Below are 52,102 nucleotides of genomic sequence, written 5' to 3' on the forward strand. Positions count from 1 at the left end.
AATTTGGAGTCTATTGTGGAAGAATGGGGTTTAGTCTTCGGTTGACTCTACCCTCCTTGTCAGAATTTGTTTGAACTTTTCTACCTATAATTCAGAAATGAAAATTGTTTCTTGAAAAGGAGTTGGAGAAAGCATTTTGGAAATCCAAGAGTCCATGACGAGTTATTATCATGGATTGGTTAATGAGTCATAGAATCTATAATTGTTCAGCATTGGCTTTAGCGCATCAAAAGCTTCCTTCTCCATGAATGGCTCCCTCAACTTGTCCCCTTTCGCCTTTCGTGATCATTTTTGTAGGTTTTGGTTGATCCTTTACTGAAATCTGGCCCTAAAATATTGTATCAAAGTCAAAGTTTTATTAGCTGATCCTTGGTTTAGAAAAAATTCAAAGATCAACTCCTGGCTGGACCGGTTTGTGATAGCAAGTCTTAAAGCTTCATCTTAGGGCACCTTGTCCAAGATCTTTGCAGACTTCTCGGTTCAAGACATAAGTTTAAACTGGAGGGCATTTATATTACCAGTTTACTAGTCCTAATTCTTCTAGTGATCCTTCTTGCTTTAGTTTGTTTTGTTTTGTTTTTGCTTAGTTCCCCTGTAGCTTCGATGAATGGTGCTTTTGGCTTTTTTGTATTGGTCTTCGAGTGTTTGTTGCAATTTCTTGTCCACTTGGATAGATATTGGATATGATGAGGGTGCTATGGGGATGTCAACCTAGTTGAGATGCCTGGGTGCATATGTTGATCATTTGTTCTAATTCTTGTTGCTCTTAGTTTCTAGATATCGTACTTTGAGCATTAGTCTCATCTCATTTTTTCAATGAAGAGACTTGTTTCCATTTAAAAAAAATGGCAATTTTTTATTGATTGCCGATGGACAACATCTGAAAAAATTGCAGCTTCATGTGGTATGATTTTCTTTATGTAACCAAGATTTTTATTTTCTATTAATTATTCTTTTTTTGGATGAATTCAAACATGTTACAATTTGGATTTGTTTTGTACTGCTTGGTTCGGCTCTTTTCCTTTTCCTTTTCCTCCAAGAACTTTTTGTTTTTTTTTTTTGTTGGAATTTCTACTTTTATGAATGGTTATGTGTTACTATTGTTTGTGGAATATAGTCTTTTTTGGCTTTTTCCCCCATATTTGTAATATGTCTTTTTCCTATCTAAGAACTAATTTGCACATATTAAATAATTAAGATATTGATATTGTCTCAAAATTAAGATGGTATCAGAGCTCATAAAAACGAGTATTTAGTTATTAAAAAAAAAAGATTCGATCGAAGAATGGTGGGTCCAAATAGGCACCATTTTTGAGGAGGATCCTATATTAGAACTATGAAACGACCTCACAATGTTATTAAGATACATGAGTTACTCATCTTATTGATAGTTGATTGAGATAGAACTCATGTTTATCTAATATTTCCCTTTTCCTTTTTCATTTTTCAAAATTTACCTCAGGATTATGGTTTATTCAGCATAGGAAACAGTAGTTCGAGACATGAATTATTCTCACTCTTACAGAGGCTAACTATGCTGAATTGAGAATTATCATCAACAAGAAATTGGATGTTGATTATCGTGGAGACCAGTAGTTTCTACTATCTACGTGAATTGTTCAATACCTTTAGAGAGGCAAACCATGATAATCTATAAAGTAGATCTGTAAGAAGTTGTGGTTAATCTGTTGACATTTTATCAGGATGTAAAGGGTCCTCAGACTGTTGCTTTCAATTTGCCAAATGACGAGCGAATTGTAAAAGACCGAGGAACATCAATGGTTATGCTTAAGAATGTTTCAGAGGCCAAGTACTGTATCTTTCCTTGTCATGGACTAATTTCTATCTTAACTTTGAGTTATCTGATGGGAAATTATTGAACATTAAAAATATGCTTGTTTTCACATTTTTCTAGGTTCAAGCATATTCTTCAGCCTATTGCTGATGTTTGTATTACAAATGAGCAACGTGAATTTGTGGATTTCGATTCATTCTTTACTCATACAATTTTCCATGAGTGTTGCCACGGTATTGGGCCTCATACCATTACTCTTCCGAATGGTAAAAAATCTACCGTGAGATTGGTGAGTACCATAGAGTTTTTGTTTTGACATATTTGATTATTATTTCTCTATTTTTGGATACGGATATTACTCTTATACCATGACAAAAATCATGGTTAGATTGGTAAGTTGAGTTCTAAAAATTTTCTGTTTAATATATTTTATTTTATACTCTGGATGTGAATGTTGCTCTTATATTGAGGATAAAATCACTGTTTCACATGTTGCCCTCATTTTTTTGAAGTATAAAATACTAATAATGAATGGAGCCACCCTTATTCTGAAAGCTATACTAATTGCCTAAATTACATCTAGTGACGTTTGTTTATAAGAATATGTTACAGGATGAGTTTTTCTGTTTCAATATATACATGTGTTAAAGGTTGAGTTACAAAAAAAATATGTTAAGGTTATAAATTTTAGACTTGGTTAATAGAGGAATTAGGTTGTAAATTTCATCAGTTATGTAACGGAAAAGGGTTGGACACTTTGAAAGATGACGATAGAATGTAATATCTCTCATCTATGTATATGCTAGGTATTCTTTTCATATAGTGTTCATTCCGAAAACAAGATGTTTGTTTCCGAACTTTCTTGGCCTATCTCGTAATTCTTAAGACGGGAAATTTGGTTTATTCTTCTGGAAGTCTGTATTGTGAATGGAGAATTTATTGGCTCAGATAGAAAGAGAACGTTGGGCTGTTGGTTGTTGAATTTGGGTGAGATGGAGCCTACATGTTTACTTTTGTTGGTGTGCCTTGTGATTCCCAAGACTATACGTTTGGCTTGTCTTTATAAATGGAGCTGTGCAATTCTTTAGTTATTTTCTAATTTGAGTAATCTTGTGGTCCTGATCCTGTTGAACATAAAACTGTCTTAAATGTCAATGGGGGAAAGAAGGGACAAATTTCGCTTCAGACTCTGACTTCTATTTTCTATTTCAGGTTTTATTGGAGATCTTTCTAGTGGTAATAGTATCTTCTATTTATCTTTTGTTACAGGAACTGCAAGAACTCCACTCAGCTTTGGAGGAGGCAAAAGCAGACATTGTAGGCCTTTGGGCACTGAGGTTCCTTACCCTCCAGGTTAGTTGATATTTGAGTCAATCGACCTTAAATACAATATTTTACAAAAGAAATTCTTGTATTCTCTGATCATTTATTTACTTATCTTATATGTTGGAATCTCGACCAGGGCCTGCTACCAGGAGCTTCATTGAAGTCCGTGTATGCTACTTTCCTTGCAGGATGCTTCCGGTCCGTACGATTCGGCTTATCAGAGGCTCATGGGTAAGCTATCAATACGACATTGTTTCTTCCACTTTTGTTTCCTTGCCTAGCACCTTAGACTTTCGGTTGGCAGAAAAGGACAGGCATTGCAGTTCAATTGGCTATACGAGAAAGAAGCCTTCGTTTTAAATCCAGATGAAACTTTTTCTGTTAATTTTGACAAGGTACAGCCCTAGACATTGACAAAATTTCATCTTCAAATGAGTTGGTTTTCGTGAGTTAAATTCTACGAATCTTTTGTTTTTGTTTTTAAGGTGGAAGATGCAGTTGAAAGCCTGAGTAGGGAGATACTAACCATTCAGGCAAGAGGTGATAAGGAATCAGCAAAACTGCTTCTTCAGAAATACGGTGTCATGTCAGAACCATTGAATTTAGCATTGCATAATTTAGAACGAATCCAGGTAAATGTTGACAAACACCATGAATTTAGACAGAAAAAATGTTTTTTAAAAGAATCATTTTTATTTATTTTTATTTAAAAAAAATATTTAAAGTGCGTTTTAAAAGTGTTTCAAAAGCTATATTTGAGTGATTGCCAAATACTTCACTTTTTTTTTCAAATAACTTAATTTCAAAATTAAACATATGAAAAGTTAAACTAAACACACCCTTACTATTTAAACACCTTAATTGGTTGCTATGTAATAGTATTATTGGATTCTATTTCTTATTAAATATAGGTTATTGAGTAGAATCAAATAGTTAATCTAACAAGCGATTTTGCCATTTTTTATAAACTATGAGTTATGCCCTTTTGAAATTGATCTCTTATTTATTGTCCATTTGACTTTTTAAGTGTTTAAAAATGTATTGTGCAAGTTACAAAAACATTCCTGAAGTATATGGTAGTTGCAAGATCATCATTAAACTTTCAATTGTAAAAATTGAGTCCTCAAACTTATATAAGTGTTAAGATTGAACTCTCAAACTTATAATAGTGGTAGAATCAAAGTTTAACCTTCAAACTTATACAATTATAAGTTCTACAATTATGTAAGTTTGAGATTCCAATTTTAGCACTGTATAAAGTTCAAAAGTTTGAGGGTATAATTGCAATAACCAACATATTTTAGGGGTGGATTTTATCTTTATATTTTTATTTTAAAGTACAAAAAATGTTTTTAAGTATTTAAAAAGTTAACCCAAATGAGCTCTTAATTTACTATGTTAAACTTTAATGTAATCCTTCACGCTTATATTCCATTAGGAAAATTTTGAAATTTTCAAAGAAGTTGATTTTAGGGCAAGCACAATTGAAGATAGAACACATTCGAATATGATGTTATATCACTATTGAGATCAAAAATTCACGATCGTAAATTTAATATTATATCAATATTATACTAAGTAATTTTCTTCAACCAATTTAGGTACCTGTGGATATAGCTCCTGAATTTCCAATTGCCAAAGAAATATTGGGGAAGAAGCAATTTGGAATATGATGATTGTTGTGGTTTGTAATAATAAATTGCATGTATCTGCCATCTTTGTGGACTAACTAGGGATGTCCAAATAATCCGACAACCCGAGCAATCTGGACTACCCAAACAAAAATGTAAAGGTTAAGTTGGGTCGTGTGTTGGCTAAAAAAAATTGGTTTGATTTAACCCAATTTGAATTTTATCTATTTAATAAAAAAAATATATTTATTTCTTTTATTTGAAATTTGATTACTTTGTATTGATTAATTTATGAATTTTTAATATTTTTCTTTTTAAATTGTTATGATATTTGTCTTTGTTTAAAGTTTACAATAAATATCATAGATGTTTGGTATTTAGCATTTGAATTTTATGAGATTTTAATTATTAGTCCTGTTGTATATAAATTTACATATTTTAATTAAAAAAACGTTATAATGCAACAACCCATCTAACTGAATTGGTTCAAGAAATATCTTGAACCATGTACACTCCTAGGATTAACTATTTATATAAATGAAATGCATTAATATTTCCATTGCTCAGCATAGGGCAATTGGAATGTTATTGTTTGGTAATGCTTGGCTGTAGCTCCCATCTTTAAGGAGTAACCATTTCTTTTAATAAAATACATTAATAATATTTCCACTGTCCATCACGGGGCCTTATTGAGCCCAGTTTCTGAGGCAAAAACAAATTATTGAGGATATTTCTAGTACATTGGTTAATATTTAACACTGTCATTAAAAGATATATTATTTTATTTCTCCATTTATACTCATTGAAGATTTTTTTACGACAAACAATGAAGTTAGAATGAAAATTTTTCCCAATTGATCAGCCTGTTTTTTCATTTTTTATTTTTTTGGTTTCCCATTTTTTACTTCTAATTTTTGTTACCCAATTTCTCAAAATTTCATATCATTTTCAAAACAGATGCTGACAAAGTAAACTCTATTTGATGAATATTAATTGGTTAAATTACAAATTTGATCTTTATGGTTTGAAGAATGTTAGAATGTAGCGATAAGGATGATACATCAGCTCCTTTGACAAAAGAAGAAGGCCAGCTTGGAGCTACCTCAGCAACCACTATGGCGTCTCTCTCTCCCCAAATCGTTTCTGGTATAACCAACTACTGCCCGATCACCTGCACACCAAAAAAGGATAGAAGCTGTTAAATTTGATTCCTTCCCATTTTGTCGTTTCTCATATTCAATTGATGTATATATTTCTCCTATTCATTCTGTAAATGATACAAGAAAAGAGAAGGAAATAACACATATTCATATACAAAGAACAAGGAAGAGAAATTACCTTCCTCAGCAAAACTCCTCTGTCTCACCTCTTTCCCTGTCCTTCATCAACCATTTTTTGTTTTCAGCTATTCTAACTTGGTATCAGAGCTACTAGTTACTCTTTGCTCTCTTGATAAGTAAACCGATCCTAAAATAGCAAACCCAATAATTACCTCTCAGCCTACTTTTCCTGGAATCATTAACAGTGGAAACATCACAAATCCACCCCTCAATCAGCTACTAAACCAGGTGACATCCATTAAGATGGATAGGTCCAACTTTCTCCTCTGACAAAACCTAGCATGGCCAATACTAAGAAGCTACCGTCTGGAAGGCTTCCTAACTGGAGAAAACCCCTGCTCAAGTCGTTTCATTGTCAAACAAGCAAATGAACATTCAGTTAAAAATTCAAGTGTTGATCCGAGCCCTAGAACTTCAGCAGGAGCTGAGCTACAACCCAATCTAGCTTATGAAGCATGGTTAGCAGTCGACCAACTACTCTTAGGTTGGCTTTACAACTCTATGAACCAAGACATTGCTACACAAGTAATGGGATACCAAACAGCAAGGGAGTTATGGGAAGATGTCAAATAGCTTGTTGGAGTTCAATCGAGGGTAGAAACTAACTACCTGAAGAGAATGTTCCAACAAACTCGCAAAGCTGCCATGAAGATGAGTGAGTACTTAACCCTGATGAAAAAATATGTTGACAGTCTTGCTCTTGCAGGTTCACCAGTGTCTCCTTCTGACCTTATATCCCAAATGTTAGCTGGCCTGGATAAAGAGTACAATCCGGTTGTTGTAGTAGTTCAAAGAAAAGGCACAACCAGGTGGTCCGATCTTCAATCTGACCTATTATCTTATGAGAAGAGACTTGAGTATCAGCTGGCCATCAAGACTGGTGTTACTAGTATGACAAATATGTCTATCTCCTCAAACTCTCCATTAGTAAATGTAGTACAAAATAGTCCTAATTCTCCATCAAACTCCCATCAAAACACCTATGAGAAGAGACTTGAGTATCAGCTGGCCATCAAGACTGGTGTTACTAGTATGACAAATATGTCTATCTCCTCAAACTCTCCATCAGTAAATGTAGTACAGAATAGTCCCAACACTCCATCAAACTCCCATCGAAATTCCTATGGATACAATCAATCCTCAAACTACAGAGGTAGAGGAGGAAGAAATAGAGGGCACGGTCGATGGAACAATGCCTCTACAACCAGGCCTACCTGCCAAACTTGTGGAAAAATAGGCCACACTGTTGATATTTGTTATTTCAGGTACAATAAAGAGTTCAATAATCCTAGACGGACACACACTCGAGCTGAATCCACTCAGCTCCCATCAAATAGACACCAAGAACAGCCTACCTCAGCCTTAATTGCTCACTCAACAGCTGCCTCCCCTGAAATAGTAGCTGACCTCAACTGGTATGTTGATAATGGAGCCTCAACACATGTAACCAGTGGCCCAACCTTCCTTCAATCTTCCTCCAGCTACATAGGTAATGACAGAGTTGTTGTTGGTAATGGTACTCCTCTTAATATATCTCAGTCTGGACACTCCAATCTACATACTAAGAATGACATTTTGTCCCTACTAAACATACTATATGTACCTGCAATTACCAAAAATCTAGTCAGTGTATCCAAATTAGCCAATGATAATAATGTTGTGGTTGAATTTCATGCTGATCTCTGTGTGGTAAAGGACAAGGACTCGGGGGTGGCACTTCTGACCAGACGACTTAAAGATGGACTCTACCTTTTGGACAATGTCAACCAGCTGATAAATAAAGCACCCTCCACATCAGGACTCTCATGTGCTCACTTGACAACTTGGTCAAACCAATTTTCCTCACATTCTGCTCTTGCAACCAGTACTACTGTCTCCAAACTACTCCTCCATAGGCGATTAGGCCATCCATCCCTTAAAATTTTGTCTAAACTAATTAGTGGATGTAATCTGGAAAATGTTGTTAATGAAAAGTTCTTTTGTGAAGCGTGCCAATTCGAAAAGTCGCATAATCTACCATTCTCTGATTCTCTTTCTCGTGCTAAACAACCTTTTGAGTTAGTTCATACTGATATCTGGGGACCAGCCTCAATACTGTCAGCAGATGGCTATAGATACTAGTAATATTTGTGGATGACTTTAGCAGGTTCACTTGGCTTTACCCCCTAAAACAAAAGAGTGATACAATAGTTGCCTTCCAAAACTTTTAAGCTCTTGCTCGCACACTGTTTAATAGAATTATTGGAACCTTGCAAATGGATGGAGGAGGAGAATACCAACCTGTTGCTCAAATGTGCACACAGCTGGGAATTCATATCAGACTGTCTTGTCCTCACACATCAGCTCAAAATGGTCGTGCTGAGCGCAAACATCGGCATATTGTTGAGACCGGTTTAACTCTCTTTGCTCAAGCTCGGATGCCCCTGCATCTATGGTGGTATGCTTTTCAAAATGCTTTGCTCCTTATTAATGGCTTTCCTTCTTTTGTTCTTCAGAACATCAGCCCAATGGAAGCACTACTTAAGGCGAAACTGGACCTGACATCCTTCAGAGTGTTTGGATGTGCCTACTACCCACATCTTCGACCCTATCAGTCTCACAAATTTGACTTCCACAGCAAAAAGTGTGTGTATCTTGGTCCCTCACCTATGCACAAAGGGTACCGTTGCCTCACTGATGATGGAAAGATAATTATCTCACGCCATGTGGTATTTAATGAAGAGGACTTCCCATTTTAAACTGGCTTTGCCAATAACCAGCCCTCCAGCCCTCTCACCTCAGCTCCTCCAATCACTACTTGGTTCCCTCAACCATCAATAAACTTGCCTCCACCCTGTCAATCACCAGTTGCCCACCCTCCTCATCCATCTCAGGTCCAACATCACTGTCCTGATCCTTTGTTGACTCCAATCACCCCACACTCATATTCTGGTTTACCATCTCCAAGCTCTCCACTCATGTCTCCACCTCAGGCCTTACACAACTCACTAAATTCTCCTACAGACTCACCTCCACCAAGTTCTCCTCCACAGTCCTCTCTACAATATCAACCAATCTCTACTCAGCCTTTACTAGGCACTCATCCTATGATCACTAAGGGAAAGGCTGGTGTTTTCAAGCCCAAAGTCTGGTTTGCCGAGCTTGTCACGGATCTCACTCAAGCTGAACCACACACTATTTCTCAAGCCCTGTCAGTTCCACAATGAAAACTAGCAATGGTTGAAGAACTTACAGCCCTGCAGCGTACAAACACTTGGACACTAGTCCCTCCTACCTCTGCCACCACTATAGTTGGCTGCAAATGGGTTTACAGGTTAAAACATGATGCACAAGGATCAGTTCAACGGTATAAAGCATGTCTTGTTGCCAAAGGCTTCCATCAGCATCCTGATTTTGATTACTTCGATACCTTCAGCCCTGTTGTCAAGCCCTCTACCATCAGAATTATCCTCACACTTGCAGTCTCACATCACTGGCCACTTCGTCAAATAGACTTCAACAATGCCTTCCTCAATGGCACACTCAAAAAGACTGTCTACATGTCTCAACCTCCTGGTTTTGAAAATGCAACTCACCCTCACTATGTCTGTAAGCTCAATCGAGCTATTTACGGCCTTAAACAAGCCCCTCGAGCTTGGAATGATGAGCTAAAAGGTTTCCTCTGTCGCACTGCTTTAAAGTAAGTTCCCTTGACACCTCCCTATACTATATGCGAACCTCATCATCCATTATCATGCTTTTGTCTATGTGGATGACCTAATCCTTACAGACAGTGATCCAGCTCATATTGACCATCTTGTATCCATCTTCCATAAACAATTCTCCCTTAAAGATCTTGGCACACTTAGCAAATTCCTTGGCATTCAAATATGCTATACAACAACTGGTCTTCACCTTCATCAAGCTTAATACATCATTGACCTATTAGCCAAGCTAAATCTTCAGCATGTTAAGCCTTGTCCAACATCTGCTGCCCCTGGCACCTTGTTATCAATCAATATAGGCAAACCTCTCCCTGATCCTTTTCTCTATCGAAGCACAGTTGGTGTTCTTCAATATCTAACTAATCCCCGCCCAGACATAGCCTTCATTGTCAACAAGTTAAGCCAATTTCTCAAAGCTCCTACTAATGTACATTGGTCAGCTGTCAAAAGAGTACTTCACTACCTAGCTGGAACAACACAGCTTGGATTAACCATCCACTCTGATCCACACCTTACCATTTCAGCCTATTCTGATGTTGATTGGGCCTCAAGCCTTGATAATAGAAAGTCCACTGCTGCCTATTGTCTTTATCTTGGTTCCACTCTGATATCTTGGTCCTCTAAGAAACAAGAAACTATGGCACACTTTAGCACAGAATCCGAATACAGAGCTCTTGCTCATGCTGCCACTAAAGTCATTTGGGTGTGCAACTTACTCACTGAAATAGGCTTTTCTCCAACCGGCATTCCCGTTCTCTGGTGTGATAATATGGGAGCAGGTGCATTGGCCGCTAACCCTGTTTTCCATGCTCGAACTAAACACATCGAAATTGATGTGCATTTCATTCGAGATCTCGTCCTCAGTGACCAACACCTGTCTCTTATACACATCTAGATGTGTATAAGAGACAGGGCTTCCATCAGCATCCTGACTTNCGCTAACCCTGTTTTCCATGCTCGAACTAAATACATTAAAATTGATGTGCATTTCATTCGAGATCTCGTTCTCAGTGATCAACTCCATGTATGGTATGTTCCTACAACAGAGCAACTTGCGGATTGCCTCACCAAAGCACTTCCAATTCAAACCTTCTCTTATTTGCAAAGCAAGCTCGACCTAACTCAGTTAAGCTCTCGCTTGAGGGGGATGACAAGGATGACACATCAGCTCCTTTGACAAAAGAAGAAGGCCAGCTTGGAGCTACCTCAGCAACCACAGTGGCGTCTTTCTCTCCCCAAACCGTTTCTGGTATAACCAATTGTTGCCCGATCACCTGCACACCAAAAAAAGGACAGAAGCTGTTAAATTTGATTCCTTCCCATTTTTTCGTTTCTCATATTCAATTGATATATATATATTTCTCCTATTCATTCTGTAAATGATACAAGAAAAGAGAAGGAAATAACACATATTCATATATAAAGAACAAGGAAGAGAAATTACCTTCCTCGGCAAAGCTCCTCTATCTCACCTCTTTCCCTGTCCTTCATCAACCATTTTTTGTTTTCAGCTACTTTGACTTGTAGTCCCTATGATTTATGATTAGAATTTCATCTTCATAGTTTGATAAAGTTCTATAACTATTTATAAATTATTAACGTTTTAAGACTATTTATAAGGATTTTATCAAATCATATGGACTATTTGTGAGATTTTATCAAAACATAAGAACTAAACTGTAACTTTTAAGAATATAGGGATTAAATTTTAATTTTCTCCCAATTATAGGGACCAAATTTGTAATTTAACCATATTCTTTTTAATGGTAGTGGACTCCACCACAAATCAATTAATGAAAAAATATTACGTGCACGTTCGGGAGTGATTTTGAAATTGTTAAAATCACTTTTGGCATATTGAAAATCACTTTAAAACATATATTTAATCACTCAAAGTTAATTTAATATTTAATTATACACTTTTCATAGCACCAAAATTGGTTTTAAAGTTAATTTAATATTTAATTATACAGTTTTCATATCACTAAAATTGATTTTGGATTATTAAAAACCCGAATACTAATTGAAATTTCCCTTATATGATGTATTCTTGAAAAAACGGTCGTCACTTGTTGCTTTTTTTTTTTTTTTTTGAGACAAGTGAACAATACAAAGAAACATTTTACTATTCCCCAACTTTATCAATATGAATGAGGAGGAGGGTACTATTTAAAAAAATATCTTTCTAGATCAAAGAACAACCTTGAGAAGAGGTTAAAGTTGTTAATGCATGGGCAACTTAGTTTTTCTTTTTAAGAATGTGACAAAAATTGACAATATTAACAAAGTTCCCAACAAAATGAATATCCTCAACAAGAATCCCGATTTTTGTGAGCCAGAACCTTGTTCTTGTCTTAAAATATTAAAAAGATGTCCCCGAGCAATAGATATTTTTTTCACGTGGCTTTTATTGCTTAAAAACTTTTGCTTCAATTCCTAGTTTCTAAGGCTCGTTTTGGTAATCATTTTTTTTTTTAAAATTAAGTTTATAGACACTACTTCCACACTCAAATTTCTTCATTTGTTATTTACTTTTTATCAATGGTTTAAAAAACTAAGCAAAAATTTGAAAACTTAAAAAAGTAACTTTTAAAAACTTGTTTTTGTTTTTGGAATTTGGCTAAGAATTCAATCACTGTATTTAAAAAAGATGCAAATCATTGTAAGAAATAAGAAAGAAATAGGTTTAATTTTAAAAAATCAAAAACTAAAAACGAAATGGTTATCAACCGAAAAAAAATGAAAAAAAAAAAAAAAAAGATTTGCTGGCTTCTCCAATTAAACTCAAAATAGATTTTGTGATATGGAAAATAAAAATATAGCTTATACGTGTAGATTTGAGAGGAAAACTAAAGAGTGTTTGTGGTGATAAGTTATTTATTCTCTCTCTAAAGAGTCCATTTTGAAGAATATTGAAGAATAACAACACAATAGCCCACTTTATACATTGTCAAGAAGACAATAAGCATGTTATGATTGGGGTTTGATAATTTTTCATTGACCAAATTGGTTTTAAATTGAGACAGCTTGTTCGTCGAAATTAGCTTTTGTAATTCAAAGGCATTTTGCATAACTACTTTTACATGATAAGTCTTAGATTTGATAATTGATTTGTATTTAATTATTCTTCTTTATTCTTTATGAAAGAATTTCTTTATTGCACATTCCGCGAATAATTAAGGGCTGAATTATTGACAGTATGTGCGTCGCTATAAGGTCTTTATTTTCCATCTTTATTACAACCAATAGACGTAACAGAATTTCTCTTTTGGACCCTTTTTAAATATAGAAAATTAAATTAAAATATTTATAAAATATAACAAAATTTTAGAATTATCAATGATAAACGTTAATAGACACGGATAGACTTCTATAAGTGATATTGATAGATACTAATAAAAGTCTATCAATATCTATCTTATAAATATTGTCAATAGTGTTACCATTTAAAATAATTTTCCATTAATTAAAATCAAAATTATTAGCATTTTGAAAGAATATTGAAAAATAGCAAGAACTCGCAAATTGGTATGAGACATTATTATTATTATCGTTATGTTTGATAACTATTTGATTTCTAGTTTTTTAAAATTAATCCTATAAATATTGATTTCACCTCTAAATTTCTTGTTTATCTATTTTTATTTTTATTTGTTGAAAATAAAAATATAATATTTTTACAACTTGTTTTTTGTTTTTGAAAATTAAGAATTCAATTATTTTACTTAGAAAAAGTGTATGCAATTCAATTTCTTCTAAAAATTGAGAAAAAATAAATTTAATTTTCAAAAAATAAAAATTATAAACTAAAAACTTAGACCTACATGATTAGCGTTTGATAATTTCATGGACAAATTTGGTGTTTTTAGACAACTTTGTCAAAGCTAAACTCTGAGTTCAAGATATTTTACAAAATTTGATCATTCTACATAACTACTTATTGAGTGGTAAGTCTTGATTTGATTATTGTTTTGTATTTGATTTATTCCCCTTTATTAGAGAGTATATACGACTAAGTTCTTTAATCAATATATCTACCATGATCGTGAAACAACCCTCGATGAATAAGTAAATATTTCCGAGTGATTTTAGAAAAATTAAAATCATTTTTGTTATATTTAAGATCACTCTCAAACATGTTTTTAATTACTCAAAATTAATTTGATATTTAATTTTACATTTTTAAATACAATTCACATGATTTTGAATTATTAAAAACAACTTTGAAAGATAATTTTGTTGAAGGATTTTTTTAAATGTGAATTGATACAAACATGCTAAACCCGTGTTTGTTATACATTTTTCAACACTCCTAGGGATAAATTATTTCCGAACATCTTTTTTTCTAACAAGAGATTTTTTTATCCTTCCAAAATTATGGATTTTCTCTTTTCTTCTTTAATTTTATTTTTCATTTTATATATAATTTTATTTTGGATATAATTAGTTAATTAATTAACTAATTGATGTTAATTGGACAAAATTAGTAGAATTATTTGTTTTGTTAAATTGATAATAATTTATTAAAATATTTACTTAATTTATTTTTATAAAGGATTGCAATTACTTATTTACATAAATTATTAATTAATTAACTAAAAGATCTCAAATATATTTAATTAGTAAACTATAATTAGTTAGATTAAGTTATTATAGAAGTTTGTTTCCAATAATTATTATTTTTTATTACTTTATTGGGAGAAATATACTTTTATCCGTGTGGTTTCAATAGTGACACATCAAGACCTCATTTGGTAACTATTTTACTTTTTTTTTTAGAAATTAAGTTTATATCATCCACATTTCTTATCATGATTTATTGAATTCTTAACCAAATTCAAAAAACAAAAACAACTTTTTGAAAGTTGCTTTTTTTAGTTCTCAAAATTTGGCTTGGTTTTTTAAACCATAGATGAAAAATATATAACTAAGAAAGAAATTTATAAGTAGAAATAGTGTCCCTAGGTTTAATTTTAAAAAACAAAAACAAAAAACAAAATAGTTACTAAACAGGGCCTAAGTTTCTGAGGTTTGGAAAAATGTTTTAAATGGGTTTTGAGACTGTTTGAAAATTTTCCAAACACATATAGAAAAATGTCAAACTATTTACAAAAATAGAAAAAATACGAATTGATAGGCTTTTATCGGCATCAATTAGTGATAGAAGTCTAAAATGATTAAATTTTACAATTATGTGTAAATTGCTTTCCTTATTTTCTATTTGTGAAAGTTTCCCATTTTTTCTATTTTTGTTTTTGTTTTCGCTTTCTATTTTAAACAAAAACATTTAATATTTTTTTTATTAAAAAAAAATTGTTTTTACAACTGTTTTCTATTTTCAGTTTTTTAAAAGTTAAAGAGATGGAGAAATGCTTTAGAGAGAGAAATATGTAGAGACATAAAAGTAAAATATAAATTTTTAAGTGAGAAAAGTTATACATAATAAATTTAGAAACATGAAAGAAAAATATTTAGAAAGAGACCGTTAAAAAGAGAATATTAGTTAGACAGAAATTAAAGAAATACAAGTCATAAAAAAAATAATAAAAAAAAAGGATAGATTTTAGAGAGAAAAAAGGTAAATAAAATAGAAATTTTTACCGAGGGTAAAGTTAAGCGTAATTTTCTTCTCTCTCTAGCATTTCGACCTTTATAACTTCTATGTTATAATAAGATAATTACTGTCTAAAATTTTTGTTTCTACAAATTTTACTTTTTAGGGATATGTATATAAAAAACAAAAGTTACAAAAGTGAATTTTAGAGAAGAAACTCAATTTAGAATTGTTTGGCCAGATTGGAATATTTTGATTTCTATTCAACTACTAAATAATTCTCTTTATTATATTATAGTATATCTATTTTAAAATCTACTTAAACTTATTCTTCGATAAATTTAAAATAATGTAATACAAATATGTAAACAAATTGATTTTTTTTAAAATAATTTTTTTTAATAAATAATGACCCAAAGACGACGAAGCACCCAGTGTACGGTGTGGACAAGTGCGTCTGTTATGTCCTTCTCTTTTATAAATTGTACATCGCACTTTTTGGTTCGCTTCTCTCCAATCCATTTCATTATAAACTCGCATACTTTTTGGCCGACCTTGTTCTCTAAGTAAGTTCGCATTTGGATGAACTTTTGTAAATGATAATTCCGGCCAATAATCTGGGTGTTGAATTGGATGGAAGCGGCCTTCGTAACAATGCTTGAAATTGGACAATTTGTAGCATTCATCAATAAGTGGTAGGTATGTTATACGCATGTAATTACAAACTGAAATTACATGAGAGCATGGAATCTTGAATGATTGCCACTTATTGCAAGAACATGTCCCTTCTTTCAAGCTTAAAACTTGGGTATGTTGTCCTTTGTAAGCATACTTATGTCAGTTTGACTTTCCCTGTCAATGGATGTCACCGTATGTGCCGATGCTCCTTTTTTCCACCTCTTCAGTTTCTTTAGGGCATATTCTGTATATATATCCCCACGATTAAGTGCTTCACTGATTTCTTGTCTCTGGCGTTCAAAATACAATATTGTGCGATAGAATGTTAGCCTAGCCAAAGAAGTAATGGGTAACATTCTAGCACATTTAAAAATGTCGTTCATGCATTCAGCTGCATTGCTAGTCATCCACCCATAGCAGTACCCACCGTCATGTGATTGTGTCCATTTTTCTAAGTCAATGTCTGAAAAAAATTCAAGATATTCAGGGTGCATTTGTTTCAATTCTTTCATGCACCGAATGAACTTACGCCTTTGGTGTTGATTTTCGGCCTTAAACACCAAATTTTTTAGTTGCTTCGATTTTTATTTTGTTTTGAAATTACTAGCAACATGGTGAAGACAATATCAGTGTTACGCTCTGGGTTCACTCCAACCAATTTCTTCATTATTAATTGCAGCAAGAATGCCCTTATTTCTGTCAGAAATCAAGCAAATACCCTCTCTTTGGTAACAAATGCCCACAAAAACCATGACCAACTGGACAAACTCTCACCTCCTACGATAGCAAAAGCAAGTGGAAATATATGTCCGTTTGCATCAATAGATAAAGCTGTTAATAATTTCCCCTTATACTTTACGTATAGATGAGTTCCATCAATCTGGATTAATGGCCTACAATGGTTGAACCTTCTCTTGCAGGACCAAAAGACCAAAAAACTCATCCAAAAATAGTCGTATCTGGCACATCAGAGGGAAGGAAAAACCAGTTTGTTCGTGTTCCTGGGTTGTAATGAACAACAACACTTAGCCAATACGGAAGCTCCGAATATGATTTCTTCCAGTCACCAAACACAGCAATTAACACTTTTCTCTTGGCTTGCCACACCCATCTATAATTGACATTATAGCCATATTGTCTTTTAATGGCTTCTTGAAGTAGGGCCACAGGTACTCCAAGATCAGCTCTAACCAAATTCTGAATTTCAATACTCATGAAATTTGAATCCAGCTGTGAATAATCCTGTGTCAACTCCGAAAACAAACATGAGTGTTCTCCTTGAAGTTTTGTGATTTCGAACATCCCATGACTTTTGCGCCGACATGCCCGTAGCCTCCAAGCACACATGTCACTCTAGGATTTACATTTAACATACCAAAGGTCCTGATTTGATTCCACTACGACAATTTCATAGTGTTCCGTCACACAATATTTTTTTACAGCAAGCTGTAAATCTTCTTTGGTATTAAATAACATTCCCTTCGTATTAAACTATAGTTATCTACTACTACATTCATTTCTTCCAAAGTAGACCCTAATTCAAACGTTGAATTTGTCATTTTCCAATCTATTTGGTTGAACATTTCCAACGGTACCAACTCAAGATCTTGTTCACCACTACAGTCGTTTCCAAATAATTCATCCACTTCAACGTCGATGTCACTATCTCCATCATTTCTAGGTTCAAGAATTACGAAATCTTCAGGACGCATCAACATATTTATTAAGTTTTTTTCAACTGTTATAGTTGACAAAAAAAATATGTTAATATGTGAACCCATCAAACTCTAATTTCTAAGTTTTCTAAATTTAAATCAATCATATATAAACTATATAATACACTATACATAAACTATACATAAATTATACATACATAAACTATACATAAATTATACATACATAAAATATACATAAATTGTACATACATAAATAAACATAAACTATACATAAACTATAGTTTATACATACATAAATAAATTATACATACATACATAAATAAATTTATACATACATACATACATACATAAACTATACATACATACATAAACTATAACTATATATACATAAACTATACATACATAAACTATACATACATAACTATACATAAACTATAAATACATAAATACATACATACATAAATAAATTATACATACATAAACTATACATACATAAACTATAACTATTTATACATACTTAAACTATAACTATTTATACATACATAAACTACTATTTATATATACATAAACTATAACTATACATAAACTATACAAAAATGTAGGAATATACCAAGCAAAATTCAGCCCAAAAAGATGCAAAAACATACATATAAATACAGATCAGCCCAACTAGAGAAAGAAATATACCAAGCAAAATTCGACAGCAAAAAATGTAGGAAAATCGAGAACCACGATCGCTAGATTCGGTGAAGATCAAATGGAGGACTGAAAGTCGAGCAAAATCAAAGTTTTGAAAGATTTCGGTGAAATAGAGGCTTCGGTGAGGAAAATCAACGATGGTTTCGGTGAGGGATCGATGATTTGGTGAGGGATCGACGGTTTGAGTGAGGGAAATCGGCGGTAAAGAATATGAATAGGCGTTTCGATGAGGAAGAAGAAGGGTTGGGGCGGAGCTTTTAGGTCGTGTAAGTTTTGCTGTACCCGGTACACGACTTAGGGTAATCGTGTATCCGATACACGATTTTCTTAGTCAAACCTGCATGACTGCCACGCCAGAGTGGGCGTGCCAGGTGGCCAGGAAATCGTGTACCCGGTACAAGATTTAAACACCTATTTTTTGGAACACTTTCTCCCCAACTCTATTTTTGTTTTATTAAAAAAACATTATTTTAAAAAAAAATTCAAACAAATTACAAAAGAAAAAAAAATCACAGAATAACGAAGGAAAAAGTAAGACGCACCTACGCCCACTACCACCACGCATCCATGAAATTAAAAACCAAAAACCGTTTCTAAAAACCAAAAGTTCCGTTTCTAACTTCTCTCAAACCTTTTAAAATTCTAAAAACAGAAAAATGAACCGGTTATCAAACAAAATTATTTTTAAAAAAATTAAAAATATAAATAGAAAATAGAAAACTAATTAATTATCAAATGGCCTTTAAACAGGTAAGTCCCATTTGATAATTATTTGGATTTTTTTTTTAAATTAGGCCTATAGATATTATTTTCAACTCTAAATTTTTTATTTTGTTGTCTACTTTTTACCAATGGTCTTAAAAACCAAGCTAAAATTTGAAAACTAAAAAAAAATAGCTTTAAAAAAAAAATTTAGAATTTGGCAAAGAACTCAACTATTGTAATTAAGAAAGATACGAATCATTGTAAGAAATTGAGAGAAAATATGCTTAATTTTCATAAACTAAAAAAAAAAACAAAATGATTATCAAACGTGGTCTAAAAAATTTGCATTTGATAGTTTCATTGACAAATTTGATTTTTGTAGACAACTTTATGCATGTAGAAATGATTTTAAAATGATTAAAATCATTTTTGTCATGTTCAAAATCACTCCACAATGTGTCTTTAATCACTCGAAATTAATTTAATATTCAATTTTATATTTTTAAATACAATTTTTATATCATCAAAATTGATTTATAATAATTAAAAACATTTTTCATAGTCATTTTACAAAATTGAGCACTTTACTTGACTACGTTTTCCATGGTCAAGATTGATCTGATTATTGGTCTGCATTTGATTTATTCTTCTCTCTTTTTTTTAGGACAAAATTATTCTTATTGAGTATTTTTCTATATTATGTTATTCTCATTACAAGTGATTTTAAGTATAAAAAAATAATTAAATAATTAAAAAAAACCCAAAATTAAGTTAAATTTGAACTACTACAATTTAATTAAAAAGAATGAGAAAACCAAAAATAAATTGATTATGAAATGGGTCATTCTTTTTAAGTTTCATCATTTTATCCAACTTTGGGTTACTTTCATGGAAAATTATTGCATATGAAAACAAACTTATTACACATTTTTGTAGGTTCAAGCATATTCTTCAGCCTATTGCTGATGCTTGTATTACGAATGAGCAACGTAAGTTTCTGGATTTCGATTCTTACTTTACTCATACAATTTGCCATGAGTGTTGCCATGGCATTGGACCTCATATCATAACATGTCCGGATGGTAAAAAATAGTTACGAAAATAAAAACGGATGGGATTGGTATCGTTTACCTCTTCGTTGTGCACGATAGAGTCAGGAAGCTAAACGATGGAAAGTATATCTTATCGTTTACCTCGTCGTTCTATACGATGGAGTCTCAGAACTAAACGATAGTGAAACGGTTGATCGTTTACCTCTTCGTTGTACACAACAGAATTCGAGAGCTACGCAATAGAGGCTATCGTTTACCTCTTCGTTGTACACGATGGATGCTCAACACTAAACGATGAATGGAATATTGAATCGTTTAGCTATTCGTTATACACGATAGGACTGAAATACTAAACGATAGAGAGAGAACTTTTTCACTTGCCTCTTCGTATTCTTTCCTTACATGGAAAGGGGCAACCTACCCAATTTATACACTACTCCCTATTTTAGGGATATAAAGAATTAAAAAATTATATAACGAATAACTAATGAAATGAGGACACATGATCCAATACATGGAGAAAGAATATTTGTTTGTTATCACCCAGTCCAAACAGAAATCTGGAGCACTAAGGGAATAATCCTTCATGACTTACGACATGACATTCTTTGTGTGTTTTCTTGACTCTTCCTTAATAGCTGATGTGGCAGATTCTCTAACAAGTATGGAACCTGTTTGCTTCAAGCTCATCAACATGTCGGACCACAACCGGGCAGGAACCCTCCATTCTGCCTGAAACTCGTCCTCAAAATGGATCTAATTGCACTTCACGCTCCGCGTTCTTTACGTCTTTTGGTCCGCCTAACCAGCCCATCTTTCTCTGGAGAAGCAACCCGCTCGCTCGAAAGGCTCCATCGTCTCCACCCCGTAGGAAATCTACCGTGAGATTGGTTAGTACCATAAATCTTCTATTTTGATATATTTGATTATTATCTCATTTCTTTTTCTGGATATATAATTAGGGTTCTAAGTTTGATTGGTTATGTAAAGGAAAAGGGTTGGACCCATTAGAGAAAAGACAGTGAGACTGCTTAAGAACAAATTCAGTATAAACAAAGATGAGAGGCATTATAACATTCAAAGCTTGAAAATTCCAATAATTACATAAGACCATATACCTTAATCTTTTGCAAATTAATACACCCTCTATAATTATCGACTTCTCTTGATAAATTATTGAATAATATTAAATGGTTTTGAATTTATTCGATAAACTATGATATTTAGTATACCGAGTTGACTAAATAGTTGTCAAGTTGATGTCAAGATGGTGGTTGGTGATTACTCATAATATATTATAATATTTATTGAATATTGAATGTAGATTATTGAGTAGAATTATATGAACCATGTCATTTTGAAGTTTACCCTTCTATTCACCATTGAACTTTTTATATATATATAATAATTAACAACCTTCATTGAGAAAAAAATGAAAATATACACGGAACAGTGAGACAAAAATCAAGCCCACAAAAAAGAGAGATTCTCTCTATGGGAAGGGACCCCAACTATGTAAAATCATGTCTATAGAATAGTTACAAAATATCTTCGAAATTGAAGTCCAATGGAAAATATGAAAACGAACAAGAGACCAAATTCTCTAGCTTCTATCTCAACTCTCATAAATCGTCATTGAACTTTAAAACTTAAACGAATACGTCATTGTAAATTTAATATTGTATCAATGTTATACTATCTAACTCTAGTGCTCATCAACCTTGCAATTTCAGGTACATGTGGAGATAGCTCCTGAATTTCCGATTGCCAAAGAAATATTGGGAAAAAGAATTGGCCTTTATGCTGAAGGATTGCTTACTACTCGAAGCAATTTGGAATATCATTATTGTTGTGGTGTGTAATAATTATAAATAATTTGTATGTACTTCCCATCTTTGAGTAACTATTTCTCTAAATAAAATGCAGTAATATTTCCATTGCCCATCATGGAGCAAATGGAATTTGTCAGATACAAATTTAAGATAATTGTTATGAATAACATATTTAAAGTTAATCATCAAACGTATAGCAACATTTTTAGAATTACAAATATAGTAAAATCTATTAATAGACTCATATCAACGATATAACCTATCATTAATAAATTCAAAGAGCTAAACTAAATTTTGTTATATTTACAAATTCTTTTAAATTGTATATTTATTAATATTTTGGATATAATTGCTAAATTTACAACTCCTAGTTTATAAGGATATATTTATATTAATTTTTTAAGTGTTTAATTTTGAAAATAAATCATCTTAGAAAAATTATAGTGTTCGTTTCAAATCCTTTTTATCAAAAGAATTTAAATAAAAGAAAACTAAAAAAACACTTTTTTCAATAATCAATCCAAAAAGACATTTAAATTTCTATTTTCAAATTTCCTACCCAATCTCCATATTTCTTCACCACAGTGTTACAATTTCCCTCCACATGCTCTAATACTGGTGTTAGTTAAATTTCATTTCTTTTTTAAAAGAAAAATAATAGATGTGAGGTGATCTCTTAGCATTATCGATGCATTTTATTTATTGTCAACAAATTCAGGATGGTACAGATGATCGAGGGTAGGGCTCAGTTAACGTTATCCCCTCCTAAAACAAGTGACTGGAGGTGATTTCTAGATGATGAACAACACATACACAAAATCTACTTTTTAGAACAAAAAGAAGGTTTTACACTTTGGATTGGAGAACGGTTGTGCAATAGGAAATCCATGTAACGGCAATACTGGATCATTCCTCGACAACTTTCAGCTCCTTAAGCCAAGCACTATGCAGAGGGCAAGGGTCAGGTTTTCCTGCAGCAATGGCTTTCTCAGACAGAGAATAGAACCACCCGTTTCGCCATTTGAACTGTGGAAATAAAAGAATTTTTAGCCTCAAAAACAGAATGGATTCAGGAGCTCCAATAGTTCCCTTTTGATTCTAATCTACCTCTTTTACTGCCGTTGGAAAGTGTGCGACAGCACGAGAATACGCACATAATCTTTCCTCTATACCTTCTTCGAACACCAACTGCCTTTCAGCTGCAGCTGCAGATGCAAGTTCTGCAATGAGGCTAGAAACCTGCAATTATAAATTTGGATTAGATTGTTCATTCCACCCCAGTTTAACGGTCATCATCATTTGAGTAATCATTTGTTGCAAAAGAATTAAAGAGATTTCCAAGGAAATAAGCACTACATCTGATGGAAAGTTCATCATTCAGTATAATTGTATTAGTTGGGAATTTGAACATAGACCAAGAAAGACCTCTTTGGTATAATATCTAACAGATATATTGAACTAAATAGACAGTTTTGTTTTTGATTTTGATTCTTTGTTATCCATGCCATTAGTCTCTTTTCATTCTCTAAATGAAAAAAATCAGTTTTTATTTCAGAAGGGGGAAAAACATAGTTGAAGAATTTTGCAGTCAATTTATTGTGTGAAGAAGGCATCTTACTTCAGAGCGATAATCCTTCTCCACGGCACCCACTGTCGCACCTGGATGACGTGCTCCAACAAGCATAAATGCACAAATCCAAATCAGCTTCTCCAACATTTGTTTCTCAAAGGCTTCCTTGCCAAGAACCTAGAAAATAACCTTCAAAGTTATTGTCTACATTGGATAAAAAAAATATTAAAAATGACCCATGTTTCTAGTAAGAAATCAACAATCAAAGAAACATTGGAAACTTGAACAATAGAGAAATCAACACAAAGATTTATATGATTCACTAACAATGTGTAAGTTAGGTTCATAGATAGAGGGAGAGACCAGTTTTATTATTAGAGAGAAAATCAGATTACAGATTTAGAGACACCAATAGAGTTAGAGAATATATAGCACATTCCACTAAACCTTAGAGTCAAAACCCTAAATAACATAAATAAGTTTCTCTAAAGAATATTCATGAAACAACTCAGTGTTTATGTTTCTTCCAAAAATTTGAGAAGGAAGCATAATTTTCCACATGAATCAAGATTGACAAGATTCAAACAGCCAAGGTTAACTTCAATCTTACACCACTCGCACAAATGCACGTACAGCAGAGAAAGAAGCTTTCACAACAATTTGCAGTTTATACATAAGAAGCACATTTCTTTTATGGATTTACCTTGCAGGAGAGGCCAGCAGCATTGAGCCTTCCTGCTACGGCAGACGCCCATTTTCCGTACGCTGCTGTCAGTCCTTCAGGATTGGTATCCGTTATTCCATCCACAGGAGCCTCTCCGAGCTTTGAGATAGCAAAATATGCTAAGACTTGATTAGCATCATCCAGACCTTTGCTTTCATACCAAGGGTCCAACATTCCATTCTGGAAAAAAACCAAATCTGCTAGATTGTCGATATCCATTGCCAAGAACAAACAGAGCACAAGCCATTATATAATGACATTTTCCAAATGAGAACACCCTTATTTCATTCTAAATCCAAATGTTGTATTAGAAATGTTGAAGTACCACCATCCCAAAGTTGATAGTATAGGTTATGCAAGGTTCTTTCATGTACAGTTGGATATTAAATTGATTCACGAAGTCAATATGTGAACTATCAATAACCATAACCACTGAACCAAAAACTTGAGCTGAATTCGAGTTTATAGCCTAGGAAATGAAAAACTTCTAAACAAGAAAGTCCAAGTTGCTTAAACTTCGAACAAAAACAAAATTAAAGCCTTTAATAACCATTTCGTTTTTTGGGTTTTTAAAAATGAAGCCTATTTCGTATTTAAGTACAAAAGTTGAATTCTTAACCAAATTTCAAAAACAATAACAAATTTTTAAAAACTAAGTTGAAGTGTTTAGGAGCTTTATTCAAAAACTAAAAATCAAAAACTAAATGGTTGGCCTAAAATACTCACAAAACGAAATGGAAGGGAAGTGAAGCATATTCTTGCCATCTCAATTATAAAGACTAGATTCAAATTAAAATAGAAAAAACAAAAGAACAGACTCCATTAAGTGATCATACCGTTCCATCTCGATCGAGGAGTGGCTTCAAGAACAGCCTCAAGATCATCATTCCTGGTACATACAAGAATCGGACCCGAAAAATCAAGGGGGACGGACTCGCCTCTCTTCACCAAAAAATCTTCACCGTTTCCCATGTCCAGCAGCGCCCTCCCAACGCGGCCACTTCCAACAATCACCGCGGGCACCACCTTAGTTCCGGTAGCCGCAGCCATGATTCTCAGACGGCGAGCCCCAAATCTAGAAACGGGTTTAGAGAGTTGAGAACAGAGAGAAGGTTTAGAGATTGTGAAGGAAATTGCGGCGGCCATGGCTGAGAAGGAAATTAACCAGGTGAGGTAAAGAAGACATTGTTGTGGGGATTGTATAAGCAGAATGATGCAGTGAGTGGCGGAGAAGAAGATAAGCCACTCGATCTGTGGCTGTGGCTACGCCGATCGACCAATCTGGAAGTTGTTTGTGGGCCTGATGGGCTTGTTCCTTAAGGAATGTATGAGCCCAAAACAGCCCAACGCTTAACAATATTTTGGGGCCTTCGGCTGGGTTAAAACTTGTTGGTCTAAATCATGGTTTGGCCCACTTACTGGAGTTTATAAATGGGTTCTTTGGACATATGGCAAAAAAAGTAATGGGAAATTATCAAAAATGGAAAAAAAAAAAAAAAAAAAAAACACAAACTATTTACATACTATAGCAAAATTTAATATCAACAAAAAAAAATTTAAAAAAAATTCCAAACTACCCTCACGATTTTCTATGCCGATTTTGCGCTCTTCTTCTTATTATGCTTCATTTTCGTTCAATTCCAATTCATCTTCTTCATCATTGATCGATTTCATTGTTCTTCACCACACAACTCAGAGGTTTTCATTCTTCTTCGTCGATTCCATCGATCACACAGGTACAGTTCTTCTTCTTCTTTTGTTACTTTATAATGTCTCACACTGCATTGCTGAGTGAAGAACAGTTCTTCTTCTTCGAATTTGATAGTATTCTATTCACTCTAATGCTTTATTCTGCCAAAAAAAAAAAACATTTAAAAAAATAGGAATAAAAACTCAGAGGACAATAACTGTTTTGTATGCCCCAATTCATCAACCAAGTTATTGATTTTTTGCTCCATAATTCCAACAAATTGTTACATACAACATTGTGAAGTTATTTTGGAAGCCAGTTCGTCAAAAATTCGAAATTAGTACGTGTTGTTCATCTTATGGAGGATTGGATCGAAAAGAGTCGATATAGATAGAGATAGTGCTCTATCTCTATCTACCTCAGATAGACAAATATAGAACTTTATCTTTGTCTATCACAAACAGACAAAGATAGTCTTTGTCTATCACAAATAAACAAAGATAGTCTTTGTCTATCACAAATAGACAAAGATAGACGCCTATCTTTGTCTATCACGAATAGACAAAGATAGATCTTTGATTGATCTTCACTCGATTTATAATAGCTTATATGATTGGAACATCGAATTCTTAAAATTTTGAACATGATCACCATCTTATTACCGAAAGTGCATAAATGATTGATGATCAATTGTATTATTATTTGTCCATCTCAGATAGATAGATATAGATGCCTATCTCTATCTATCAGGGATAGACAAAGATAGAACTCTATCTTTTGATTGATCTTCACTCGATTTATAATAGCATATGTGATTGGAGCATCGGATTTTTACAAATTTAGATACAGTCAACATCTTATTCAACTGAAAGAAGATGTGCATATCTATAACGTGGTTTACATGAACTCCCCGTTCTAATCAACACCAAAATCCTACGAGTAAATCAAATTTTAATTAAAAGGCACATGATATATTTATAAAAACTTGTAAAAAATACAAACAAATAGACAATAATTTGCAATTTGTTTTGGCTTGATTCAACCTAAAATTAACTCTAAATCTTCATTAAATATTTAGTTGACGAATTCAAAGATTTACCAAAGAGACATGGTGATAGATAGAGATAGAACTCTATCTTTGTCTATCACTGATAGACAGAGATAGACACCCATCTTTGTCTATCAGGGATAGACAAAGATAGAACTCTATCATTGATTGATCTTCACTCGATTTATAATAGCTTATATGATTGGAACATCAGATTCTTAAAATTTTGAACATGATCAACATCTTAATCAACTGAAAGAAAATATGCATATCTATAATGCAGCTTACATGAACTCCTCGTTCCAATTAGCATTAGAATCCTATGAGTAAATCAAATTTTAATTAATAGGCACATGATATGTTTATAAAAACTTGTAAAAAAATACAAACTAACAAACACAAATTTGCAATTTGTTTTGGCTTGGTTCAACCCAAAATTAACTTTAAATCTTCATTATATATTTAGTTGATGAATTCAAAGGTTTATTGAAGAGACATAGGGATAGACAGAGATAGAAGTCTATCTTTGTCTATCACTAATAGATAGATATAGAATTTTATCTTTGTCTATTATTGATAGACAGAGATAGAACTCTATCTCTAACTATCACATATAGACAGAGATAGATGTCTATTTTTGTCTATCACAGATAGATAGAGATAGATGTTTATCTTTATCTATCCTTAATAAATAGAGAAAGACACCTATCTTTGTCTATCTCTTTCTTTTTTCCCTGTTTTGTTTTGAAATTTAACTCATTACTTTGTATCTTTGTCTATCACTTATAGATAGAGATATAACTCTATTTTTATCTATCACTATTGGATATTTTAATTATGAGTTTCTTACAAAATCTTGATGATAGAATTTCATTATGAGTTTCCAATATAATCTTTATTTCATTTTGCAAAATACCATGGCTATTCCTATAGTTGTTTTTTATGGAGGATAGTGGAATGATTATCATTACTATGAGAATTATGAGGTTGGTGGGATTTTGGTAGATGACTGTATAGACTTTAGTTTAGTTGGTTTAATATATGAAGAGATTCAATTGAATGGGTTGGTACATTTATCAATTTTATTGGATTTTGATAAAAATAGTATTCAAACTATGGTTCCAATAAAAAAGGACAAATATGTTTTTTGGTATCTGACTTTGGCTAAAGATGCAATCAGTAGACATCCATTAGTTGCTCATGTAAGTGTTTGTTCTTTGGAAGAGTTTTCTACTGCTATCAGTAGTGTAGGTAACAATAGTGATAGAATTTTACATTTATGTTCTTCTTCTTATTCATTTTATGGTGATTTTAAGGTAAAAAGTGTATTTGAAAGTAAAGAAACACTTTCAAAGTGATTTACATAAATGCAGTGAAAAATCATTTTTAATTTAGGACTACAAGATCAAATTCAAAGTCTATTGAGTTCAAATGTTTGTAAGAAGGCTGCAAATGGTATGTTAGGATATCTTGATATAAGAACAGTGAGTTGTGGATGCTTAAGAAGTACATCTCTGAGCATGACTGTCCATTAAACACAACTCAGAGTTATTATAGGCAAGCTCATCTGTAGATGACGAACTTGATGAGTTGCTTCCTCTTCTTAACTTAGATTTAGGGCCCCAACCTAGGCCTTTTGAATATCCGGGTCGTCTACTCAAAATCGTCTCACAGATTTCATCTTCTGTTAGTAGTTGAGAACCTTCTAGAGTGGGGTTAGATTGTAATTCTAACATTTGATTTTAGACATATTAATTAAATGTGTAAGTATGAGCGACTAAAGTTAGAAATGAAAAACAACACAAAAATAAAACAGAAAATGTTACATGTACATTTTCAGCTACCTTGTTCACAAACTTGCCACCTTTAGAGTGTGTTTCCTTAAATAGGTCAACACGTCCTATTTCTCGACCTTCCTTTGCCTGCAACTCTGCATGAATTTGTAGGAATGACTTCGATCCGCCTACGTGGTCGAACGGTAATTTCTCTATATTCTTCCTGTTTGTCTCCTACATTTCCTACATTTCAACAAAAAAATAAATAACAAATATTCTATAATAGTAAATGCACTAAATGATACACACCCTAAATTATTTTAACTTGAAACGCTTCACTCTTGAAGCGGTCACACAAAAAGTACCAATCTTCTGGCCTATTTTTAAGCCAACTAGGCAAGTTGGCACGTGCTTGTTGAGGATCTCCACATTTCCTGTAATGTTTGTGCAAATCTGCTCTAAATTCTTTGCAGGAGTTTTGCATTTGATGTTCTATAAAATGGTTAAGTTGTTAACTGAACAGATCAACTACGAAATAAGGCTACAAAAGAATGAAGGAAGAATTAGCATATATGATTTTCATGACTCTTAGTCTACAATTCACTCTAAAAGAATAAACTTATAATCACTTACCAACAATTGACTCTTAGCCAATTCTATAAACTTGTTTGGAACCTCAGCAAAAGTACAACATCGTACTGGAAATGTAGATCTTACAGCGACACCAATCGCATTACTAAATCGTACCGAATGTTGAGAAATCGGCTTCGTCTCCCCCTCATTTATCATGATTGTAATTCTGCCATGTTTTTTGATGTATTTTTCCAACTCGATGTTCCGCGAATGCTCGCATTTCCTTTGAGTGGATGCTGAGTTACTATCTGAGGAATAAAAATTTTAAAACAGTTTATGATGTATTTCAGTTAACAGAATATATTTCAAAATATACTAACCTAAAGTGTCACTCACGGAAGATCCTGTGTTGCCTAGATATATCTCCTGGAATTCTTCATCAGCCTCCTGTTGCCTATTAGGGGTTGACATTGTATCTATACAAATACAAAAAAGAAAAAACAATATTAAATTAATATGAAATACGTGTAAACAGAGAAAAAGAGAATTGAGTAGATACATTATTACTCATCATCGTAATCTAAATCAAATTATTCATCAGCACTTGAAACTGTTATTGAGAGATAATTGTTCTTCATCATCATCGTTTATGAAATCATCATCGTCATGTCCAATAATTGGTCTTTCCACAACTATAGGATCAACGTCAACTCTGCATAAAGTAACCTCCTCAATGGTTTCATCCACTCGGACTCCACCGATAATTTCTAGTATATCTAGTTATGCATTTTCAACATCATCCACTTCTGGTACATCCCATATTCGCTTATTTTGGACTACTTGAACAACTTTCCAATTGCTACCATATTTGATGTCATCAATGTAAAAGACTTGTTGTGCTTGGATAGCAAAGATGAAAGGCTCATCGACATACCAAAAGTGTGACGTATATTGATTGATTTGTATCCTAAATCCACATGTGTCCTATTACTTTTGTTGTTATTCATGTCAAACTATCTACACTTCAACAAAAAAAAAAACATGTATTTTGTTCGCATATTGGAAATCTAATACTTTGTCTACAACACTGTAGAAATTGTTATTCTCACTTCCGTTTCCACTGATCTCCCCGACCACTAAGACTCCACTATTTTGTGTAGCTCGACGATTATCACGCTCTACAATGTGAAACAGTACCCTATTAACAATGCATCTATTGTAAGAGCGCACCTCAGACGAAGGTCCCATTGTAAGTGAAAATAAATCATTGGAGATATCTTCTCTATCACGCTGTTGTAGAACCTGATAATTAATTATACATTAAAATGACTACGAAAAATGAATCATCTCTCAACTTTCAATACTATGTATACCTGAGATCTAAACCAATCGAGAAATTTGTGTTGATGTCTTATATATAAGTCAGAGGCGCTTTGAGCTTCACGACAAATTAATCTCAAGTGTTGCCTACAAAATTGATCATTTGAAAATTATATCAAAGGATTTACCTAGAACTTAGAAATTTATAAAGTTTGAAATGTATTTGTGATAGTCTGTTATTTCTTTACAATTATTGAGAATGTACCAATGTGTGATACGTCTTTCCTCCGCTGATAGCGTCCGTAAGGTTGACGCCCCTAATGGTCGTACCCTCTGCCTAAATAATTCAAATTCACCAAATATCTCATGATCGGGAATGTTATCATCATTTCGTTCATCTCTATTGAATCTCGTTTCAATCCCACTTAGATATCGCGAGCAGAAGTTCCATGATTCATTCATTGTATATGCTTCCGCTATAGACCCCTCGGGACGTGCTTTGTTCCGTACAAATTGTTTTAATGTTCGTAAACTTCTTTCAATAGGATACATCCAACTGTAACTAACTGGACCCACCACTTTGGTTTCATATGGTAGATGAACTGCAAGGTGTACTATTACATCAAAGAAGGTAGGCAGAAATATTTTCTCCAACTTACAAAGTATGACTATGATGTCTGCTTGTAGTCTGTTCAAATCACTTACACATATTGTCTTTGCACATAAGTCGCGAAAGAATGTACGCAATTGAACAAGAGTAGTGGATACGTTCTTCGGTAGGTATGCTCGAATACCAATAGGGAGTAGTCTGTGAAGCAACACATAACAGTCTTGTGTTTTCAGCCCCAATATTTTTCCATCTTTGTCATTCACACATCGTGATATGTTAGACATGAATCCATCAGGAAATTTCACTTATTTCAAATACTTACAAAATGAAATCCGTTTACCATTAGTTAATGTGTACGCTATATGTGGTTTTACAAATATGTTATCGACCTATATCAAGTGTAGGTCTTTTCTTATCTTTAAATCTTGTATGTCTAATTAAGCGTTCGTTGTATCTTTTGTCTTTTCTTAAATATTTAACAATGTGCCCATCAAATTGTCGCATATGTTCTTTTCAATATGCATTACATCCAATTTATGTCATAACAATAGTCTGGACCAATATGGAAGTTGTAAAAAAATACTTTTCTTAGTCCAGTTTAGAATTCGTTTTCTTTTTTTATCTTGCTTCAATGGATGTTTACTAAGCACATAAAAGTTTAATGTGTTTATTTGTTGTAAGATCTCTTCTCCATTCATTACGACTGGAGGATGTCTACGTTCAACTTTTCCATCATGTTGTATACTTCGACACCAACTATGATTCTTTGGAAGATAACGTTGATGTCCCATAAATGATATTTTCCCTCTTATCTCGAAGGACGAATTATCTTCTTTGCATATTGGACATGCTTAATAACCTTTTGTATTCCACCCAGATAGGTCACCGTACGCAAGGAAGTCATTAATCGTCCATAATAAGGTAGCATATAGTTAAAAAAAAACTCACCAGTAACAGAATCATAAGTTCGCATACCAATTGTCCATAACTTTTTCAACACTTCAATCAACGGCTGCAAGTAAACATCAATTTCCTTTCTAGGAGATTTTGGACCAGGTATGAGCAAAGACATAAAGAAGTTTGTTTCCTTCATGCATTTTCAAGGGAGCAAATTATAAGAAATTATCACCACAGGTCACATACTATAAGAAGTGCTCATATTTCCAAACGGATTGAACCCATCTGAAGCTAATCCCAAACGAACATTTCGAGGATCTAAAGCAAAATGAGGAAATTCACGATCAAAATATTTCCACCCCTCTGCATCAGCTGGATGTCGCAATACATCCTCCGTTTCAACTCGCTTATCTTTATGCCATCTCATGTTAGAAGCGCCTTCTTTGATGCAAACAATCGTTTTAATCTCAGTATCAATAGAAAATGACGCAATACCTTATGTGGTATTTTTTTTTACCCTTATCATTAACTTTGTACTAAGACTGACCACAAATGGGGCACTGTTGTAAATCTGTAAACTCTTTCCAATACAATACACAATCATATTTGCATGCATGAATGAACTCATAACCTAAGCCTAAATCATGCAATTTTCGCTCGCCTTTGTAAAAGGAAGTAGGTATAGCGGTGCCAGCTGGAAATGCTACTTTTAACAATTCCAGCAACATGTCAAATGATTTGTTACTCCAGTCGTTGAGAACTTTGATATGTACCAACTTCACTAAAAAGTTCAAGGATGAAAATTGCGAACAACCAGTTCATTACCTACTTCGATCATTAAATCCACGAATAAGTTCGTGGTATCTCTTTCTTGACCATTAAAGGACATTTCATTCTCAATCTCTTCTTCATTTGCATCTTTGTTTTCAATTGGAACTTGTAAATCGTTTATAAGATTCAACATCTCATTCTCTTCAACATTATCCTCTATACTATCTACTTTAACATTATGTATTGAATGAGTTGTATGACTTTCAAAACCTCTAGATAAGTTTACTGGCTCTCCATGATATACCCATTCACAGTATGAGGGAGATATTCCATATGTTAATAGCTGTCGTTCCACGATATCTATTTCTTTCCCAAATTGAATTCATACAGTTCTTGCATGGACATCCTATTCATCCGAAATCATTAACATGAAACTTTGCCATATCTAAAAAACTGGGATACTCATTCTCTATACTCCACTAATAACTTATTCCTTAGTTTAATTCATTCTTTATTCATCCTTAAAAATAAATCTTTTCTGACCAATTTGTAATCCAAAACAATAACCTGGATTAGAGGACAAAGTACAAAGTCTTTATTAAGCATGAATTTTGATTAATTTAATAAACAATTCCAAGTTTGTTCGGAGAATTTAAAATTTTAAATAATTTCTAATAGGTGATTTGACTTTTTTTGCCCCTAATATTTTTGATTTTTTTGCCCCTAAACTAAGTCCAAAATTAAGTAATCAATAAAAGTGGTCCATTTTTTTTCCCTTTGAAAACCAAAGTGTTTTTAGGGGTATAGAGTTTAGGTATACAAACATTATAGTAAATTAACATTAACATCCACAATATTAATTACATGTAACATCCATATTCCACAATTCACAATAATATCCACAATCCACCAAATATTAGAAATTGTAACGTAAAAACAAAAAATGAGATAATGACAATAATCCACCAAATTGCATAAATTGTAACATCCATAATCCACAATTCACAATAATCCACAAAATTGAAGAAATTGTAACATCTATTATAGTAAATTAAGTAATCCCTAGCCTTAAGAATTAAAGGGGAAAAAAAAACTCAATCCACGATAACATCCACAATCCATAATTCATAATTCACATTAGATTAACAACATGCTAGAAATTAAACATTACCAACATTACCAACATGCTAGAAATTAAATATTACCAACATTACCAACATGTTAGAAATTAAACATTACCAATATTAATTATCAACATTACCAACATGCTAGAAATTAAACATTACCAACATTAATTACCAACATTATCAACATACTAGAAATTAAAAACAATGGCTTAAATTAATTCACAAAATAAAAGAAAATAAATGAAATGGATGTGAGCGAACCTTGTTGAAAGCTTGAAAAGAACAACAAATTCGCAAGCAATGAAGGTGGAAGGCGACGCGAAGGGGGAAAGAGAAGGCGGCAGGCAGCGGCGCGAAGGGGGAAGGGCAGGCGGCGGGCAACGTGAAAGGGGAAGGGGTGAACGACGGGCACAAGGGAGAGTGGGGCGCAAGGGCAAGGGCGGTGTGGGTGCAAGCGAGGTAGGCGGCGGGCGGCGTGAAGGGGGAGTGGCGGCAAATTTAGATATATGCTTATCTTTAAGCATATCTTCTACTAAGGTAATCATGCTCAATTCCCATCCTATATTTCTGTGACGATTGGTTGCTACGAATGTTACACTTAGACACATTACTTGACATTGCAATTTCCTTCTATCCTTACCAATTCTTAGCAAGCCCTACTTTATTCTTTTATATGACAAACTTCTGCTTAAAGACGCTTTTCTAGTTTTCAAAATAGAATATTTATCTCTTCTTTGTCAAAACAACTTGATGTATCTATATGCGGTGAGCAAAATTTTGCGTCATTTATGCACTTAGAGACTGTTGATCATGGTTACACTCTTCGTTTTGGCTTGTCCCCACGGGTTTCATGCGAACATCCAACTACGGTTGTGTGCCAATTTCAATTTTAACTCATGAGGATCAGACGAGTTGTCTCTTGCATTTTTTTTATTTTTCTATTTTTGTTATCCTACGTTGATCTTGGAAACCCACCTTCGTTTTGGCTTGCTCCTATGGGTTTCATATGAACATCCAACTACGAGCAGGCTCCTTTCACAACTAAACTTTTATCAGGTTGGAAACAGTTTTGAAATTTTTCCTTGCGCTGACATTGGAGTTTTGCATAAAAATATATATATATATTTTTTGTTTCATTTTTTTTAAATGAAAATGGATGCATTTTCTTAATTACTACACATTCCTGATCTCATCTGCTCAGACCTTCCCCACCCCCAAATTTAAAGATGAACAAGGTTCTCATTGCGTTGTTTGGGTAGACTAGACAAACACTTGGAAGAAAATTTCAAAAAGAAGGTTTGAGTAGAACTTTGAAAGATAAAAGGTAAAGTACTGCTAAACTAAGAATTAACTAAGTGTTAGTCAGAATTTACTAAGTATGTGAAATGTTTCTAAGTGTAAACATATAATACATCATAGCAACGCAATGAAGATCGTAAAAATAAAAGATTAAGAATGTCACAAAAATTAACAAATGAAGATAAAGAAAGAGGCACAGGCAAAAAGTAGAGTGAATATATACTCTGGTTGTATTGACTATTAACAAAGTATACAAATAAATTACAAATGAACGCATTACAAAAATTTTCTATTGCCTGTACAAGAGTCAAAGAATTTGGTTAACTTACAAAGAATAAAAGAATTGAATACAAATAAAGAATGGCCACATAAAAAAAAAAATCAAATTGGAAGAAAGAATAAACATTAAGGCTGAGGAGCAGGGGGATCTGGTAGGGGATGTTGAGGCGGTGCAACAGAAGCGTCATCAAATAGTAAGTGTTGCCTTAGATGCGGAGGCACCATCGGACCATGCAAATAGGCAGTAAGAACATTGAAATACTCTTGATTGCGCTCCGCTATCTGTCTTTGATGTAGGAAGAGCCTATGCATACTGCACTAGATATTGATGAGTGCTTCCCTTGAAGTTGCAGCACTACGCTGAATCTCATCAATGCACTCCATTGCTACCTCAAATCGTTGATTGAAGAAGTGATTTTGTTGGGATATAAGCTCTTACTGTTGAGAGAAGATGGTTCTCATTTCAGCTAACTTAGCAGCCAGAGAGGTGGAGGATGGTTGTGCCTGTGATGTCTCGCCAGCATCGTTGTTGGGATTAGTCGTTTCTTGACCAGATAAACCTAGAGTCTTCCCTCTAGTAGCAAGGACTTGGACTCTAAGGTACGGATGCCTTTGGGCGAGACTGACCACTTCGTGTGCAGTTACGTTAGTACCCTCAGCGCGTCTGTCATCAATTCTTCTGTAGGATCATCAATAATCTTGTTCCCTGGTGCGTCAGGGTTGTCTTTCATCTGATATAGCTCATTGATGTCCTTTGCGCTGAAGTATACAGTCTTTCCCTTAAAGGTCACCGCATCCCTATTTCCATCCAGACGCCTGCAGTAGAAGTCCCGCACTACCTGAGGTACGATGATGGATGGGCACTGACAGAACGTGTCTCACCCATGCTCCACAATAACGCTCGTGATGAGGTCAGGTAGTGGGGTCGGCGTAGGGTAGAAGCCCATCTCGATCAACATGTCATCATTTTCTTTTCTTTTTAATGATCGCTTCTTGGTCGATGTGGGCTCACTGCTTTCTACTACATCCTTGCCTTTTGCCAGAGCAAGGCGGGCTGCTTGCCTTTGTCTCTTTTCCCGCTCCAGGCGCTGTTCTTCTTTCTTACGTTCAGCAAGTTCTTTGCCCTTGCTCTTATATAAGCGCCGTTTGTTGGATTCGCGCTTCTTCCTCTTCTCCTCCAACAACAATCTCTTCTCTTCTTCTTTCATCCTCCTCTCTTATTCTTCTTCTCTCTCTTCTCTCTCAAACTCTTCTTCAAACTGCTCAGAGGCCAGCAATAGGCACTGTTCCTCCTCGCACTTCCGGATCTCTTCGAGTCTGGCAAGCTCATTGTTGCTTCGCATCTCCTCAAACTCCAATCTTCTTCTTTTATTCCCCTCTGCGATGATGAGCTTGCCCCTCTCCATCTTTTCTTGCTTCTCTTCTTTTTCTTTTCTTTTTCTCTTCTCCTCTTCCAAAGCTAAAATAAAACTTTGAGGGTCGATGTTGGACCCTTGCGGCACATTCTCCCTACGACACCGCATAAGAGGGATTCCCTCTGTTTCTTCTCCTTCATCCGTCGCAACCAATTGGGTTGCTTTCGATTACGGCGATTTCATCAGCTATGTCGTTTCCCCCTATCCTCCCTTACGGAGGTTGATTCTCCATCCTTCTCAGGGCTCGCAACCCTCTACCTTGCCTTTTCTTCTTCTCTTAGGCGCCTTCTTTCACGTCGGCGTAATCTTCTCTCCTCTTTCTCCTTCTTTTTCCTTTCTTTCTTGGCCTCTTCATCTTCATCATCATCCTTTTGCTCTTTATTCTTTCTTGCCTTGCGATGACGTGAAGACTCCCCCTCTCCAGCCTTCTTTCCCTTGCTCTTCTTCTTCTTCTTATCTTCCTTCTCAGCCTTTTCTGGCTGCTTCTCTCTCTTCTTATCTTCCTTCTCAGCCTCTTCTGGCTACATATCCTTTGCAACCTCCTCCATCGCAATGTTAGGGGTCACTAATGCACCCTCTACTTCCTCGGCCTCCGCAACTGCGATCTCTTCTTTTTCTCTTTCCTTGATCGTAATTTCCTCTTCTTTTCTTCTTGGAGGTTCATCATAAATTTCTGCGATAGCAGTTGCCTCCTGAGTCTCTGGGACAAGAGCATTATTCTTCTTTTCTTCTTTTCTTCTTCTTCAACCACCACTTCTTCCACCACCACCACTCCATCCTTCACTGCTCTTTCCGCCACTACCGCTGACTCCTCCTCCGTAGGTAGTGGTTGGTTTACAACCCCTACCTCGGGCATTCCACCTCCTTATTCCAAGGTACTTAGGATGTTGCCAAACACCTCCGTATCGTCTCGTCTCTTCCTTTCTCTTTCAGTAGAGACGGCAGGTGTTGGCGTAGGCATGCTCTCGGTCTTCCTTCTCTCTTGAACATAAGAGGCCTAACGGCCAAAGGATTTCTTCGGACTCTTCCGGTGAGTCTGGGGACAGTATGGGCTTGGGCGGCAAGTCGGCAACAGGCAGCCAGGAATGTTGCCTCTCACATGGCTGCTTGGTCAGGAGTGGAAGGTGAAGCGGATTGGTTTGGGGTTTGGTCAACCATGGAATCGAGCTTGGAAGGGTCTGGTAAAAACTTGAGCTTCTGGGGAGAAAGAAAGGCTTGGAATGCAAGATGCAAGGGTTTCTAGTTTGCCAAAGTGAGGTAAAGGGTTTCCAACGAGGGAGGAGACTGTATTTATAGGTTGGGCCGTGGTGGGGTCCACGCGATTTTCACGACAACTGGCCTCGAGCAGCTCAACAGGCACGTCGTTTCACCTCCCTCATTTATGGAATTTCGGATAAAGTGTCCTTTCGTCAGCCAAGTCATAATTGCTTAGGGATACGAATCAATTGGACTTCCTCCCACCCCTTAACCACCCTTTAACCAACGCATTTCTGGAGGATACCTCAACATAGTGCATTTGGCTAAGGACGGGCAAAGGACACATGCGAGCGCAACACACCCCTCAACTCAATCCAATTGAGTTAGGTGAACGCAAAGCATTCCTAATTGGTTTGGGATGTGTCCATTATCGTCTTGCTTTCTTGTTGTTAATTGTTTTATTATTTTTATTTTACACTTCTCATTAGCGCAAGTGTTGTGACTTGCGATAATACATTTTCCTTTATTACTCAATCATTCACAATTATAAGCACAACGCACTGATTACAAAAAGTCAAAGAATTAAAGGCAAGACAGAATTAAATGTATAGAAGTAAATGAGGAAATAAATTCATAAAGTCAAAATTGAATTAAATGAAGAATTGAAACAGAATTTAGAATTTAAAGAGACAGAAATTCAATAAAGCATTCAACATAGTATTGAGATATGGACAAAAAATTGCATTGTCCTGGGTGATCACAATCCACATCTCCGCAGGCAGTCAGGCTTGCCTGCTCAATGTCTTAAGGACATTACTCCTTCCCTGTAGATCGGGGGGCTTCTTAATTGTTGGGCAATGTTTCCGGTGTTCGACTTCTTAACTCAGAGGCCAGCTGGCCCACTTGAATCTCCAGATTCCTTATAGAAGACGCTTGTGCTTGCATCACTGCATCATTTTTATCCATATATTGCTTCAGCAGCATCTCTAGCGAGCCTCCCGAGGTGTTAGATGATGATGGTTACTGGTTATGCGGTCTTGATTGCCCTTGATTGTGGTAAATGAGAGGATTTCCTCTACTGCCCCCTTGATGGTTCACTGGCCCCCCTAGGTTGGGATTGTTGCCCCACCCGAAGTTAGGATGGCTCATCCAGCCCGGATTATAGGTATTGCTGAAGGGGTTGATCTGGATAGCACACACTTGTTGAAGATTCAATGGACACAGTCAGCTCCATGAGCCCCTCCACAATTGACGCAACTGATTGCGGCCACTTGATCCGGTGTAGCGGGTTGCCGTTGATTATGGGGCAAGGGCTCCTTGGTTAATTGCCATTGATTGGAGGATCGAGGTCACCGTGGCCATTTGTACAACCAATGTGGTCGTTGTCTCCACAGGAACAATGGCTGTTTCAGTTTTTCTCCTATCGGCGCCTCGGCCTCCATAACCATCGTCAATCCAGTCATCCATATTTCGCGAGACACGGTCGAGGATGACTTTGGCCTCTGTGTATGTTTTATCCATAAACCTTCTGCCGCAGAGGCATCAGCAACCGCCTGTGTTGCTCTATTCAGGCTATTGTAGAATGTTTCCATCAAGACGTAATTGGGGATCCGAATATGCGGACAGTTTTTCACCAATCTTCTGAATCGCACCCAAGCAGTGCTCAAGGTCTCATTCTCCTTCTGTTTAACACGTCCTTTCGTCGCCTTGCGTTGACGGCATGTGGGAAGAACTTCTTCATGAACCGCTCCACCAATTGCTCCCATGAAGTGATTTCCTTGGGCTCTAGTGAATAAGCCCACCTCTTAGCTTTGTCCCTCAAGGTGTAAGGGAACAGATACAATCTTATATTTTCTAAGGTCACGCTAGGTAAGGAAAAATTGCCGCACATCTCGACAAAGCTGGTCAGATAGGCATTTAAGTCTTCACCTTGCAGACCCCAAAACTGCTCGGCATTTTGAATCATCTGCAACATGATCGGTTTGATCTTGAAGCGCGTATTCTCCTCCACAGTTGGCCTCGAGATTCCAGGCGAAAAATCATACAGCTTGGGTGCCCATAATTACGCATTGGGATGTTGCGATCAGCCGCCAGGAAGACAGGATCCTGAGCCGGTCTAACAGCCCCTTGGTTTACATCTGGCACTGCGTTATCATTATTGTCTACCATGCTGGCTACCTTTTTTCGCTGAATTCAGTTCTGACGTACCCTTGAGTGGAAAGTTCACTTGATCTCAGGGTCAGCTACGAATTTCGTTTCAGCACCAAGACTCATAAACCGTCAGGTTGCTCTCCACGTTGAACAACCAATACAATGAGATCTGTCCTGCAAAATATCAAAAACACACTCAATCAATAAACCGTTAACCATAGTCCCCGACAACGGCGCCATAAACTTGTTGGCCTTTGCTTTGGATGCTAAGGATGTATGATGTTCTATGCTCATAATGATGCGATACTACTTCTAAATATGCAATTGTGGATGTTCATGTAGTATGCCATGCATTGTCACAAGTTTCCTTACGATGGAACCAAGTGTAATTCTGCCACAAGTTTCTCGGTGTGATTCGAGGTCGAACACGGGGATTGGTTTAGGTCATTATGGTACATTCATGATATATACGATCAGGTTTTCAATCTTTAAAAGTGTGTTTGTATAAGTATATAAATTACAATAAAATAAAGGAAAGAAGTAAAGTTGCGATAATAACATAAAAATACAGTAAATCTAAGCTAGATGATACAAGATACAAGCTTCATTTACAAGATGCTAGGGTCCAGGCTGGCTGTGAAAGTTATGTAAAGACGTGGGATGCGGCGGCAAGTCTTATGAATCAGAATAGAAAGAGAAAGACAAATAATATAAACAACGCAAGTTCTTAATTGCATTGAAGCTACAAATATTGTTCTGCTCTTCTCTTGGCGTACACCTCTCAGTGATCGGTCGCACTTCCACATGTCTGTGGTGAAACAGAGACTAACGTAATGAACGCAAGGTTGCTTCCATGTCTGGAAGTACTACTTACTTTAGTTAACGCATTCTTCTGATCTTCTCTTGATAGATCAGAATGATATCTTCACTTCTACTCTCAAAGGTGAAGACGCCGTCTAGCATGCCTTAGCTAAACGCATTTTATATCTCTAATATAGACTAAGTACTTGGCTAATTCACATTGCTTATCAAGGAAATAAGAAGACATCATGAAGAAAGTGATTGAAGGGTGAACGGAAATAGAAAGAAAATGGTAAATGAAAGCTATCAAAACATTTATAACTCTATTAAGCGTTTGATACATGGTGTGTGAATGAAGAGATAAAGGAAACATAAAATACAACGATGAAAGAGATAGAATAGATACAAACAAGTGCCAATGTCTTGGCACAGATTTTATGGAGATCTGTTTGCCGGATAGGATGGATTTGATGGTAGGAAGAGCTTCCCTCTCAGGCTTGCTCCACCCGTAGCAGGGATCTTTGCACAGAGCTTCTGATCGGGTGTTTGGCAGGTTAGATATGAGATTCACCTCTTGGCCTTATATCTTCTTCTTCTTGGATTTCTTCTCTTAAGCACTTAGCTCAGCCTTTTCTCTATAATCTAGCAGCACTTAGCCCCGTATCGAGTAGCATACCTTTTCTCCGAAATCAGTAGGGTATTTATAGGTGCAGATCTTTGGCTCCGGCCTTGTGGTCCCCACTTGATTGTTATGGTAATTCCGAAGATGGAGGGATATTATTCCTTCTGTTATTCAATTAGATCGTCAATTCTGCACAACCGTTAGTTGTACACGTGTCTCATTCCTTCGCTTTTGCGTTGCCCAGCTGCATCTTTCGATCTTAGGTTCGCATGCAGTGTTGTTTTTATTACCGCATGCGGTTGAAACACAGCTTTGGACCGACTATCGCATTGCACCGTCATTGCAGTAATCGTCTCTTCATTGTTGATTGATAGGCGCAATGTGACAGAGATGCGTTGATCAGTTTCCCGTGGGCCTTTAGCGCAAGCGGTGACTTGGTCTCCTACAAAACAAAATAAAATTCGGCTTGTCTTCCATCTTTATGGTGTTAGTGGGTGTAATTGCAAACATTTATAATTATTGTAATACTAGGCTAATTTTCATATAATAGGTGCATATTTATTAACTTTTGACCGCAATATCTAGATATGGTGGCCTAAATAACTTGTATTTCTACAAGTTATCACAGGCGAAGGGGAAGAGGAAAAGAGTTATGGGCGGTTAGGTTTGGATATTGAGAAGAAGGGGAAAATGAAGCAGAAGGATCTGGTTTTTACCAGATCCAATCTCCCGACGCTGCCTGACGGGTTGCTTTAATCATTATGGGCCCCTTTTAATCATCTAGAGTTCCTAAGGAACTTCCGACGGGTTTCTTTAGGCATTGGATGGTGCATTACAGCGTTAGGAGAGACCCTGTCTCCCTAAGACCGATTTAGGCATCGGGGGAGCTCATTTTTCTTGTAGTGTATGTATGGTAAACAATTATCTACCAACAACAAAAATACCGATATGATATTATTGTTTATCATTGAAGTCTACAATTGTCTATCTTAGATAGAACTCTATCACTGTTTATCTCTGATCGAAAGAGATAGTTCTCTATCACTGTCTATCTCAGATAGAATAGTTAGTGTTCTATCTTTGCCTATCTCAATTTAAAGTGATCATTAATAGATCCACTCAGATAAAAAAGTATACATTGATGTTAAAGTTTTTCAATAGTTGCTAGAGTTTCTAAGACAAATAGTGATAGTAGAACAAGACGACGAACAAAACATGTTAATTTTATAAATTCCAAGAGTAGTTGACTGTCGACAAGTAGAAAGAAACTTACAAATTGTATAAAATAGAAAACTAAGTACAACGAAATGTTCAATTTGAAGCCTTACAATCTGTATAAAGTAATTCTACAATCAAGATTGAGCCTGAGAATGAGATTGGGATTTAGGTCAAGATTGAGTTTGAGAAATTTTCAAGCTAAAGTTTGGAGCAGTTGATAACTTATAGAAATACAAGTTATTTTATCTCTCTCATATAAAAGAATAAGAAAAAGCTTTGAAAGTGTGACATTTTTGCTAAAGAATTTATAAAGTAATCACAATATGCGATCATACATCTTCAACGCCTGTTCTATCTGAATTTTGAGCTAATGTCTCTATGTTACGCAGAACGTCCACTGATGCGGTCAACAAGTAATATCAGAAACAAATACACGATCGCATAACTAGTTAAGTCGATAACTTTAGGAGATGAAGCATGATATGACATGGGAAAATCTCAGATTGAGTTGGTGGCTAATAAGAGAACTTCGTTGAAGATTCAATGAACTTCTGATGTATTGCAGGCGGCCCATCAAGGTATGGAATTTGATGCACCTTATCAGCACAATCATGAGTGAGAGAAGAGAAGTCATCCTCAAACGCTTATAAATACCCATGTAATCGCCATGCAAGATATACGAGAGACACAAAAATTCTGAGAAGAAAACTGTAAAAAATCTTTCTCATTCATAAAAACACCTTAGTGAGAGCTTGGGTCTCTTGTGGAAGAAGAGAAGCTCCACTGTTCAATATTTGAGTGAAATAATCATCATTAGAGTCGGAGGAAGAAAGACATTGCACACCACGACTTGATTCTCTATCTCTTTCTTTATCTTAAAATGTATTTGTGTTGTATTGTTAACACTGAGAAATTCAAATTCTGCAATATGAATACATATTTATTCCATCCTTTGTTCATTTTCTCCATCATTATCATGAGTAACTAAATTACTTTATGGGTTGAGAAGCATATAACCAACATGATCTAAGTAAGAAAAGAATTGTGCGATCAACTTGTTTTATGTATGCCTACTTGTGTCACTTGAATAATTTGAAAGAATATTCTAAGTAAATTGAATCTAGGTTTGAAAAAACTTGGGCTTAGAACTCATAAAACAAGAGGAGATGCTCCTTAGAAATAAGTACATCTTTTACATATTGCACTCATCGCATGCAGCTTAGAGATAGGGTAGTATGGCTAGATACACTGAAAAGTATTGGTCATAATATTAAGTGTATTGCTTGAATCCATGACTCATATAGTTGCTTAGGAAGTGTTCATGAAAATTCTTCTTAACCTTATCATCGTATATCAGTATCCAACAACCACCACGCACACCGTTTCACTTAAAGCACAACCCTCATCGCATAAAATTTAAAGTTAGAATAATACCAAAAATCAACCATTTGAGTGAACATTTCATTTGCATTAAGATTAGAGTATTAGTTTCATCGCACACTTGTAAGCAATCTCTGAGTTCGACCCTGGGCTTACTAGGATCCTGATTGGACTTACACTTGGGTCCTACCAAGAAAAACAAAGCGTTAAAACCTCATAATCGTTATTCATCTCATTGCATGGTACGAACGCATCAAGTTTTTTGCATCGTTGTCGGGGATTGCGGTAACTAAGTGTGCTAAGACTACTCTTATTGATCTTTGCAGACCTCGATTGCTGGTGTATTATTCCTTGACAGCGAGAAATGTACAAACGTTCTATGAACAAAGGGTCCACGCCTGAGCTTGCATGTGACATAGAAATTGAGAGAACTTTTTGCCAAAGATAGAAAGCTAATAGAAGAAGACGACAAAATAGAGCTTGAAGGATGGCAGAACAGCAAAATCATCTGGAAGTGCCAAGAATAGTGAATAACAATGAAGACGACACATTTGAAAATCCCATTTTATTGGCAAACAATCGCAACCGACTGATTAGGGAAGAGAAATAGCCAATTACAATAATTATCACTGAATTGGAGAGAAATCTAATGCCAAAACTGAAATTATCCATATCAACACTCACTTTCATACAACTTATGAAAAACACCCACCAAGCTAAAATTACCATGAATTGAGTGCTTAAATCATACTCTAATATCAGTTGTTGGTGTTGACAATCAACAAGCGGAAGCAATTTGGATCTTAAGCACTCTAATTTCATTAATTTTAGCAATCAAACGAGCATGTTCATATTAAAGAGATAGGGTTTCTGAAATTCATACCTTTGAAGAATCCTTCACAAATTAGCAACTCTCTACATGAATTTCTTCTCCAATGGCTAGTAGACCATCACTTGATCTTTCCTACCATTCTCTAAGACCTTAGATTGGATGGTGGGATCCAAAATGAGAAGAGTTTTTTGGGAAAAATCTAGAGAATTTTCTAGTTTGGTGTCTAAGAGATGAGAAACAATTTCTTCATCAAAATTCAACTTTTGCATGAACCCAATCTCAGCTGAACTAACTTCTATTTAATGAAGTTTAACATGCTCACACAAAATGCATAGCAAATTGACACTAAAACTACTTAAAATGGTGAGGAATTAGGTATTAAAGAAAGTGGAATTTGTGGGACATTCCCACTAATTCCATTTTCTAATTAACAAATTCATTTTATGTAATTCCAAAAATCAATTTTAATAAATTTTAAATTTTAAAAATGAAATATAATATTAATTCAATAATTAATATTTAATTAATTTTAAACAAAATTAACTCTAATAATTAATTTTAAATTAATTCTAAATAATTAGTTAAACAATTTAATTAATTAATTAATTTAATATCAAATATAAATTAATCTAACATCTATCCCAAACATGAAACTCTATTCATGTAATTAATATTTAAATCATATTTAAATATGATCCAATTCTCCAATTTCGTTTAATTCGATAATTAAACGTTTAATTACATCGCATATAATTAACAATTCCCGTAATTCGAATTTGAACGTTTCAAATTATCTCATCACACTATTCTAAGGTTTAGTCTGTTTATGAGCTAGTACAGATCATGGGCTCCAACGATCCGATATTAACCGACTAAACTCTTTAACCTAAGTAACCAACATTCCTTAACTACCGGGTCACTCCACTAAAGCCCATTAGTTGCACTATCTTCACCATAGATATATTTCTATCCACTCGATATAACCATAATCAGTAAGTCAACCCTTTATAAGTTGTTCATAATAATGGCTGGGTCGAAAACTATTTTACTCCTGAGATTACATCTTGCTCCTTAAGTCCCACTGATCTCTAATGAGCAATTGGTTTATGATTCAATCACCAAACCGAGTCTTCTCAGGTCAATGAGAAGGTGGACCCTTTGTTCAAGACCCAGAGTCAACACTTAAGGGAACAACCTTTCTACTATCCCTAAAAACGGGTAAGAGTGAAGACCTATAATCGAAACTCAAGATTAAGGTCAAGTTACCTGGGTCATCGATTTGAAATAGTCTGTCGTAAATAGTAAGTAGCATTATAAAGTAAGAATGACTTATTTCTTGGTTCGATGACTTATTTCTTGGTTCGATCTTTTACAAACTCTTTGCACAGGACGCTCCCACTCCCATGTCTCCATATGAACGATTTAGGATCACATCACTTGTACAAAATACCAAGTGGGTCGCATCGATAATGTCCCCCAAATAAGGTATTCAGCCTTATCCATATACTATAGACCATTGAAGGAAATCGGACATGAGGATTTTCATGAGTAGCAGAATGATCGTTCCAAATTCCACTCATATATGAACATTAACAATTACAATCAAGAAACGAAAACATACAGGTTATGCATACAACGAAATTACAGCATGTTTTTCTATAAGATCAAGGGAAAAATTCACATACCTTTGAAGACTCATCTTCAACACACTTGATCACGCGCTCGAACAACCAGCAAGACTACAAACCCGAATGCTCGAACAAATTCCAATACTGCAACACACGAATGCTCGAACTCAGCGATCTCCAAGATCACGAACAATCGGTAACCACACACGAACAACGCGAACTTAACGAACGGCCTCCAGAAACCTCGATAATGTCGAGTTGAGTACGACACCACTACAATGGTTACCTTGGTATTCTCGGTGTGAAAATCCAGAAGTGTGGGCTTGGTTAGAGGAAGAGACCAGAGGAAGAACAAATGTGTAAATGATTGAGCAAGTGGGAGATGGTCAATAGACAATGCCCGATCGTTTAACAGAAGCTATGCAATCGTTTAACTAATCGACCAACTGAGTGACTATCGTATAAAAACACTCCATGATTGTCTAGTCTCTCTTCAGCTGTCGTTTAGTAAATCTCATTTACTTGATAGCCACTTGAGAACTTTCCGAGAATAGCAACTCTGAATCATCAACTTCTAAATTTAGGAAAACATTTTTTTTCTTTTATCTCATGGTTACCATGAAACTACCAGTAATCGAATTACCTCTTGTCAATTTGAACATTTCAAATCAACACCAAGAATTGATCCTTAACTTGAATCCATTGAGCTACTAAGGGGACCTTATGGACCTGTAGCTCGAAGCTCCAACGATACGTGAATAACTGACTAAACTCTTTAGTCACGGGATCCACCATCTGTTAACTGTCAGGCACTCCACTAAAGACCGACAGCTGAACTCTCCTTACTACAGATATATTATGTGTCCATATCAACCAATCAACAGTGCGATTACCTTTCATAGATCGCCCGTAAGTACAGCTGAGCCAATAACTGTTATGCCTCTGTAGTTACATTTAACTTCTTAAGTACCATTGATCCCTCTAATGAACATAAGTCATAGTCCTATTATACCGAGTCCTCTCTTCCAAAGAGAAGTAGTGGCCACTATGTTCAAGACCCGGAATCAACCCTTAAGGGAGCAATCTATCTACTTACCCCTGCTTTGGGGAAGGAGTGAATTTCATCTTGTGTAATTGAGTTCTCAGCTCCCAAATCAGACAAGTCCCCAAAAAGGTAGGCATGTTGAGTTGGCAATCTGGCCACTCTCACCCATACTAATCAAACGACCGCTCTCAAAGGTAGGAGTTCCCAAAACACTCAAGATTGAGGTCATGTCACCTATGGTCGTTTAGGTGAGATGTAAGTCTCCAGTATCAACACAGAGACGAATCATCTCGTAGTCCGATCTTATACAAACTCTTTATATAGGACACCTCCGCTCGCATGTCTCCATATGAATGGTCAGGATCTACCATATGTAATAGTTCACAATATTTGCAAACCTTTACAAAAGCGGTCCGTATCCGTAATGTCACAAGGATCAGGAATCTCTCCTTAATCCTTATACAACAAACCTATTTAGGTTATCACTTAAGGCATGATCCACTTATATATCTCATATACATGCTTAAGTTTACAGACGATAACCATGGAGCTTTGTTTATTAGATATGAGTAAATGCCAGATAAAACAACTCTTATTTTATTCATAATAATGTGTAAATATTACAAACTACGAGACTCTGGGAGAATTAGGACACCAATCCCAACAGTTTTGGCTATCTACTCGAATTTGAACTACCCTTATGTCTCCACATAAAGTCCAAGTACTCATTTAAAAACCATGGATCTTAGTGTATTGGATTTAGGTTCTTTCTAAAACGAAATGAGCAATTTATACATTCAATAACAACTTTATTGAATAAACCTCAATAACATTTTTATTAATAATAGAACAAGTTTATTGTTTACAAACCACGAGTTGTAGGATATAAAACCCAACAAAAAAAACTATAATTACGATGTGATAACATTAAATAAATATCTAGGATTGAAGATAAGAGTACACAAATAAATACTTTATGTTCAGAAAGTACACCAGTAGAAGGGAAAAAGCTCAGAAAATACACCAGTATAACGAAAGCAACATCAAATTCAAAAGACTCCATGACAAAAGGGAAACAAACCAAATGATAGTAGGGAGGAAATACCTTTCTCACTGGTGTGTTGTCTCCGCGATTGTAGGCAAGCCGAAGGTAGACCAAATGACAGAAGAGAGGAAATACCTTTCTTCGCTACTATGTTGTCCTGGTGATTGTAGGTAAGTCGAAGGCAGACCAAATGATAGAAGGGAGGAAATATCTTTTTCCGCTGTTGTGTTGTCTCGGTGATTGCAGGTTAGTAGAAGGCAGAATCGATGGCAAGTAAACCAACCCTTTATTCTTTATTAAATTATAAATTATAACTAAAAAGTAGAAACTATATCCACAAAAATCTCGTTGGGTAGTTAGTTGAAAAAACGCATAAAATAAACAATTTTTGGGGGGAGATATTGCTAGAATTGTGGAAGAAGTCGTGAGAACTGTGGGGGAATGTTTGGAAAAGCAAGTAAGAGATGACCCCACACCAATGATTTTTTTTCATAAATCATGAAAATGAAAAACCGGCTATGTTTTCAATTGGATATTGTGTTTTGGCCATAAAACACAATTTCTCTTTATAAATTTAGAGTTAATTCGTTGGACTTAGTAAGTTTGTGTTTGGGGTGTAGAGTTGTAAGATAGAGATTCTCGATAAATGTAAAAAAATAGATTAAGAAGGTAAGATAAAATTACTCAATAAATGTAAAAAGTATAGATAGAGGAGAATATGAAGTTTCTTGACAAACTTCAATTGTGTCTACTATTAAAGTTAAATTGTTTACACCAATTTAAGAAGTTAGTGGGTAGAACCACTCCTAAACACCTATGCCTAGTCAACTTCAAACTTAATGCACTATTTTGAGGTGTAATAGTTTGTTGTAGCATAGGTTGTGACCCATTTTTATCCATCACTCTCAGTCTAAAAATAAAATATATATTAGAACTTTCTTTGAGAAACAAAAAAAATTTTACGTGATAATTTGTGATTTGACACTGGGTTGCATAAAGATAGATGTATATTAGGATGCACTCAAATATTTTTCTTATTTGAGTATAAATTTGTCCAGCTAAATAAACATGTTGTACAATAAGCCTCTTTAAATCTGGCATTTTATAACTTTAACAACCCTTATAAACATAAACTTGAAAAAGCTGTCTTAGTGAGTTTGTTTAATAGACTTTCAAATTTTGAAAAAAGGTTGAATATTTATATAATATAAAAAATTAAAAGTCTAGGGATTCATCCGATATTCTTTTCAACTTTGTGAACCTATTAAATACGGAATTAAAAGTTTTAAGACACTGTCGTATGATAATTATTTAGGTTCTGTTTGGTAACCATTTTATTTTTTGTTTTTTTTTAAAAAAATTAAGTATATTTCCTTTCAATTTCTTACAATGTTTTACATATTTCTTAAGTAAAAAAAGTTGAATACTCAGATATTTCAAAAACAAAAACAAAAATTTAAAAACTATTTTTTAAAGTTTTAAAAAGTTCACTTGATTTTTAAAAATATTGGTAAAAAGTATAGAACAAAGTAAGAAGTTGAAAGGTGCTAAGGGTACTTATAAGTTTAATTTTCAAAAACTAAATGGTTACCAAACGAGACTTTGGTTATTATTTTTTTTTTTTTTAATGTTTTCTCACGATTTCTTGTAATGGTCTTCTATATTTTTAAAGAAAACATTTTAATTCTTAGCCAATTTTTAGAAATAAAAACAAGTTTTTCTAAAACTATCAATAGCATTCTCACTTTTGATATCTCTAGATGTTGTCACAGAAGACCTTTCTCGATTGACAGAATGTCCCACTATTGACACTTAAAAAAACTGCTTTCAAGGTCTTGTCGCTTCGATGTATCACTTGAGCCCTAATACATTTTCAATGTCATGGGACTAGATGAGTGAGTTATTATGCTTTCTTTATAGGATGGCTGTTTCCAAGCCACCTCCTAGTTGTTATCGCTCGATCCCTTTTTCATCAAGTGATTGCTTAGGGACCTTAGTGTACAATCTAGGTTGTTTCTCTCTCGACTTTGGATCTTAGCACCCCATGAATTTGTCATATATATAGTTTTCAAATCTTGCTTGGTTTTGAAACCATTTATGAAAAGTAAATAACATGACAAAAAAAAAAATTCATAGGTATAATAAGTAGTGTGTATAAGCTTACTTTTCAAAAATAAAAAATCAAATGGTTATCAAATGGGGTCTAAACGACTTGTTAGATACCTTTAAACTTCATTGACCAATCAGACACAATTTGAAGTTTATGAACCTACTTGATACTTTTAAATTTTCATAAGCCTATTATGTATAAAGCTAAAAGTTCATAACCCAGAACTTAAAAGAATTTAAGGATTAAAGTTGTAATTTACTCACAAATCATTAAATTTTATTGTACTTTTTTTTTTCAAATACAATAGAGGTAGGGGATTGGAATCACATACCTTACGGTCAATAAAACTCTCGTATATCAATTCAGCTATCCTCATTTTGGCCTATTATTAGACATTTAACATAAATTAAGGTATTAATTTCATAGTTAATCCTAAGCTCATGATGAAGATGATTCAAAACGAACACAACTTTAATAATCAACACAACTATACTCACCTTAAACATTCCATTTCCACCCATCATATTTGTTTTCCATCATATTTGTTGAACTAAAAAAGTTATTGAAGATAAAGACTTCTATCGATTCATGAAGATGAAAGACTTCTATTACTATTGTCAATCCCAACATTATTCAATCGTTTAGATTAGTTAGAATTTTGAAATGAAAATTAATTCAAGTATATCTGAGTGGATAAGACACTTATTAGCCTTCTAAAAGTTCAATGCTCAATTCTCGAACTCTATAATGTTTTACTTTCTAAGTTAAAATACTATTTTGATTCTTATACCTTCAAATGTCCAATTTTATATTTTGTACTTTCAATAAATCTTAAAACTAGTCTCTATGGTTAGTTTATTGTTATTTTTTTCAAAACAATTTAGCTTCTATTCGCATTCCCTTTATAAAATTCTGAAAATATACATTCACACGATATCTTTATTTTTTTAAAAAAATTATCATTATCATTTAATCATTTTTAT

General features: G+C 34.6%; 2 protein-coding genes across 6 annotated transcripts in view; one reads left to right on the plus strand and one right to left on the minus strand.

The window, feature by feature from the left end:
• The window catches only part of LOC120086144 (nudix hydrolase 3), an 88,805-nt gene extending 83,788 nt beyond the window's left edge, over positions 1-5,017 (plus strand). For all 4 annotated transcript variants that reach the window (XM_039042611.1, XM_039042612.1, XM_039042614.1 and 1 more), the window contains 7 exons: positions 1,704-1,810; positions 1,916-2,084; positions 3,065-3,148; positions 3,258-3,352; positions 3,426-3,516; positions 3,607-3,753; positions 4,723-5,017. In XM_039042611.1, coding sequence (XP_038898539.1) covers positions 1,704-1,810; positions 1,916-2,084; positions 3,065-3,148; positions 3,258-3,352; positions 3,426-3,516; positions 3,607-3,753; positions 4,723-4,794 — 765 coding nt within the window. In that variant the 3' untranslated portion in view covers positions 4,795-5,017. The remainder of the gene's footprint in view (positions 1-1,703; positions 1,811-1,915; positions 2,085-3,064; positions 3,149-3,257; positions 3,353-3,425; positions 3,517-3,606; positions 3,754-4,722) is intronic.
• Positions 5,018-22,656: 17,639 nt separating this feature from the next.
• Positions 22,657-25,512, minus strand: LOC120084958. Of its 2 annotated transcripts, none has more exons than XM_039040767.1 (5): positions 25,123-25,512; positions 24,266-24,483; positions 23,611-23,739; positions 23,100-23,231; positions 22,657-23,018 (listed from the first exon to the last, which is right to left on the minus strand). In XM_039040767.1, the coding sequence occupies exons 1-5, from the start codon at positions 25,430-25,432 to the stop codon at positions 22,899-22,901; spliced, it is 909 nt and encodes a 302-aa protein (XP_038896695.1). In that variant the 5' UTR covers positions 25,433-25,512; the 3' UTR covers positions 22,657-22,898. The 2 variants fall into 2 exon arrangements, with proteins under 2 accessions (XP_038896695.1, XP_038896696.1); XM_039040768.1 differs by having other exon boundaries at positions 24,266-24,466; positions 25,123-25,325.
• Between the last annotated feature and the right edge of the window lie 26,590 nt (positions 25,513-52,102).

The sequence above is a fragment of the Benincasa hispida genome, chromosome 9 (assembly GCF_009727055.1).
Source record: "Benincasa hispida cultivar B227 chromosome 9, ASM972705v1, whole genome shotgun sequence".
In the NCBI taxonomy this organism is placed as follows: Eukaryota; Viridiplantae; Streptophyta; class Magnoliopsida; order Cucurbitales; family Cucurbitaceae; genus Benincasa; species Benincasa hispida.

Excerpts from the sequence above, each read along its gene's own strand:
- LOC120084958 (XM_039040767.1), bottom strand. The coding sequence starts at position 25,432 with ATGGCCGCCGCAATTTCCTTCACAATCTCTAAACCTTCTCTCTGTTCT. Across the intron at positions 24,484-25,122 it reads TCCTCGATCGAGATGGAACG|ATTTGGTTTTTTTCCAGAAT; the intron begins GTATGATCACTT and ends ACAATCTAGCAG. Across the intron at positions 23,232-23,610 it reads AGAAGGATTATCGCTCTGAA|GTTTCTAGCCTCATTGCAGA; the intron begins GTAAGATGCCTT and ends TTATAATTGCAG.